Source organism: Pleurodeles waltl, chromosome 4_2, assembly GCF_031143425.1.
Source record: "Pleurodeles waltl isolate 20211129_DDA chromosome 4_2, aPleWal1.hap1.20221129, whole genome shotgun sequence".
NCBI classification, from domain to species: Eukaryota; Metazoa; Chordata; class Amphibia; order Caudata; family Salamandridae; genus Pleurodeles; species Pleurodeles waltl.
This window is the reverse complement of record NC_090443.1, coordinates 118,713,921-118,786,009: the sequence shown is the minus strand read 5'-3', so window position 1 is coordinate 118,786,009 and position 72,089 is coordinate 118,713,921.

Here is a 72,089-nt window from a genome sequence, read left to right as displayed (position 1 = left end):
CCTTAACAGAAAGCACTTACAAATATAAACAAAACAGGTGTCCCTGTTGAAGCTCCGCTTCAGTAAAGTTCAAATCACCTTAATGTCTTGCTCTTGGCCAAGGCAAAGCAAGTTTGTTTTCTCTGCAGTTCCACCTTGAAAATGTATCTGAAATCCTTGATGGAGGTGAATACATTGTTTCTCTTTTGGAGCGCAATATCCTCTGTAATGACTGTGTCTTGTCATGTCCTATTGAGAACAGAGAATGTGGGTTTCCCTGCTAAATATTACGAGTGTGCAAATGCGCAAAATGACCTAGAAGCACCATCTGTTTGGCGGAAGGTCCTGCATGGCATGGGTTTGGATGCCTACAGGGGTTGGCCACCGGGACTGGCTGCAGGCCATGCCCTGTGGCCAACCTCCGCTGCATGCGGATGTGGGACTGGATACCTGCGGCCAACCACCTGCTGCACAAAAACATAGAAATGAATTGAAAAAAACAAAGGTTATAGGGATGTTATAGTTAAGAATTAGCATTTTAAAAAACTTAGAAATTCAATGAAAAAAACAAAGGTTAGAGGGACGTTAAATTTAGGTAACTATAAGTCATGCTCTCACCATGCACAGCCAATTACGCCACATATATATCATTGATGACATCTTCTATGGCATCATTGATATTATCACTAAAACATTTGCAAAAAAATGATTGATGAGAAAACTGTGCCTGGTGAGGACTGGAGTTATAGTTACCCTAGGGCTCAAGTTATAGTTACCTGAAATATCTCTAACAGCTAACTTTCTATGGTTTTGTGCATGTAAATTCAGAACCTAACTATGAGGGGGATGAAATTGCTAAAGCTACAGACTATAACAGCAATCCTAGATATGACTACCCAAAGGAGACCTTCACTAGGTAATACATATATATCTATATTACCTACTGGTGGTAGGTAGTTATAATTAGGACCATGTTTCCATAGAAAAAGGTTTTTTTGACTTGCCTATATCTTTGGCACCATTTGATGAATCTTCATGAAATTTTCACAAAAAGTGCCCCAGTAATTCTTGTTGTGCACTGAATGTTTTGGGGTGATTCGTCAAGCAGGACCTTTGAACATGAATACAGCCCGAACCACTGGATGGAACTATACCAAATTTGGCAGAAAGCTAGCTTTTGGTATGCAGATTGTGCTTTTGGCTACTTGGAGTAAATCAGTTCAGTAGTTTATGAGAATTTAAGGAAACTTTGAATTTGTATTTCTCTGGATGCAACTAAATCGTGAATATTCGAGAATATTTGCAAATGTGCGCGCAAATAAAAGTGCTGTAATTGGCTGGTCATAACCTGACTATAAAGTTGTGTCTGCCATTTTCTGTTATTGGAGAGGAAATAAGTGGTATAAGGGGACAGGGTGGAGGTACCCTGACACTAGGGTTGTGGTGAAGGGTTGTTTTAGGGTCAAATTATGGGTTTAAAATGATTTTTTCACCATGCGTAATATTCGCAAATACCCTTGAATATTCGAGGATATTCAAGAATATTGTAGAATATTTGAGAATATACAAAGAAAATGTAAAAAAAAACATTTGCAAACTCCTTCATACATTAATTAATTCGCTCACACATGCAATCAGAGACTCATGTGCCCATTAACACACCCACTCAGACACCCATGCACCCACTCAGACTCACCTATATACACACACCCACTTTCAGAACCACTCAGACACTCATGCACCCACTCATAGATCCACTGACAGAGACAGGCCCTGTGGCCAACCGCCGCTGCACATGGCCAAAGGCCGTGCACGGGGTTGAGTGGTTTTAAGGGCATGGCTGCAGGCCCTGCAGCCAACCCCCACCGCACACGGCCTTTGGCAGTGGTTGGATTAATATATAGTAATTAAAATTACTTTATGTTAAAAAAACATAGAAATTCACAGAAAAAAAACAAAGGTTACAGGGACATTATAATTAGGTTCTTAATTTACTCATACAAATACATAGAAATTCAGCAGTTATAGTTAGAGTTATTTCAAGTAACTAAGACTTGCGCACTAAGGTAATTATAACTTGTGCCTTTGCCATGCACAGCTAACTACTTCACATAATATATCATTGATTACATCTTCTGTGGCATCTTTGATTTTATCACTGCAACATTCGCAATAAAAGTATTGATAAGAAAACTGAGCATGATGAGGGTGCGAGTTATAAGAACACAAAGGCCAGGGCACACCCGACGTATAGTATTCATGTGGTATATCCAAGCGGTGATTCGAGAATTGAGTCGTAGTCCAGGTAAGCAGGAGACACAGGATATTTATTGTAGGTGAAGGCAAAAGGTCAGAGTTCCAGTCAGATGACCAAATATAATATAAGTCCAAAACAGCAAAACAGCCGACACGTGTTTCATCTTCAAGACTTTGTCAAGGCTTTAGCTATGTGGACACATGAGGATGAAGAGAAATAAATGGGAGTCCCGAAGGTTCATACGAAAGATGTGAAGCAGAAGTATAGCTCATGATGAGCCAATCAAATGCAGTACAGGTAACAACGAGGGCTATGATAAGCCTGATAAATGATGAAAATCATGCTGTGCCGATCGCGTCGGTATATTGTAGATGTACCCACCTGGGAGTACGGTGGGTATTTAAAGGCCTTTCAATTCTTGAATCACCACTTGGATATACTACATGAATACTATACGTTGGGTATGCCCTGGCCTTTGTGTTCTTATGGTTTAGGTTTCCACTCACTGTTTACAGTGTGTGAGCCTTTGTACACCTGAGGTGGCAGGTGTTTGGCTATCCTGGCACCCATTACTAACATTTGCACAAGAAAAGGACTACTACTGATGGACATTTGTTAAAACATTTGTTGATGTGCAAGCACCTTCGGCATTCTCCACCTGTTTTCGCTTTCATTTCAGGGTGCGAGTTATAGCTACCTTAGGGCACGAGGTCATGGGCTTGCCTTTCAAAAATCCTTTGTTATCATTGGTAAATGCTTTACGCTTGTCGTTCCTTGGGCCAGTTTTGTTACTACCTTGGGGACCAACCCTGTTACATAGATAATTGTACTTTTGCCGATAACTTTGACTGCGAGCGAACTTCTTATTTCTTATGTGTCTCTCCTTCGTGCTAACACTCATGGTGGCTTTGGCACTTTGAATCAGCTCGCCTGTATCAACTGTTTTACTTTTTATTTTCAGTTTGTGTGGCAAGAAAAGTCAAGTTAGAAATTTACTACGCCACTTTAGCAAACGCGAGACCCATTGCATTGCAAATGCTTGTTTTCTGTGAGAGATTACTGCCAGGTCTTCGAGAGTGGCAGGCAAAATGCCTGTTTTCAGGGAGCTCCTACTGCAGAAAGCATGCAGGAGAACAGTTCTTGGAAGAACTCCTTATCTCATAAAATGAACGACCCAATGCCTTCCTGGGAGCGCAAGCGGTATAGTGCACAGCAGGGACAGGATGGGGAGCATTTAGGTTCCATTATGACTAGCATTTAGTTAATAATCTTTTACAAGAAATTTTATTGACTTATTAGAAGCTGAAAATGTAAAGCAACTGTAACTCGAATGTTGACTCATAGATACCACATTAGATCAGAAGCCTACATTTTACAAATTGAAATCAAACTGCCTTTTGTTCGATATTTAGTCTGAGCAGCACAAGTTGAGCTGAAGTAAAGAAAAATATAAAAGAAGCACAGGGCTAAACACACCAATGTCTTAGAGCTTTGATAATACGTTCTTGTCATGTTTGGAACTGTAGCTATTTAAACAGAAGGCCTGTCCCATTTTAATGCCGGTTAAATCTATCCACGGAACACAGGGGGCAAACCCAGGAGTCAGCTTCAGAAAGTTCGGGCTTAATAAGAAGCGCAAAGGCACCATGGCCCCTCAGAGTCGCGCCGGCTGCAGAGGATCTCACTTTGATCGGGGATCTCAAAACCCGGATCAGAGGCTTTTCTTAGTGTTCTAGCATGAAATGACGCATGCTGTTATCGCGCTTGCATTTCAGGGACTGGAAAATCAGCATTCCGTGGCCTAGTGGAGCGGTTCTTCTCATAGAGAAGTGAAGGGAGGCCTTTGAAGCGGTGAAACATGCCGCGTAGCGTAATCCACCCCCTCCGCAACATAGATAGCTTTCAAGTCTTGACTTGAGGTTGCTTATGTGTGACATATCCACATTTTCAGTCTACTTATGTGTGTAACTTTGATACGGAATAGAGCACTGATAGCCAATAGGGAAAAGGTTATGCTCATGAAGCAAGATACATTTTGCATGTTAGCCCGTGTTGTGTAAAAACTGTCCGATTCTACTAAAGTGTTTATGTAAGATCACTAACTTAAGTCCCTTTACTACCAGGGTCACCTCGCAGACATATTTATCACATTAACAACCAATAAATACATGTTTAGAGCCATTACTATATTTTGGTAAACTTCTGTGTAATGTCAGAAAAGGCCTCTTTTGTCATGGTTAGCCCCCACTTTTTGCCTGGTATTTGATGTGATCTCAAAGTAGTTAGTGCCCAGGCCCCCTGCTAACCAGGTTCCATGGTGCGGATCTCTTTCCCAAAACTGTTGTGATGCACTGGCAATATTGGCAACACCTTCAGCTGCCATCATAAATCCCCAGTAAATGGTATTTAGGTACGCAGGGCATGGGGCACTAAGGGCAACCCTTCTGAGGGCAGCAGCACAGACTGTGCCACCCTCTAGGGCCATTCACCCAGATGCACCCAGCACTGCCATTGTAGGCTATGTGTCTGGTACAATCCTAAAAGACAAATTCGACATGGTCCACAGCCTGTGTACCCTGTCCTCTATATACTGCATGCACTATAGGTAAGTCACCCTCTGACAGGCATCCCAGCCATACGGCAGGGTGAACTATAGTGTATGTGTGGGCATAGATGTATGAGCAGTATGCCCCTACTGTGTCATTGCCAAGCATAAGACATAGTAAGTGAACAGAGCAGCCATTTTAAATGCTTGTGCTGGACACTGGTCAGTGTGATTTCACAGGGCATGATGGCCACTGTTGACCTTGGGTTGTTTGGTATCAAACAACTCAGAATGGTAAATCCAAACTGGTACCAATATTGGATTTATTCCAAAATGTGCCTAGGGGTCACCTTCGAGGTACCCCTACAAAAGCTAACTACCCTGGCATGGTTGCTGGCTGGTCACAACCAGCCTTCCACCACTAGACAAGATTCTGGAGCCCTAAGGTGAAAGCTCCTGCTCTCTGGGTATCAGAACAAGGCCCTTCCTGGATGAAGGTGCTAAACCTTCCTCCTCAGGAATGTGCATTGCCTTGCTAGCAAGCTTCAAAGAGCTTACCGCCTTTGAAACTCGACCCCCAAGCCTGCTGCTAGCAGTAGATGTCTGCTCCCATTGCAAACCCCCACTTTTGGTGGGAGTAGCGGTGGGAAAACACACAAAGCACAGGAGGAGTGGTCAGCCCCAGCTTGCACCACCCCTGCATTTAATTTTCCTCCATCTTGCATGGAAGGGAAATAGCCAATCAAGTATAGGTATAAGTGACCTCTGCCCACAGGAAGTGGTCACTTAATGGAAGCAACCACCTTAAGATAAATGTCCCATTGGTCACTACTAGGTACTCAACTAAATGCCTACTAAATACAGTATTTAGTGGGCACCTCTGGACCAGAGATTCAGGTTCCAAGGACACAAGAAGACCAGCAACAATGAACACCCAATGCTCAAGAACTAAAGTCCTGCTGCACAAACACAAAGGTGCCAAACCCTGCCTGCTGCACCCAGAACTCTGCAATCGCCACTGAGGGAGTTGCACGGACATTGGATGGACTCTACAAATCCCCAGGGGACCTCCATGCTTCCAAAAATCAGATCTCCCTTCTAAGTGAAGGCATCACTCTCCTGCAACCAAGACCAAAAGACCAGTGAAGTCCAGTTCACTGACCGGCTGCTGACCAAGTAACCGGATGCCACAGCCAGACCTCATTATATCTAGTAAACCATGAGTGCAAAACCTGCAAGTGTGCCAAGTTTGGTGGCACTGTGACCTCCAGTGGTTAAGCCGTGCAATAGCCCCAGGTACTGGTCACTCAAAATCAGACACCCAGAAGGACAGTCCACTCCGACTGAAAAAGGACCAGGAAGGAGCCCCAGTTGAGGGACTTCAGAAAACACCAGGACCTCCCACCAGAGTGCCCCTGGGGACCTGCAAGCAACCCTCAAAGCGACCCATCTCCTGCTTCCAAGGGCACTTTTGTGCATAGCTCCTGGCTCGCCGATTCACTCTGCACCCAGCCGCACTGTACTCTGCACCAAAGATAAAGCTGTGTTCCAAGGGTCCCCCACCCCTTACAACCTCATTAATTCAAGGGGACCCACTGGACCCACCTTGAAGTCTACCAGTGCAGTGCTTTTTCAAGTGGTCTTCTGCAGTGGCCTTGCACCAGCTCCAATGACTTTCTGCAGCTGCTCCTGCCAAAACCAGGAGTCGCCCAAACTTCTCCAGCTGGTCCACAGGGCCCACCGATAACCCTGACTTATGTGCATAAAAGAAACATTGGTATATGCATTGTCTGTTTTTATATTCATTTTTAAAGTATTTCTCCATTGATTCCTATGGTGCGTAATTACGCACCGAACAGAGACATTTTCTAAACTTTGAAAATTAATTAATTAAAAAGTACTTACCCAATTATGATGATCTTGGTCTTAAAAATGTTATAAAGATCTGAAGTATTTTTGTAAATTGGTCTTGAGTTATTCCTTTGAGTGTGTGGTCTCATGTATTGATACTGTCAGTACAACAAATGCTTTGCACTTCTCCAAGATCAGCCTAACTGCTCGACCGAGCTACCATAATAATTAAAGCAATAGGTGGTCTAGTTTTTACCTCTATAAACAAATGTGTGGTTGCCCGGACTCTTGGCACAGTGTGCCTAGCTTTGCACTCTACTTAGAGAGCCAGTTTCCTACAGCCAGGCACATATTTCAGTTCAACTAAATGGACTGTTAAGCCATTACAGTCATCTACTCCTGTGCCACAAGGAATTGGCATCTGGACCAACACCACTGAGATAAACTGAAAAACATTACATTACAACTTTGGTATTTTTAAATATTAATGATTAAAAAGGAACACAAATGGGAATAGAATAGGCCCTAACCCTGGTTTTATGCCATTTGGGATTCAGGCAGTATTTCAGAGGGTCAGAGGACTGCTCCAGGCACCAGTATTTGATATCCAGGACTAAAAAGTGCAACAAAACCTCATCTTTCCTCTAATCCTGTCTCTGCCTTGACCTCTCACGAGCAGGATAACAGTAAAATGTATTTTCGAGCTGCCATGCTGAGAGTGTCTCAAGCAATAACGGGGAAGCTTTAATTGGCATGATATTTAATTTCAGTGCTGCACTGCAAGGCCATGCATTAACATTTATAAGGCTAACCCGTGATGTGTGGCACGTTGCAGGACTGCGCCCAAAAGGGAACGGACTGACTACAGATATTAAGGGAGCATAGATGTTGATTCATTAAAATGCCAGAGGTAGAGGAAGTAACATCACACACGCCCCTAATGACATCATAGGAAGTGCCCTCATGATACTCAACAATGGTTATCTGTAATAAGTGATATTATTGTACTTTAAAGGCCTACAATAAAAGCAAGTTACGATAACAATGGAGAAGGCACTAAAGTAGATAACACTATTTACTTTTTCATTCACACATTAAAGGATGCCGCATTGTATGTTGAAGGTACAACAGTGAGGAGCAAAGGGGCATGCCATCATAGGCACAACCATACAATGCTCAAGTACAATCATCACAGTTCCAAACATAGGACCTGATTTAGACATTGGTAGATGAGTTACTCCATCACAATGGTGAGGGATATTCCATCATCCGAAATCTAAATCCCATTATTTCCTATGCGATTTAGATTTTGGCTGACAGGGTATCTGTCACTGTTGTGTCAGAGTAACCCATCTGCCAATGTCTAAATCAGCACCATAGTCTCAAATGTTCAGACATAAAATCTAATGTCAAATCACATAATTATATGCCCAGGCAAAGCTTTCATATTTTGAGCCTGACATACAATGGAACAGCCTCATAAAAACATACGAAGAGACACTTCTCTGTCTCAAAACCAGTTTGGTACAGGCTGCATGAACCCAAACCATGGATAACGTTATTATTATTATTTTTAATATTATTATTGCTACTACTGCTAATAATAATAATAATAATATTAATACAGAAGGCACAATGGCCCTCATTTTGACCTCGGCGGTCTTTTCGCAAGACCATCGAGTTACCGCCGCGGTGAAGACCGCCGACCGCGGCGGTATGCCGCTGTGCGCATTCCGACCGCTGGGAGCGTTCCGCCGGGAAACCGCCGGCAGCCAGACTGGCGGTCGGCGGGAAAGTGGAGACTGGTCAACCTCCACCGCCACGCCAGCAGAACACCGCCCCCAGAATTACGACCCACATTTCTGTGTGGCGGTCTTCTGTTGGCGGTGTGCTGTCGGCGGTTATGTCCCTATGGCTCCCGTCGCCTCCCGGAGGACCAACGCACAAGGTAAGTTGATCGTCCGTGAGGGGAGGGGGTGGGGGGGTGTTGTGTGATGTGTGCGGGCATGGGGGTGTGCAGATGTGCATGTTGGGGTGCGTGCATGTCGGGGTGCGTGTATGTGCATTTCGGGGTGGGGGTGGGGAGGGGGTTCGTACCACCTCTGGGGGGTGGCAGGGGGGTGGAGGTGGTGGGGGGAGGCCTCCGGGGGCAGTGGGGGTGGGGTGGGACCCCTATCAGTGCCAGGGAAGGAATTCCCGGGCCCCGATAGTGCCTACCGCCATGGTTCTCATGGCGGTTCCCGACAGCCAGAAACCGCGGCGGTAAGCAGGGTCATGATACGGGTGGCGGTCTTGGGGCGACCGCCGGGCCGGAGTGCGCAAACTCCAGCCCGTCGGTCATGACCGCCGTGGCGGTCGGAGTGGGGAAGTGGCGGTCGATCGCGGCGGTGACCGCCGCGGTCAGAATGCCATTTTTTGGACCGCCGGTCTGTTCGCGGTCCGACCGCCGCCTCTCCGCCGACCGCCAAGGTCAGAATGAGGGCCAATGTTTTCTGACTCAGTTTGTGTTTTGGGGGATTTTTGAACAAGTGTGGGTAGCATATTTCTCGAAGTATTTTAGTTTCCCGGTATGCAGAGCTGTATAAAACAAGGTATTACGATTATTACTATTAATAATTGTTAGAAATGGGGTTTCTGGTTGGCTAGGGTATTTACCTAAGCCAGGCAGAACCCACCTACACTAGTCAGGGCAAGGGAGTTACACGTCCAAGATAACCCCTGCTAACCCCCTTGGTAGCTTGGCACTAGCAGTCATGCCTAACCCGGAGGCAATGTGCAAAGCGTTTGCACAATACACACAACACATGTGACTCAATAAATACACCACAAAGGGAACACAACACCATGTTATATAAAAATAAACTGTATTGTACACAATATCATTAGACCGAACACAACATGTCAGTAGTACCTGGCTACCCAAGCAGGTGTAAGAATATTCCACAGTACTGTTACCCCACAACAAACCAGCAGTAGTCACATAAAACACATAGGTTACTGATTATTCTGCAACATAAGCAGTAGTCAAGAAAACATTACTAAAGCAATGTACTTGTCATCACCATTACCAAACAGGTGGACACGCATTAGCATGAATGCCAGGCTATCCCTCTGTAGGCGCATATCATGAAATAACCCTCCCAGACATTACAAAAAAAGCAATTACACTTATATTAGCCTATTAGTTGTAATATTAATCACAAATAGTTGGCACAGGAGCTCCTGTGATCTTTTTAGGGTAGTTGCAGTATCCCGGGCACTCTCTTCCCAGTAAAGAGGAGCTACTGTGCTTCAATTACGCAAAATACGGCGCAGTGATGGTGCAGCCGGGACAGGATCTCCATCGAGGGTTTCCCTTCCCGCCCGGCTGGCTGAGTCTCTGCGGGCCCCTGAGGGGGGGTGCCCCAGCCCTAGGGGGCCAACACAGTAAGGAAATGGAGGGGGGGCCCTGCTGGGCTCCCCAGCAGCTGCTGGGGTGCACGCAGGGCAACTGCAGGGGACAGGTGGCTGCCGGGATGGCGGCTGAGGGCTAAGGGCCGGGAGAACCTCCCTTGGTCTCTCCCCGGTGATCAGCTGCCAGATCAGATGCAGCAAGGCAGCTCCATAGTCGAGGCAATGGGGGGGGCGGCCTCACCTATGGTGCTCGCAGTCCCGGGGGAAACAACTCCTCCTCTGGTCCTCTAGCTCAGAGAGCCACCTGGGCCACGGCTGTGAGGGCACCCTAGAAGGTGCTGGTTTGTGCCCGGGGGTACTCCTTAGCTTGCTCCTGTCCCCGGGGGCACTTGGAAACAGCACGCTCCATCTACGCGGTTTTGGGGAGGTTTCTGGTGCTCCAATTACAAAATTCAAGAAATTCTGCTTCTGAAAAGGGGGGTGGCGGCAACTCCACGATTTCCACGGCACGCTCCTAGTCTCTCTGGGTTGCAGGGGCAGGAACAGCAAAGCGCACACCACCAGTTTCACGATGGCCCTTCGAGACACTTGAGAGAGGACATGCAGGGCCGAACAGGCTGCAGAAAGCAGAGGCCAGCACCTTTAGGGAAGGTAAGGGTGGTTCCTCCTGGCAGTCCAGCAGCCTCAGGGAAGTCTAAGTCAGGGAGTACTGGCAGCAGGGCAACAAAAAGAAAGGCAATCCTGATGAGTCCTTTGCCCCCCCCCAACCCTCCCCCAAGCAGACACCAGGCAGCAGGGCAACAACCGAAGAGCAGTCTAGATGAGTCCTTTGATGCAGTCCAGAGTTCCTTCTGACAGAGGTTCAGTCCCAGTTCCCAAAAGTGCTTAAAAAATTGGGAAAAATCCCCTGTACTCATGCTCAGTTTTGCAAAGCATTTTCAATGAGGGGGAGAGGAGGTTTCAACCAGTTACAACTGTTTCTGGGAGTGTCCTCTCTCTCCTCCAGCACAGGCTCCAAACATCAGTTGGGGGTACACGAGCCCTTTGTGTGAGGTCAGGGCACAACCTTTACAGATGCAAGTATGCCCCGCATCCCCTTCTCTCAGCTCAGAAAGACCATTTAATATGTAGATGCAACTCTGTTACACCTTTACCCTCCCTGTGTACAGGCTGTCTGAAAAGTATGCACAAAGCTCAATTGTCACTCTGCCCGGACGTGGAATAGAGTCAGGCTGCAAAACACCAGTCATAAACACAGAGAAATGCTCACTTTCTAGAAGTGGCATTTCTATAATGGTAATAAAAAAAATCCACATACACTAGTAAGCAGCAGTTCTCACTGCTATTTCACCCGTACCAAACATGTCTATGCTACCCCACATAAATTAGACAATACCCCCTAGACATCAGGCAGGGCATTTCTAAAGCAATCTTATGAGAAGGCAGTACTCACAGCAGTGAGAAATCAAATAGGCTGTCACTACCAGGACAGGCCACGCAACCAGGCACTTGTCCTGCCTTCTACATACATAGCACCCTGCCCATAGGGCTAGCTAGGGCCTACCTTAGGGGTGTCTTACATGTAGTAAAAGGGGAGTTCCCGGTCTGGCAAGTAAATTTAGATAGCAGGTCCCTGTGGCAGTAAACTGCGCACACAGTGTCCTGCGCTAGGAGGCCTGAGACAGGTCTGAAAGGCGACTTCTGTGGGTGGTGCAAGCTGCACTGCAGGCCACTAGTAGCATTTAATTTACAGGCCCTGAGTATAGGGATACAACTGTACAAGGGACTTACAGGTAAATTAAATGTGCCAATCAGGTATAAGCCAATCCTACCAAGTTTACAAGGGAGAGCACTTGCACTTCACCACTGATTAGCAGTGATAAAGTGACCAGAATCATAACATGACCCAAACAGGGTCAGAAAAATTAGGAGAAGAAGACACAAAGTTTGGGGAATGACCCTGTAGAAAGGCCCTGGTCCAACAATAACGATGATACTAATAATAATACTAATAATGCCAATAATAATAATAAAAATGTTTTTTAATACATCACTTCAGGCAATACTCTTGCAATTTCTAAGCACTGTAAACTACAGATATCAGTGTTATCATGTCATGGTAATAACATTTTCATTCTGGTAATTCTTAAGATGCTGAAAATAGCTGACCCAAAAAGCCACTGTGTATGTCTTCTACTTATTTGTTAGGGTGATCTATTTTCATAAATATGCTCAGCACTAATTAAGCATATTTTTATCAATGTTAAGGGCGCCCTCAACAGTTGCACTATATTGCTTTAAAAAAATAAAAGCATATAGATGTTGGCTAACCTGCTTGAGATTCCATATGTCTTTTGTAGCAGCTGTGCTAGCCTGGCACAGCCAAGCAACTTTAAAAGCCTTGTGCGCTTTAGTCAGCAGCATTCCCTTTTCAGCATACACACTGAGGGCCAGATGTGTGACCATTTTGTTTTGTGACATCGCAATTTGCGGTTTTTGCACATCGCAAATTACAAGTCGCAAAGTAAAATGTACAACAGTGTCAACCGCACTGTTTACGATTTGAAAATGGGTCACAAGGCTCCTGCCTCATCAATATTCATTAGACAGGTCGCATATTGTGATCCATTTGTGAATGGCAACAATCACATGGATGGTGGCCTGCTGGGGTGAGCAGACCACCATGTCTGTGATTACTTTGTCAATAAAGCTATTTTTTTTAAATGCATCCTGTTTCCCTTAAAGGAAAACGGTATTCTTTTAAAAAAACAAAAATGAAAAGATACCTTTTCATTTTTTTTAAGAGTAGGCAGTGGTCTGTGGACCACTGCCTGCTCTGAAAAAAATGAAAAGGTAACTTTTCATTTTTGTTTTTTATGCATTTAAAAAATGAAAAGTTCTCTTTTCATTTTTTTAGAGTAGGCAGTGGTCCGTGGACCACTGAATGCTCTGAAACAATGTTTGCACCCACATTCACAAAGGGGAAGAGGTCCCTTGGGGACTCCTTCCTGTTTGCAAATGTTTTATCACCAATTTGAAATTGGTGTTAACTTCCATTGAGGGTCACAAACCAATCATACATGAGCCTGGGAGTCAGAATTAGGAGGGGACGCCCTTGGAACACCCTTCTTAAAATGCAAGTCGCAATCCTATTTTGCCAGTCAGTAACTGGATACTGACTCACAAAATAGGGATAGTACATCCAACAAGGCCATTTTGCTGTCACCAAAGGTGATTCTCGCAGTTTCAAACGCAAAATTGCATCGTACATCTGGTCCTTAGTTTGTGCTATATAAAACTGCAAAATCAAACAAAATATCATAAGCATGTTCAGATCATGAGGTAGAGAGTATCTGATCAAGTATTTTAAAGAAAGATTTCATTAGGTCATTTTTACATTCAGTTTCGTCTGCACAGACAGCAGTTTCACACATAAATCTAAGAGTTTATTTTAATTGCTCTTTGGCACACTTAGGCCCATATTTATACTTTTTTAGCGCCGCATTTGCGTCATTTTTTTACGCAAAAGCGGTGCAAACTTACAAAATACAATTGTATTTTGTAAGTTTGTGCCGCTTTTTTGTTAAAAAGCGGCGCAAATGCGACGCTAAAGAAGTATAAATTTGGGCCTTAGTTCAACACCATCAATAGTACAATATGCAGTACCATTTAGTTTACACAAAAATGTCTCTTCCTAAAAAGGTTTGCTGGAGGAGTGGGGCTCCACATGAGGGGCGCTGTGACCCCCTCCTCCAAGGGCTGTTTCATCTCCTGAGAGAGGTAGCGAGAGTAGTTCAAACCAGGTGCACTGATGTGTGTCACGGGAGGGCACAGCAGCAGCTGACTTTCTCTCCTCTCCTCTTTTGACAGGCATCTGCTGGAGTCTTTTTGTGTGGGGAAGTACACCTCAAACCTGCATTTTTTGTACGTTCCAAAGTGTTAAAAGTAAGACTATGTAGCACAACATAGAAAGCATTGGAACACATTTGTAACTGTTAAAACAAATTATTCAGTCATGTCAACCCTTCCGTTTATTTGTCTAAATTACAGCTTTCTTTTTTCAGCTACAACAATTTTTAGGGCAAACTGGTTAACAAATGGAACAAATAACAAGTGTTTTAGTCCAAACGAATGTTACCCTGGCCAATACAAGTTTATTATTTGTATATCAGCTGTCCAGAAGGAGAGAGAGATGTAGAAGGGAGAGAGGGCAGGGCAGGTGCAACAGGAGAGTAAGACAGATAGAAAGAGACAAATGGACAGAGGAGTCAGCGTGGAGAAAGGAGAGCGGGAGACACATGGAATAGGGAGAGGGGTGAGAAAACAGAGAAGATTAGTATCTGACGTGAGAGAGGGCGACACGAAAGGAGTAAGGGAGATGAGGGCAGGAGAGTAGGAAATGAGCCAAACGGAGGAGAGAGAGAGAGAAAGACAAAAGATGGAAAGAAGTGCAGTGGGAAGAGAGAGACAAAAAGAACAAGGGAGACACTGGAAAAGGTAGAAACAGGGATTAGAAAGAAGAGGAAAGAGGAAAGATAGGACATATGAGGGGACATGCCTTATAGGAAGAAGCAGGGCTGCTCACTGGCAGCTATTCTGGATGTGGGTCCAAGTTGGAATGTATTTGTTTCTGGCAAGTCCCATGCTCAAAGGCGCGCTGGTCAGTATTGCGGCACAGGGATGTGGACAGACTATCCTTAGTGTGCGTTATCAAGCTTGGTTTACCCTTTGCACTGTTGTTATGCTTAAAAGAAGGTGGCATGATCAGTATTCTGATACAGACGGCTGCCCAGCGGGGTTGCATGCACCGGCTGTTGCCTACTGACCGGTGAAGAGGGCACCACGTTCTGAGAGTAGCTTCTTTCTCAATAGGCTTTACTGACCTAATTGTGGAGTAAGAAGTATCTACTACATTTTTGGCAACAAGCGGCAGGCAGTACAGCAAATAAGAATAAGACCCTCGTTCTATGTGGATGCCAAAAATTATTTCAAGTAAGTTACCACAAGTGAGCCGATCTGTGTCTGTGGTGAAAGCAGACTGACATTAATATTAGTGAGGCAGTGGGACTTATGCGTTTAAAGCAGCGACAAGTCGAAGCGACATGCGTTTACATAAATTGAGTATCCCTAATTGAATTTTAATAAATATCGCTGCTTTGAGGAATTAACTGACGCGTGTAATAAAGGAGGCCGACATTACTTAACACAAAACGCGATTACTGGCTCTTTTTGAACGCATGGAAATACATGCATAAGGACATTTTCCTTAACGCGTCTTTCAAAGTGAACACGAGCGCGGTATGCAGAATGGAGTTAAGGTGCCCGGCACCTTCTCAGCATCAGCGTGTCCCCGAGCAGGAACATTCCATAGAGGCAGGTAGTCCTTTGCAGCAACTTTGTAATTATTACATACGCTAAGTCTGGGCAGCATTATCACGTCCTACGCTCCGCTCTTCCGATCATCACTTTCAAAATCTGGAACGCGCTACCAAAGTAAAGAAGATTTGGAAGAGTTCATGCGCCACCCACTGCTCGTGTAGGTGTATTTTTCTGTAAAACCAGCACCAAAAGAAGAGACTGCCAGCCGGAAGTTAAAGCTAGAATTTACATTGATATTTAGAAGGATGATCTTAAATCGACTATTGACAGCGTAGAGACAGATTCGAAGAATTTCAAGGAACAAGTTGGATTTCATTTCAGATTCACCTGCTCAATTACATTTAGAACTATGTATATATACTATGTATTATATTCTAAAAAAAGTTTTAGCATAGTTAAACTTTAAGTGAATAGAATTAGAGTGGCTGTGCATACAAAAGTGTTATATTTTATTTTTTGCAAAAAGAACAGTTGAATGTAGAACAAATCAAACTATCACCCCAGTCACAGATCTGGGTTTAATCCATCAGTTTTTTTGCCCACCATGCCATTCCAGTTTGGATCCAGCCATATGCAAATCAATCTTGACCCTGTTCCCCATGGGAACAGTCCAGCCCGAACTGTCAGACTAGGTCCTCCCTGGACCAGAAAAAAGCATCCTGGGACCTGTTTCGGGGTATCACCCCTCTTCAGCCAGGCTAGCTTGAATCTGGTATAGTGAGCACAGGACCCACGTTTAGGCATACCCTTCCCACTTGGGGCGACAAATGCAAAAAGAACAGTTGATGGATGGAATGTAGAACAAATCAAACATTCACCCCCAGTCACAGATATGGGTTTAATCCCAAACTGGGGTGGCATGGTGAGCAGAAGAACAATGGATTACACCCAGATCTGTGACTGGGGGTGAGTGTTTGCATTGTTCAGCACTCCGTCCATCATCCTTTTGTGTTGCTAAAGTTGCCCTAAGTGGGAAGGGTATGCCCAGACGTGGGTCCCTTGCTCGCTGTGCCACTGGATTCAAGCTAGCCTAGCTGATGAAGGGTGAAACCCTGAAACCGGTCCGAGGATGCTTGTTTCCGGTCCAGTGAGGACCTGGCTTGGCAGTTTGGGCTGGACTGTTCCCATGGGGAACAGGGTCAAGATTAATTAGCATATGGCTGGGTCCAAACTGGGGTGGCATGGTGAGCAGAACCCAGATCTGTGACTGGGGGTGAATGTACTCTGTCCATCATCCTTTTGTGTTGCTAAAGTTGCCCTAAGTGGGAAGGGTATGCCCGGATGTGGGTCCCGGATTCAAGCTAGCCTGGCTGATGAAGGGTGAAACCCTGAAACCGGTCCTAGGATGCTTGTTTCCGCTGGACTGTTCCTATGGGGAACAGGGTCAAGACTGATTTGCATATGGCTGGGTCCAAACTGGGGTGGCATGGGATGGATTAAACCCAGATCTGTGACTAGGGGTGAGTGTTTGCATTGTTCGGCACTCCGTCCATCATCCTTTTGTGTTGCTAAAGTTGCCCTAAGTGGGAAGGGTATGCCCAGATGTGGGTCCCTTGCTAGCTGTGCTACTGGATTCAAGCTAGCCTGGCTGATGAAGGGTGAAACCCTGAAACCGGTCCTAGAATGCTTGTTTCCGGGCCAGTGAGGACCTGGCTTGGCAGTTCGGGCTGGACTGTTCCCATGGGGAACAGGGTCAAGACTGATTGGCAGATGGCTGGGTCCAAACTGGGGTGGCATGGTGAGCAGAAGAACGATCCATCCATCATTCTTTTGTGTTGCTAAAGTTGCCCTAAGTGGAAAGAGTATGCCCAGACGTGGGTCCCTTGCTCACTGTGCCACTGGATTCAAGCTAGCCTGGCTGATGAAGGGTGAAACCCTGAAACCGGTCCTAGGATGCTTGTTTCCGGTCCAGTGAGGACCTGGCTTGGCAGTTCAGGCTGGACTGTTCCCATGGGGAACAGGGTCAAGACTGATTTGCATATGGCTGGGTCCAAACTGGGGTGGCATGGTGAGCAGAAGAACGATGGATTAAACCCAGATCTGTGACGGGGGTGAATGTTTGCATTGTTCGGCACTCTGTCCATCATCCTTTTGTGTTGCTAAAGTTGCCCTAAGTGGGAAGGGTATGCCCAGACGTGAGTCCCATGCTCGCTGTGCCACTGGATTCAAGCTAGCCTGGCTGTTAAAGGGTGAAACCCTGAAACCCGTCCTAGAATGTTTGTTTCTGGTCCAGTGAGGACCTGGCTTGGCAGTTCGGGCTGGACTGTTCCCATGGGGAACAGGGTCAAGACTGATTTGCATATGGCTGGGTCCAAACTGGGCTGGCATGGTGAGCAGAAGAATGATGGATTAAACCCAGATCTGTGACTGGGGGTGAGTGTTTGCATTGTTCAGCACTCCGTCCATCATCCTTTTTGCCATGGAATTATCTGCAGCAACTCCACCATCCCATCACAATTTCTTGTACAGCCGGGACCACCATCGGAAGAGTGGATTGACATATTTGACAATTACCTGGAGGCCCTGGATGGCTTGGAATAGAGCATTATTGTAAAGCTCTTTAAGAAAAGAGAGGCAACATATTTTTAAAAGCTGCTAATCAGGCAAGGGGATGTATATGCAGAGGCCAGAAAAACGTTAGAATTAATGTTTGTAAAAGAGCTCCGGTGTAGTTATGGAAAGATATACATTTTATACTCACCTCAAAGGTCTAGTGAAAGTGTTGATGAATTCATAATGCGGTTAAGGGAACTTTATGTCAAGTGCAAGTTTGATGCTACAACAGATAAGATGATTAGAGATCAAATAATTGTCCAATGCAGGAGTCGTAAGATGTAGGAAAGGTTGTAGGCTGCTAATGACCCCTCTTTAAAGGTTGCTGTTGAAATTGCCAAGGTTGTTGAAGAATTTGAACACAACATAAAGGAAATGGAAAGGAAAGAAGTTAGGGGCCCTGGGGAGGTGTCCTTGGTGAAGGGTGTGGTTGCAGTGGCGTCAAAGTGGTCATCTAGAAATTCTCCAAAATATATCTAGTGTACCAGCTAATGGGAGCAAAACCTTTAGTAAAAATTGCAGCAGGTGTGGCAGTAATTACCACTCAACAGTATGGACATAAGGGTCATTTTGCTAGGATGTGCAAAGATAAAGATCATAGCAAAGGGAATGTAGGGATGGTAATGGTGGAAATGCCTGGAGCATGTGGAGGAGAATCTACAGACAACGTTTTGTGTGTAAATGATGTTGGTAAGGCACACAAAACTACAGGCAGGATACATAGACCCAAAGCTAAATTTTCCATCAATAATAGAGTGGAAGAACTGATGGTAGATTTTGGTTCATTGTATACCATCAAACCCAAGAAATTGTGGTTCACAGGGAGGGCCATCTGTGCGTTTACTACCTAAAGATATTAACCCATCTGGGTACCAAGGTGAACAACTCAATATGATTAGGTATATGCACACAGATATAAAGTTCAAGGTTAGGAGCACAAAGGGTAAAGCATGTGTGGCAGAATCTGGGCCTCCTATTTTGGGTTGATATCATCAATATGATCTCCACAGGATAATAAACCCACAAACTCCTAAACAGGTAATGGTGGTTGAAGATGCAATGTTGGAGGACATTCTGCAAGGGAGAAAGAATGTATTCAGAGAGGAAAAGGGCAAATTGTAGGCAAGTTATCTCAAATGCATGGCTCCATAGAGAAGACTGTTGCTTTTGCATCACGCACCTTGACAAATACTGAATGACACTATGCTGTCATAAAAAGAGAGGCCCTGGCAGCAACATGGGGTATTGAGTATTTCCGTACATAAGTGTGGAGATGCCATCTTATCTTACGAACTGATCACAAACCCTCTTAAAAATTCTTTCACCTGGTGGGACCAGGAAGTGCTCAGCAAGGTTAGCTAGACTAGGCTCACGCCTTCAAGAGTACAATTATAGCAACAAGAATATCCCTTGTTGGAGAAATGTCCAAGCTGATTGTCTTTCACATTTGCAACTGGACCGGAAAAGTGTGGATAGAAATGGAGTTGTTCATGGTGAAATCGAAGGTGCAGTAGCAAGTGTGGGTGATGTACTGCATTGGAGTAAAGGAGTAGTGAGTCAATGTGGGTGGCCCACTGCTATGAGTAATGATAAGTTGTTGAGTAGTGTTATTGATTTGATAATGAAAGGAGGAAGAAGAGAAAGTAACCTGCCCATTATTGTACTGCCCTATGGGAAAGTCCTAGATGAACTTTCTGAACTTGATGGGAAGATCATCTTGCGCACCGACAAAGTAGTCTTGCCCAGTGAGTTGCGCAAAATAATGTTTGATATTGCACATGGAGGACACTTAGGACAACCCATTTAAAAAAAAGAATGAGGATGGAATTTTGGTGGCCAGCAATGGACAGTGATGTGGTAGAGTGGTTGGAACATTGTTCTTCTGCATTTCAAGAAAGCAAGACAAGGTTAAAAGTGTGGGCACAGTCTGATTTAGGCAATAATATTGATCCAGGGAGACCTTGGCATAGTGTCTGTATTGATTTCATTGGACCCATGTTGAGTTTGGGTCAAGGAAGGAGATTTGCTATGGTAATATTTGATGTCAATTCTAAATGGTTGGTGGTACAATTTATGTCCGAGTTCACTACCACCGCAACCGTAGGAGCAGTGCATGACATCTTCAGGAAGAAGGTTTTCCTGTTATCTTAATTACTGACAATGGGACGCAGCTTACATCTGCAGAGATGAAAGACTTTTTAATGTCTTGCGGGCGTATCACACAACAGAAAACACAGTCACTGGGGAAACTCCCTCTGGGAAAACTCCCTTTTGCATAATGAGAGGTAGGAAGCCCATTTCTGAACTCAATCCCTCATGAATGCATGATGTGATTGAAGGCAGGGGCGTTGTGAGTGAGAGAATGCATATAAAGCACATTAAGAGAAAGATTGTAACTGGTGATTGGGTCATAATTAAATCTGGAATAGTAATGACATTTTTAGGACCATTCAAAGTGAAAGAGGTGTTTAGATGGCATGTAGTACTTACAAATGGTCAGCGATGAAATTTGAGAAGAGTGGCTGAATATTGTGCTCAAGAGTGTAAAAAGGAAGGATATAGTAGAAATGAATGTAGTGGTTATATGCTAATGAGAGCTGAGGAGTTAACTAAATCAAGGGAAATCTCCTGGAATTTGGGGATTGTGCGAAGCAAAGTATCAATTACGATGCAGATGGTGCTCGGCATGGCTCCACTCTTGATGCTAATATTAAGACAATTTTTTAAATCAGTAGGATTCCACGACCTAGAAGACCACTCATGTATTTGCAAGATTATCCTCACTGAGGTATTCGTACTAGTGTTTAATATACGTTTTTCTGTAGTACTTTTGTCTATAACATACATTTTTTCACCCCTTCATGAGAGTATAGTACTGTTATGTGTTTTGGTATACTTTCCCAGTGTTTCTTTTTTTTGTTTTTATCCAGCTCACTTACTGGTATTCTACATTTTCTTTGATAACATTGAGGGATATGTTATAATGCTTTGTTTACCCTTTGCAGCGTAGTTATGCTTTGAAGAGTGTGACACGATCAGTATTCTAATATAGAAGGTTGGCCAGTGGGGTTCCATGCACCAGCAGTTGCCTGCTGACCGGTGCAGAGGGCACCACTTTTTAGAGTATCTCAATAAACATTACAAACCTACTTGTGGAGTGCAAAGTATTTGCTACGGTGTGGCACAAGTATTAGAAATGCCAAATGCAGGGGTTTAAATGGGGCCCCCACAGCCCTAAAGTGTGGGGGGCAGAGTTCCTTATTTTTAAGGGGGCCCATCAGCTCTTAAGCCATGACACCGGATGCCTGGCAGAATGTGTGCAATGGCCTGGAACAAGAAACAATCCTTATGAAAGTGCTCCGTCCCATTTCTCAGGAAGCTGTATATTTCCTTCCCTCTTTAGCTCTTCAGACTGGGTGCATCTTACTCCTCTTTTTAGGTCGAGGACTATCAGAAAATGCAATTGTCTGGTTTGCTCACAACATCCTGGGGACATTGCTGAATGCATTCCGCCTGTTGCTTACTGTTGGCTTTATGGGTTGTAACTCACATTTTCTGTCTTTCTTTTTGCTGGCTTTGTACATTTTAGGCTGTCCAGTCTGAGTTTAACCCTCCTGTTATCCAAGCCATGTTTTCTGTATTCTTCCTCAAGCTCACTTTCTGTAAACAGGCCTTTAAATCTTGTTCTTAACTTGTCACATTTGCTGTGCATTCAAAGACATAGGTCAAATGTCAGGTTGTGTCTTCCGAGAAAGCTTGGTGTTTAGTTTTCTTTCTCTGACTTCAAAGTGAGAGAATTTATGTGACAAGCCTGGTAACTACCCATTTGAGAGGAGAGGGTGAAGGGTGCTTTTTTCCTAGCACAAAACAAAAAATAAGTACACTAGGTAATGATATTTCCACACATTATCGCTTGTGCGCAGTAAAACCGTATTTCCAGGCAAATATAATGGTCATTTCAATTGAAAATGTATTGTCTATAATGGCTACCACACCATGCATATTCCACACTACGCCGTTCTACACTATGCCCTTCCACTTTATGTCACTCCACTCTATGCCACACCACTCCATTCTACACCTCTCCACACTATGACCTGCCACTTCACTCCATCCCCCTCCACTCTTAGACACTCTACGACATGACACTCAAATCCACGATACTCCAATCTATGCCACTCTCTCACCACACAACATGCCACTCCATGCCCCTTCACTCCACACCACTTGCCCACCCCACTCCAATCGACCCCACTCTAATCCAATCTACTTCACTCCACCCTGTTGTGTAACCATTTTAAGTATAGCTCCATGCACGTTAGTTTAATACACTAGGCCGCAGTGCACCTTAACCTAGATATATTTTATTCAGATTCGCACTGTTATTTTTACAATAACCAGTTTTACGGTCTTGTTTTAAATTCTTCTTTCAAACTGTTTTGCTTAGTTCAGCACTGTGTTCTCAAACAATGCATTCTTGATCATCCTGTGCTTCAGTCAAGGCTACAGTCTGGTACATTGCCGGTAAACGTGGTAGAAGTTTAGTCTCCAACATTCGTAGAAAATACACATCCTTACGTAGGGACATTTTCTTGGAACATCTGCTGTGTTAGTTATAAAAACACTTTCTAGTCCTAGTACACGTCAAGAGGGAGATTCCAGCCAGGGAACCACAACTGTATGCTGAATGCTCCGCTGCAGATGCTGATGCAGATCACAGGCCTTTGCTCAGGTATGAGGGTTGATATCCTCCCGGGGGAACCTGAAAGGCAGGATTAGAGCTTAACATGCTGTGCTCCAAATATGATTTAGATAGGGGATAGTCCATCGATTCTAGTGGCACTATGATAGCATTATTCTTATGCTTCACTCTCATCGTCACTATTTTAATATTATTGTGCTGTGTAGTTCTGGTTATTGCAGCTCACGCCTTGCTATCCAAAATGCAGTCGTTTTATTAAACCAATCTTTAAAATTTATACTGCCTTATTGTCATTTATATATGAGACCGCACTGTGTATGAGAGAACCGGTTGTGACTTGAGTGACCACGACTTCCCTGAGAAGTACCAATATGTCATGCGCTCGGCTTTCCAATCGTCTCTGCCTCTTGGGAGAGATGAGGCACTGCTAGTTAGCCGGAGCAAAGCCCGGATTTGGAGCGACAAGTGTCATCCACCGTGGGTCAGACTCAGTCCCCCACACTGTGGACGATCTTGCTGTTCAAAATCCAGTAGTCTCATTAGAATAATGGGAGCCTACGCAACATGTCACGCCAACGTTTGGTCAGGCTCTAATTTTTGGGTCCACCGCAGTATCTCATTCTCATTATATATAATGACACCTCAGTGCCATATACGGAGACGTCCGTGGTACTGAGGATTTCCACCACAGCCGTATAGGTAATCCTATTACCGCTGGCGGTTGTTCAAGCTTGAACTGTAAAAGGAAAAACCCCATCTTGGTGTGCCTTCTCTGAACTCAGAGTGCTTCTATCATGGCGAATCCCCAAATTGTACAAATAGCTGTTAACATGAGACAACCTCTCACATCACACTTATTAGCAAATGGCCTAACGGCCCAGGGAGGTCCAGTCACATTTGTGGTGGACGCCCACGCAGCTTATAGAACAGAACTTTTTTACTCTTGGGTCACATTTCCAGCAGTTGATGGGAACACAAATACATTTCATACATATACAGTTGCGAACGCGCCTGGACAATACAGAGCGTACACATATTTAGAGATACCTCTATCTTATAAAGAACATAATAATTGGCTTGATGGCGCCCTACCCCATACAATATTACCAGTTAGGTTAGGTCACTAAGTAATGATGGTCCTACCTGCCCTTTATTGGCCACTTGTACACCACATCCTGCGATTGGGAATTTAGCAGTAGCTGAGATTCGTCGCTTATACATTGAGTTAATAGCAATATATAGAAGATTAGTGCAATTTGTGATGCAAACTTTAAATACAAACCCAGCAGGTGCTGCTCCAGCACATCCACATGCAGTAACACCGGGTATAAATCCGGCGACTGTACTTTCCATTATGGGTAAAATACCGGCCAAACGAGAGGAGACTCCGTTTTGGCTAGCACAAAAAATAAATAAGCTTGAGGCATTATTTCCTCATATGGGACCTCAGGATAAACATAGAATATTAACGATGTGCTTGCCCTTTGATATGGTCCCTACATTAGAAAACTGTAGTACATGGGGCACTGTATTTTCCGCACTCTATACAACTGCACACGGTACACCGACACATACCAACTTACCAGAGGTGCTAAAACAAATTCAAGATGAATATGGGGCTGCCCTGGCCCTCGATTTAGGGAGGCAACTGATGGGCAACTTTGCCACAGTATCCTCAATAATTTTAAATAACCTTAAAGGGGACGCGGTTGCACTCGCAGTGCGTATGCGGCTCCGTGACGTTCCGCAACAAGATCAAGAACGAGAGCTGCCTAAAATAATAGCGGAAACATATTCAAGTATCGGTCGAGATAGCCTAGGGGCTAGACCACAAAAACCTCAATTTCAGGGTAAAACAAATAAAGATAACTCCAAACAGCAACATGAGGGTAACAAGAAACGCTGGGATAAAAAGCAACATACGCCTAAAAAAGAAAGGGGAGAATCTCCACGTACGGAGACCCCACAGAATAGGTATAATCTCAGGAATAGAGATAATATCAAAACGCCTGATAGATACCAATATAATGATACACGCCAATCTCGTTCCTTTCAGGACTCATCGGAAAAGAAAAATGAGAGAGGTGGGCGATCAGAGCGAAGAACAGAGTACGGGAAACCGAGACAGGAATCACAACGCTCTTTGGAGGTTTTTGTTAAAAAGGAAGAGAAACCTGTCCAACAAAAACAACTATTTAAAAAGAAAAAGGTGGCAGCAGTCTCAGTTTGACATGCCACACAGGAAGAGGGTCCTCTTGAATAACAAGAACTGGGCTCTAGCATTGCTAGACAGCGCGACAGAGATCACAATAGTTCACCGGAATCTTCAAGAGCATCTGGAGGTGAAAGCAACTGATGACTTTATACAAGTAGAAACAGCGGACATGCGTGTCTCCGAGCCTGATAGGGTGTACAGAGTAACACTGCAATTAGAAGGAGACATTGAATGCACAATACACGCAATCTTTTGGGATCGCATAGTTAAAGTGTATGACATCTTGTTGGCTGAACAAGATTGGCCACCTGACTTTGTCCATACCTGCCCATATGGAGAAGATATCATTAAGCCTTCTTTCTCAACCCTTGTTCTAGAGGAACTCGCTGAATCCTATTCCATTGTATGGGCTCTAGCACAGGCACCAGCATTATACAGAAATCACGTAGGATGGGATAAGGAATCCCCCTACAATGTAATCCCCATTAAAAGTGAACCTCAGCCACAACCGCAGTATCCTATTAAACATGAAGCAAAAGCACCCGTGAGAGACATACTCACGCAATTAGAGTACCTGGGTGTGATTGAACCTGTGTCTCGCTGATGAATAACCCTTTATTTCCTGTAGCTAAACCGGACCATTCATACTGAATTGTCTTAGACTACAGACATTTAAACAGTCATCCACGCACATGTGCTATACAAAATTCACATAGCACTGCACTAATGAGCAACATAGTGCAGAAAAAATACAAAATGACTTTAGACATTTCAAATGGGTTTTTCTGCCAGAATATAGCGCCTGAAAGCAGGGACTTAACAAGCTTCAGCACACTAGGCTTTCAGAAAAAAATCTGTAGTTTGCCTCAGGGGTATAAGAACAGCCCAGGACTGTTTGCAGCTCGTGTGACTGCCATTTTACACGAGATTGACTCTGAAGCATTGTCATATGTAGATGATATATATCTCACAGATGATGAGTTACTCCAACATTTAAGGTGGGTAGCCCGCATTGTTGTAGGGTTTGCCGAACTTGGCTACAAATTTAACTTTAAAAAAACAAAAATTGCCTTCCTCAGCGTCCTGTTCCTGGGATATGAGCTGTCAAATGAAAGGAAGAGCCTAGCGCCACAATTTTTAGAAAAATGTGCACAATTACAACCACTGAATACGATTAAAAAACTCCAATCATTGTTGGGTTTCTTAAATTTTGTCAGAACCTACATTCCCGATTATGCTACGCGCATAAAACCTTTATATGACTTAATACGTCCCAATTTTTCAAGTAAATTCTGGACAGTTGAACATACACGCAGTCTTCTAGAATTGCAGACAGACATGCTAGAAGCAAAACATTTACACACAAGGGACAACAAAACACATTTGGTCATCAGGGTAATAGCTGGGGCCATCGGTTTCACCTATGTGACATTTAATGAAGGTGAGACAGTCCCGATTGCATACAAATCAGATTTGTACTCAGCAGCTGAACAACGCTTTGCACCCACAGAAAATATTCTCACTGCTGTACAGATGGCTGTTATTAAAGAAAGACCTCTTGCCCAAGGGAAACGCATTATTGTCGTTTCTCCAATTCCAGCCCTAGAGGCTGTTACAAAAGCTAGCATTCCGAACGCAAAAGCACTATATCCACGTTGGATACAATGGGCTCTGTCTTTAACAGCCACTGATGTACACTACATTTTTGATCCAAAGTTACAAACTCAGGAATTTCTACTATATGAAGTAGAATATCCAGTTCCAGTGAATACCTTGCCTATCGATCAATATCATAGAGTCATGTACACCGATGGCTCTGCGCAACCGGCGATTGGAACTAAACATCAATACTCTGCTGCTTGCGCAGTCGTAAGTGGCTATATGGAGGGGGAGAAATTCTGTCCCCTACATACCTTTACACAGACTTTAGGGGATTGTACAGCACAATTGGCTGAGCTAAAATCTCTGCTGATGGCACTAGAACATACGGATCCGGCGCAGCCCACGCTGATTGTTTGTGATTCATATTACTGTGTCCAGTCCTTTAATGAATATCTGCATTATTGGTGTCAGAATGGGTTCAGAGATTCCAAAGGCAACACCATAAAACACAGACTCCTGTGGGGGAAGGTAGCAGACCTGAAAGAGACGCTACCGAAAGTCCATGTTGTGCATACACTTGGACACCAGCAATGTTGGAATACACGTTGCTGGAAATACTTTGGCTAATGAAGCCGCAAATTCAGCAGTGGCAGTAGCCACTGTAGCTGCAGTGACTCGTTCGAGTTCCAAACCAGACGCAGACATTTTGGCTGCCATAAAGGCTACGGCTGATGGTAAGCCCCATCCTAAAGGATTCCCTAATAAATATCAATACTATATGGGAAGTATGCTGAACGCTGAAGCTAGACTACCAGGCGTAGGCGTACGTGACATCCCTAACAAAGATAAAAGTCCACAATTGATCAGAGCAGCGCATGAGGGGGCGGCATCTGCACATGCTGGTGTGGCAGCTACAATTTCAATCTTACAGGCCTGTTATTGGTGGCCCGGTCTCTACAAAGAGACTAAGCAGTATGTCCTTTGTTGTGACATCTGTCAGCAAATTAAAGTTTCTACGGCCAAGCGCCCGCCGCAGACAGCACTCTTGATTTCAATCAAACCATTACAGTGTGTGTACTATGACCACTCCGGTCCACTAACACCTGATAGTACATACAAATACATATTAGTCACTGTTGATTCATGCTCCAGATTTGTATGGGTGTGGCCACAATGCTCGGCTGACGCTCAGACTGTTATTAAAGGTTTGCAAGTCTTTATCGGTACATATGCAGTTGCGGTGTTCCACTCAGACCAGGGCCCTGCTTTCGCCTCAAGGGCATTCAGAGACACCATGGCTTCGTTGGGGGTCCAACTACAGTACTCGTCTACATTTCATCCCGAGGGAAATAGTGTTGTGGAGCGATTAAACCGCGATTTAAAGCAATCCTTAACAGCCACAGACTTAGGTACGGGTCGTAGTTGGTTTACCCACCTGCATGGAGATCAGAGAGCACTAAATAACCTGCCTAGAAGGTCCCTGGGGGGTCGTACTTCATATGAGTGCCTGTTCGGAACTCGAATGTTTGTTTCGGATCTTGATGGTCCTGGCATGGAGGCAGCAGAAACACCTTTTGACATCAATGAACGAGTCACTGTTTTACAGGAATTACAACAGTTCTGTGAAGATAATTCTTCTAAAAGTGCTGCCTCCACAGGAATTAAGGATGTGCCTGTAACATCTACCAGCTGGATTCCCAGAGTTGGGGATCTTGTACATGAAAAGGTTGCAGTGAAAAAATAATTTGGCCCTTCTTACCGAGCACCAGTCCCTGTACTGGGGATACACGGTACCAGAACTGTTATTCAGTCATCGTTGCCAGGTGACAAAGAAAATCGTTTTGTTTCAATTGATAATGTCAAATTACACCATGTAGCTGATTCTGCACAGCCGACCAAGAGGAACATCCAGGAGTTCCCGAATCCCTCTCACTACTGGAGAAGAAGTTCAGCTACAAGTTGTTTATACCAACACTGATAACTCTCCGAGCTTGGGGAGGGTGGATGATGATCTTGCATTAGTTCCACTAACACCAAACAATTTAGTTACATTTGATCAAGCCACCTCGACTATGAGCCAGACGGATGGTGCTGTCTACAGTGTGCCACCACAGGAAACACCAACTCCACCACTGACAACGGCTATGCCATTTGCACGAACTGCCTCTGGTTATTTTGCCGACTTCAACGACGGTCTATTGGACTCATTCGCCTCTTCAACAGCTGACCTGTCAGGTGCACGTAAGCTAATACATTGGCTTAAAGAAACATACTTCATTTTTCCATGGAACTATGTATGGCTTTCTTTGACTGTTTTAGCCTTTCTACTTTGGATTGGTTTTGTTATAAAAATTTTCTTGTTAATACATGGTTCTTTTCTTCCCGAAAGATCGGCGGTTGAACAGGTGGAGGAGGTTTTGAAACCACATTTTTTATCACAGAAAATTCAAAGAGACTTGTCTTTTATGAACATTTCTGCAGTGCCAATTCCTGATGGGATTGTCTGGGACAAAGTAATGTTCGATATATATGGTCCCACGGAAATTATTCAAATACCGTATGTGTTAAAATTATCAATGAATGATATAGTCGTACCAGGCATTGTATCTGATGATTGGGACTTGAAAACAGTTGATTCTATGAAGACAGAATTGCAATATTATACTGTCTTTGAAAACAAAGATGTTTACCCATTCAAAGAAAATTATGGTGATATATATTACTATATTTATTACGGGCACCACTTCATACATAGAGCGAGTAGTCCCAAAACAATATTTAATTACACGCAGTGGGAACATTGTCGAACTCCACTGCAAGGGAGTTCTAAAACTTATACTGAAAAGTTTGCGTATTTTTCTGGGCATCATCAAAAAAATGCTGAGTCATATTATTTTAAAGTAACTCCTACTAAGGATATACATATGTTATTGACCAATACGAAATTTATATATTTGGAATCCTTTGTTTCCCGGTTATCAATAGAAGGTTATGAATATTGGTCCAAATCTATTGATTTGAAAAGTGTTAGGGGAACAAAAAATTGGCAGACCAAGGGAAAGGAAACCTTGTTTAGAGTATGTCTCATCCCTATTCAAATGATCTTTTTAAATGCAACAGTGCAAAAAACAAGTTGTTTAGGCTTAGCAACAATCAGAGAATTAAACATGCCCAGTATACCTGCCCCTGCAAAATTTGATAACTGGCAAAAGTACATGAATGCAACCAAAGATGAGCTCAATGAGTGGGTCTAGAATGGTACGTTTAATGCTTCACTGACACGTCCAGGCTGGTGGTTATTGTGGCCCATAGATACCAATGGGTGTCATCAATGTTTTGTCACCTCTTCGGGGGGTTTTAGGACGAATAGGCCGGACCCTCGCTATATATCACCAGAACATGCTGATATAATTACAACATATAGTGTAGGAAAATGTTGCCAACAGTGGCTTGAATCATCCTCACTAGATGCGGTTAAAGCACACCTCAATCTCTTGTCTAACACCACTGATTACAAAACTTCTTGTCAGGCCCCAAAATACCACGTAGGAAGCATTTCTTGTATGTAGTATACAATGAAATATGGAAGCTATCCCAACAAGATGCTGCAGCCCGGTTAAGGCAAATAGATCAGGACATTTTGAAAAAGGCATTAGCTGTTATGGATAATGGGATTAACACCTTGTCCGACCGGATATATACGATAAACAACATTGTATCTTCTGCTACAGACATTATACAATCTGATATGTCTTCTTTATACCATGGGCAGAGTCAGAGCAGGTCCATTATGCAGTTGGGTTGGACACTTCAAACATTGAAAGCGGGTCGCGTTCCATGGCAGCACATCAGTGCCAGGGAAATATTTTTCTCCTTTAATCTAACGCGGCAACAACAACTAATGGCTAAGAAAGAAGCAACTTATGTCATGCTTAACATAGAGAAAATAGAGAGGTTGCCTTTCACCGTGGCAGAAATACCATCGGCAGAGTGGTTAATACACTGGGTTATTAATCTGCCTACTTCAACGCTACAATTCACCTCTTGTTTGAAACACATTCCAGTAGGCAGATATGAAAAATTGGGAGATAGTTACATCCATGAGGTGTGGGAGCTTCCCGTCTCGTACAAATGTTTCAATGGCATGAAAGAGGTCTTTTGTTAGCGGTAGTGAATGCAAGACTTCAGTCAGCCATTCGATGGTTTGTAAACAGCTGTCCTTGCATGGGGCGTGTAACGCCTCGGTTGCAAACTTGGCTTGCTATCTGAAGGGAGTTCCAGTCCCCATGATGAGACCTACGTTCCAGGTGCTTTTAAACGGCAGCTACGTCCTTTTCAATAGTGAAGACTGTTGTGCCATGCGGGCCGTAATAATTTACGTTGTTTTGGTCTCTAAATTCGTTATATGCTGCGGGAACATGCTGTTTCCCCCCACTAAATTAAGGGAGGTAGCTGATATCTGGCCTCATATTGCTACCTCAAAGGTGAATTTTGACAAGTTGAGTAGACTCAAGGCTTTATTGTTTCAGAAGCATGTGGCCCTTACATCTGCACGCAAGACCTACGCACTTCAAGTGGCAAGGTCGTCAGCAGAAATACAGTCCCTGTTCAATACAAATTTTCAGAGACACTTTGGTGAACTCATGGGACGTATATTTTATGAATCCAGCACGGCTGGATTAGCACATTTCTTCAAAGCTGTTGGTATTGGTTTTGTTCACACCTTCTCTGCTATATTCGGTTTGATACCTTCAGCTATCCACTCAATTTTCGGTAGTATTTTGGGGGGATTTCCAATAACTTTGGCTTTATTAGCCGGCACTTTGCTGTTGCTGTTGTTTTTCCGCAATGGCTGTCCCGCCGCAACAAGGACAAATGAAGGCGCTCTCATCAGCGCAGCTCTGTCGCGAACGTATGATGCAGCAATTTGGAGCAACACTCCTGGAACATTTGGGGTGTGCTGGTCTTTGTCATTCAGACCGGTTTTGGATTGTGAGCAGCCCGTGTTTCGGTGCCTTTGGTGCTCTTTTGAACATGCACTGGAAGTTTGTCTTTCACAGCAACGCCCCCCAGCAATTGATGCTGATCTGTAGATGTTCTCGTTGAGGGTTCATTACCAGACATACGCACTGCGGTTGCGTTTGCTACGTGAAGCTGATTACGAGCTACCCTTCCTGGAGGAAGTTACCATCAACTCGTCAATGGGCACTGCACGGGATGCCGCCTTGGTTGATACTGGGGTTATGGAACACACCTGCTCCTTGGTCGTTTTTGGCTCGGATTTTCCGGTTTTGTCATCTGCCGAAGTGGAAGATCTCTTGCATTCCATGACTCATGCTTGATTCGTAACTACTCTAAATTTACATTTTTCATTGAATTCGGTTTTAAACCACATGCTCATTTTTTGTATGCTTGTGTGTCCTCTTAATTTGTCAAAATTGAGTAGGGTTTTAAATATATCTTAGGTTGAGATAGTTTAGTTTTGGCTTGAACCACTTTCTACCGACAAGGGGAGAGTGTTGTGTAGCCATTTTAAGTATAGCTCCATGCACGTTAGTTTAATACACTAGACCGCTGTGCACGTTGACCTAGATATATTTTATTCAGCTTCACACTGTTATTTTTACAATAACCAGTTTTACGGTCTTGTTTTAATTTCTTCTATCAAACTGTTTGGCTTAGTTCAGCACTGTGTTCTCAAACAATGCATTCTTGATCACCCTGTGCTTCAGTCAAGGCTACAGTCTGGTACATTGCCAGTAAACGTGGTAGAAGTTTAGTCTCCAACATTCGTAGAAAATACACATCCTTACGTAGGGACATTTTCTTAGACCATCTGCTGTGTTAGTTATAAAAACACTTTCTAGTCCTAGTACACGTCAAGAGGGAGATTCCAGCCAGGGAACCACAACTGTATGCTGAATATTCCGCTGCAGATGCTGACGCAGATCACAGGCCTTTGCTCAGGTATGAGGGTTGATGTCCTCCCGGGGGAACCTGAAAGGCAGGATTAGAGCTTAATATGCTGTGCTCGAAATATGATTTAGATAGGGAACAGTCCATCGATTCTAGTGGCACTATGATAGCATTATTCTTATGCTTCACTCTCATCGTCACTATTTTAATATTATTGTGCTGTGTAGTTCTGGTTATTGCAGCTCACGCTTTGCTATCCAAAATGCTGTCGTTTTATTAAACTAATCTTTAAAACTTATACTGCCTTATTGTCATTTATATATGAGACCGCACTGTGAATGAGAGAACCGGTTGTGACTTGAGTGACCACGACTTCCCTGAGAAGTACCAATATGTCATGCGCTCAGCTGCCCAATCTTCTCTGCCTCTTGGGAGTGTTGAGGCACTGCTAGTTAGCCGGAGCGGATTTGGAGCGACAAGTGTCATCCACCGTGGGTCAGACTCAGTCCCCCACATTGTGGACGATCTTGCTGCTCAAAATCCAGTAGTCTCATTAGAATAATGAGAGCCTACTCGACAACCCCATTCCAATCAACCCACCCCATCCCAATGTACCCCACACCACTCTATCCTACTCCCCTCCAATCTACCCTCTCCACTCTATCCAAATCTACCCTTTTCTTATTTATCCCACTCCAATCTACCCCACTCCATTCCAATCTACCCCACTTCAATCCAATCTACCCTAGTAAAATCCACCCAATCTACCTCACTCCAATCAACCCTAGTCCACTCTACCCTAGCCCCCCCAATCTACCCTCCTCCACTCCAATCTACCCCACTCTCTGCAATTGAGAGCGGATGTCTACCTTTTGCGAGAGATGGAGTAGTGGCACAAGGAGATATGCATTAAGACTACATACCACACCTTTATTTACCAGTCTTGGTAAAATGGCTGTGGCCTAGTCAAGCCAAATCTTCCTCAGCAGTCGAGCAATCAAGGGCACGGGGTGAAATACATATTTAAGCAGACAGCTCCACTTCAGGTGAAATGCTGAGGCTGTCTGTTCGAACATTCAGAACCCCCGCCAAATGAATAGCAACCAGCCAGATGTGATGTTCAAGCACCCAAGCCCCGAGCCAGAGAGGTTCTTGACAGAGAAGAGGCAACACTACATACCCTTGATTGTTGATAAACCACATTGCGGTCATGTTGTCTGTTATGATCTGGACAAACTGGCCACAAAGGGATGACAGGAAGGCTTTGAGCACCAGTCGAATCACCTGTAGATCCAGTAGATTGATATGCAACGTCTGCTCCTTCAGAGATCAAAGGCCTCTGATCTCTAGGTCCTCAAGATGAGCTCCCCACACTAGAGTGGAAGCAACCATTATTAATGTAGTCACGGCTGACGGTGTTTGGAATGGCCTCTGCCTGCACCAACTTGCCTTCCATACTCCACCACATCAAGTCTGCCACCCGTCTATTGATATTGTTACAGAACACCATAGATCAGCGCTGTGTTGGAACAACTGCTTTCAGAGTCAACACTTGAGGGCCCTGCATGAGTGACAGAAAAATGCAGGAGGCCGGCAGACTTCTCAAGGTAAGACCATGAGGATTGGAACTTGTGCTCTGTTCTAAAACATCTGAATCATCTTCTAAACACTCCATCCTTTGGCGGAAGGGGAAAGGCTTGATTCTATGTAGCATCTAGTAGTGGTCCAGAAAACAGGATGTGCTGGTAGGGCAACAGGAGAGATCTGGGCTTGTTAATGGAAAAACCCAAGTCAAACAGAAGAGCAGCTGTGCCTTGCAGGTGGTGAAAAGCCCTCTCCAGAGACTCAGCTTTAAAGAGCTGGTCATCTAAGCAAGGAACCAGTGTGATTCCTGAATGTCTGAGATGGACAGCAACCACCTTCATCACCTTTGTGAAGTCATGTGGAGCTGAAATTAGACCAAATGGAAAGACAACAAACTGGCAATGTGCTGATCCTATCACAAAGTGTAGATACTTCCTGTGAGACTGCAGAATCAGAATATGAAAATAAGTATCCAGCAGATCAACAGACACCATTCAGTCTTCCACTTCCAGGGCAAGCAACACCTGTGACATGGACAGCATTCTGAAATTCTCCATGTTTGGAACCAGAAAGTACCAGGAGCAGCACCCCTGATCCTGCACTAGCGCAGCTCTGCCGCCCCTTTTTGAAGTAAAGTCTCTATTCCCTGCTGAAGGATAGGAAAGTGACCTGCTGATCTAGCGGGGCTGGAGGGGGACAAGAGTGGAGGGGTCTGTTGAAAGTGTGGGGCATAAGCCTTTTCCACAATCTGTAAGACCCATTACTTTACATCCTTACAGGACCCTGGAAAGGAGAATACCCATTCTCCAAATGGTGCCCTGTGGTCCAACAGGAGGGGACTAGGCTGCTTCCCTGCAGAGAAGGAGGATGAAGAAGAGAGGGGAGGAGGAGGCAAGGGATGGTCCCTACCTTTGTCACGATCGTAATACTGTTTATGCAGTAGGTTGGCTTGTTGCTGCTGGGAGGCCCAGAGTTTGCTGTCTGCCTCAAAAGGGAAATAATCAAACTTCCAGATATACCCCATGGTTCCTTTGTTAATGTACAGTGGGATCTTGCAGTAGCTTTGGTCGGTTTGAACCTCTTGAGAGCCAGGTCCACTTTAGCCTAAAAAAAAGGCACAATCCATCAAATGAAAGATCCATCAAAATGTATTATACATCCTGAGAAAATCTTGAATTTCTTAGCTAAGCATAGTAAAGAAGGCATATGAATGTGCCCATGGCTCATGCCACAGACTGCTCAGTGTGAAGACATGATTGGATCACCTGTTTTGCAGCTGTCTGGTCTTCCTTCATAAGCTATGTGACATGAGATTGGAGGTGCTTGGGCAAGTTTGTGATGACTAATTGTGCCATGTCCCAGAGAGCGTGAGGGTACACCTCATTGGGCATGTTTTAGAATCTAAGATTGTCTTCACTTTGTATTCTGCTCCTACTTCTATGGGGGAAGTGCTACTCATTCTGGTTTAATCAAAGAAACATGAAAAACTGGATGCACTAATTATGTAGGAGGCAATTAGCTTAATAGATGCCAAATGAATCACGTTCAGAATGTTAAAGGCCCCACAAATTTGGGTAGAACCTTATTGTCACCTTTGTGGCACAAGTAGTTTGAGGCTAGCCAGGCCTGTTCACCAATGTTGCACACTTTTTGTGGTTTTCTGTGTACATCTGCAAATTTCTTGTATCTTGTGCCGTTTTCAGAATGGTTATGAGATGTTCGTGGAATTCGTGTGCTGCAGGGACTACCTTAGATGTTTGAATTTCTGGGTCCATCATTCATGGGTGAAAACCATAGGTACAGAAAAAGAGAGAGAATCCTTATGTTTTGCTAGTGGAATTAATTTAAGCAAATTATGATTTCCATAAAGCACTATCCCAATGTGAGCTTTCCTTTAACGTCTGACAACGTAAATATTGTTCTGGATATTGGTTTACTTTTTCGGTTTGGCCACTGGATTGAAGATAACCTGAAGTCTATAACCATAAGACTACAAGGGGGTTTCTAAATGTGCGAGATGAATTGTGAATCTCTGTTTGAAATTAGTGAGGGACTCTATGCAATCAAACTATGGATTGAACAGAAATGTGTTCTAAACTTTTAGCAGAAGGAAACCCCTATAACGGAGTAAAATGTGACACTTTCTGAGATGATCAGCAGCTACCAAAATAGTGTTAAACCCTTTAGGGTGTGCAGAGGCTGTACAATAAAATCAAAGGAAATCATGTGCCATGGACATGATGGAACTGAGATAGGCTGAAGTAAACCAATGGGAGCTGAATGGGAAATCTTATTCTGAGCACATATTGCACAGGTTTCTACATACATTTTTTTATGTCTGTGACTATAGTAGGCCACAAAAAATGGCTTCTTAACAAGCCTAAAGTTTTCTTGTCTACCGGATGACTCTCTAATCGACGAGAATAACTCCAATGTAAAACCTGTTCCTGCAAGCTTTTGTGGGAAGAAACAGAAGTTCATTCAAATAATATGCCATTCTTCTTGGTACCTGAATGTTGTATTAACACCTCCTTACTTTCCTCTATGACTTGTTTTCTTTTGCACCTAAGCCACAAATTTTTTGACTGACATGAGGCACATAGTTTATCAGTAGGTATTGTGGGACGAGGGTCCACAGGGTATTCAGTAGGAAAATTCCTGTAATGAGGTGAAGCATCAGCCTTTTCATTTTTCCTCAGGGATCGGAAAGTGATAATAAAATCATAATCACTGAAAAGTTGTATCCAACTGTATCTGGCAGACAGAGCGTGGGCTGATCTTAAAGACTATAAATTGTGATGGTCTATCAAAATTTTTATATTGTGTAAATAATGATGCCACTCTTCAAACACCTCTCCTATGCCCAATAATTCCCTATCTGCAACAGTATAATTTGACTCCTCTGGACTCAGCTTCTGAGAGAAATAACCAATTGGGTGTAACTGTACAGTGGCAGGATCATGTTGTGATTATACTGTGCTATCACTCCAGTGAAGCACCTGCTCCCACAACAAAAGGACAAAATAAGTCTGGATGACTAAGCACTGGAGCAGTGAGTAACTTTTTTTTCAAAACCAGTGAAACTTTCTCAGCTTCAGAATCCTATTGAAATGTTACTCCCTTTATCAGCAAGTGTGTTATAGGAGAAACTGTAGCTGAAAAATGTTTAATAAGACATCAGTAAAAGTTGGAAAAATCTAAAAAAAAAACCTTGACATCTCTTTGACAGATTGAGGGGACTTCAAACTTTCAAACCTCTACTTTTTTCTGTCCATGTGCATGCCTGTATCAAAAATGAAATGCCCCAAGAATTTGACTTGAAATATGCAGTCCTCTAATTTGGCAAGAACTGTTTTTTCATACTTTTGTAGAATAGATCTTAGATAGCCAATACGTTCAGTCATGTAATTGGAATAGATCAATTTGTCATTGAGATTGACCACGGCACAAATATCAACAAACTCACGTAATTTACCCTTGTAGGCCACTGATGTGGCCTTTTCCAGTTGCTAAAGGTCCTGAACCCAAGTTATAGGCCCAATCTGCATGGAAGGGCCTATTATGAGGAAGAGGGCCTTTAACACCTGGTATAGCCTGATACAAATAGCTAGAATATTTCACCTACTAATGGTAGAATGTTCTAAATTGAAACTGGAAAACATAAAGACAAACATTGGAATGTTTGAGCAGAAGGCTTATACCAGTCATTATAAGCTCAAAGCTACTCAGTCGTCTTGAACAGAACTCCCAACATTCAAATGTTCTAATACCTCATTTATGGAGTATTAAAGGCAGTCGCGATGTTGCACAAATCAAACTACATAACCAAGAGAAATCTAGTTCTAAATAAGGTTTTTCCACTTGTTGCCACCACCTCATGCCCAAATTACTTTAATCGATAGCCTTCTTGACTTTGGCTAACAAAGATAGGACCAATGGTAAGGAATAACTATTGTTTTACAGTAGCACAATTAAGTGCCCTATAATCTATGCACGTTCGGAGCTCTCTTCCCTTCTTAGAGACAAAAAATAAAGGAGAGGAGAGTGGAGGCTGCAATGGATAGATAAACCCAAACTCCTAGGCCCATATTTCAACTTTTTTTGCGCCACATTTGTGTCACTTTTTGACGCAAAAGCAACCAAACTTACAAAATACAATCACATTTTGTAAGTTTGCACCGCTTTTGCGTCAAAAAGCGGCGCAAACGCGGCACTAAAAAAGTATAAATATGGACCCTAGTTTGTCTAGGTATTCTCCAAGATGAAGATTCTTGAGTTCAGTAAGGGCATGGATTCTGCCACAAGGGAGTTGGGCTCTAGGTTGTAGATCTATTCGACAAGCAAATGGTCAATCAGGTAGTAATACACCTTGAGATTTGAGATTATTGATCCTATGAACTTTTTTGTTAATTTTCATATTTTATTGCTAAACCTTCAGAACAATTTTAAGTAAATGTATACAAATACAAATACATTCTCTCATTCATTCACTCTTTCGGTAGCACCTTTTGCCTCTGTTGACATAGTGGGTGACTCAAGGTGAACAAAGGTAGTCGGTTTAAATTTAAGTTCTGGTCTAGTACCCCAGCTGTAGCATGTTTTTCTCTTTGACTAGTGACACTTGGAGTTCTATGTATCTCATCTAGCTTCTGTGATTGCCGGTGTGTTTCCTCCTAAAACTGTTGTACAGTCTGATATAAATCATTTGTTTTGTTTTGTAAAGTCAGTAATAGGTTAACCACATCAACTAATGATGGATTTGGACAGTTCATCTTGGTTGGACAACATGAATATGTAGGCCTGCTATACTGTAACACCGGAGCACTAACCTGTTTCTTTTCTTCAGGTTGTTCAATTCTTCTGGAGCTTGATGCAGTCAGAGAAGCTTTTACCCAAAACCACCCAAACACTGGCATAACCCCAATACTATCTGTGTAATTCATGTCAAGAGAGTCCCTGGGGGAAGGAGAAGGGGAGAAAAAGAAACACAACTTCTTCTATTCAGTATGGTCACTTGCAATGTAGGTACATCTAGATTCTCTTAAACTGAGTTCCTTTCTGGGGGCTAACAGGTTCTCGTGAGTCTAAAAATAAAGAATAGTGTGTAAACTTCAAAAAGAAACCGTTACACTGTGTTTATACTAAACTGCAATTGCTTTGTGTTTTGCGTACTTCTTTCCCACTTTAAATTTGTAACGTGGTAGGAGGACAACACAGCCTTTTGTTATTCCTAAACAAATATAAAGAATTAAATGTCCTCTTATAAAATGCAATATGTAAATGAGAAGAGTCCCTTTTTTTATTAATCCTTTGATTACCTGATTAGACATTCAAACCCCTTATAATCTCATAACCTTTTACAACGGCATGTTGGGAATTAAAGAACCATTGCCAAGGTCCCTTGGTTCTAAATGATATAGCAAAATATAATTGAAGGCAGATAGAAGAACAAAATAAAGGTTTGTAGATTCCAAAGATAATGCACAATTAACACCGTTCATTGTGGGTTGTTGAAGTGCATTATTCCTCTCCCAGACTAATTAATGTTTTATTTCTTTCAGGAGCTTGCTATCCAGAATCCGAAAAGCACTCAACTCATAACAAATGTGGTAAGAGAAAACTCCGACAGTACTTTTACAATGAGGCTTACCACCTTAAATGAAGCAGAACTTTGTTGGTAAGGGTTGTTTAGAATGCTGAATTGTGACCAAAGATGCATGTGAAGAAGCAGCAGGAGATCCGGGCACAATATTGCAGGTAAACTCCACAGAGGGGCGTCAGAACAGGAATAGTGACTGCAGGTAAGTGATAAGTTTTTTTCATCTCAATTTTCTCTGAAGTGGCTTTTAAACTCTAGCTGTATCCAAGAATTTTGGTTTCAGCCTATCCAGCTTCCTGATGCGGCATGTTGACACACGGGATGTGAACAAAGACTAGTGCTTCCTCTGTTTATTGGAACCCACACCAGAGACACGGCTGCATCAGTGACCCCCTTGGTTACTGCAGCTTCTGTGACACCCCCACCATTCTTCTGAACCAAAAATATGCTAAGATAAACACTAATGAATGGTACTGATTGATTAACTCTATGCATATGATACATCGCCTCTTTGCTTTGCAGTTCTTGAATCACAAAGTCTATAAAATCCTGCTCTTTTTGGAAAAAAACGCAGCTGACTCTGGGCCAAAGGGTGAAGGCAGCAGTACCACATAACTCTAGTTTGTAGCCCTGAATAGCCTCCGGGACTCATGCATTGTGTGTAACCATCCTCCAATTGTGTAAAAAGTATCTCGCCCTGCACCCCAATATTACCCTAGATACAGGACAAATGCTCACCTTCAAAGAATGAGGTTGCAGATTTGGAGGTGCCTCTATAACCTTCCTGGCAAACCGGCATCAGCCCTCACCCTCTTCAGGGAAACAAGGTAACACCTCACAATCAGTCAAACCAGTCTGACTGTCGTTGGGAAACAAATCTCCTCAGAGGGCTCTGAAACAATCCTCAGCCTGGCAAATGTCTTCTGATACGCACAGCCTTGCCAAAAAGGCCGGGCTAGAAGACCTTTTTCAACAAAAGTTGTGGTTTTTCCAGGGTGGAAGAAAGTTTGCACAAAGAGCGATCAAGGTCCTAAATGAAGGGGTTTCCAAAAATAAAAACTTTCTGCAATGGGCCTGCCTCAGCCGATGTATGATTTGTAAGCTTGGGATCAATGCGCATAAGAATACATCTGTTCCTCTCCAGTGACAGTGCACAGTTAGCATTACTCAGCTTGCATACCTCCCTCTGTGCCCAACCCACCAAAATGTCTGGGTCAATGGGCATCCCTGACTCCTTGGCCTGCTAGGCCATCTTGAAGATCTTTGTAAGAGGCCCAGAAATATTCAATATTTGTCCTGACAATTACGCCAAGCTTGGTCAATCCTCTTTTTGGGATCCTTGAAGAACTTCTTCAAGAACATTAGCATGTGTAACTAGTGAATTATAAGCCGTATACTGACTATATCAAACCTCTATAGACCAAGAGATCATCTGACAGGAAGGCCCTAGCAGCTGTCCTCTTAAACGCATTCATACCCTTACGGAAAGTTTGGACAAAGGCTCTAGGCATATAGAACCATTGTCACAGTCCCATTTGGCCCATTGAGAAGGATTGGGCACTAATTCTGTGGTTAATGTTAAGCATCCTACGCCAGCAAGCAATCATCCTGATGTAAACATCAATTTATTGTTGTTGAATATTGCCGGGTTACGAGCCAAGCAAAGTGATCCTGAATGGGATGAGTTAATTGAGCTGCATCATATCATCCTCTTGCAGGAAACTTGGAAGACGGAACTAGTATTTAGATTAGGTTATTTATCCTTCCAAGTGAACGCTATACTATCCAAGGCAGGGAGAGCCTCTGGTGGTTTGCTAATTTGGTTAAAAGTGGACAGGTTTAATAGTGCCAAGGTCATTCCTTCTGATAGTAAATACATTTTAGGTATTATTGGGTGAGATGTATCAAAGGATTTTGCATTCGCAAACGGTGCAAATCAGTAAATTCCACCCTTTACGAATGCAAAATTGACTTTCAGGATCTATGAAAGGCAGTGCAGTGCAATTTTAGGGACTCGCAATTTTTAGCGATTCTCTCAAATTGCAATTTTGAATAGGGAACCGCAAATTGCGATTCTCTAAATAGGTAAACGTAAATAGGGAATACCTATTTGTGATTACTCGTGCACATGTATCATGCATTTCCCAAATGCGAACTGAACATTTAGGAAATGCAATTACCACAAATTCAAATTTGGTGGTAACCATGTGCAATTTTAAAAAATGCATTGAAAATGCCTTTTTAGAAGTGCCATGTGGCACACACATGCCCCTGTGGCATGTGTGTGCTTTACATGTGTATAATTTGTTTGGAGAGGTGCATCAAAGGGGGCCTTAGGCCCCCAGCACCCTTGGATTAGCATTACCTAATTTGCGAATTCCTAAAAGGAATTCATAAATTGGGAAATGCAAAACCATTTGCACCTATGGGCCTGCAGGCCAATAGGGATGAATGGAGTCCCATTCCCTAATAGCGATTGCAAATTTTAAGAAATCACTGTTAGGGATTCGCTATTTTCTTACATCCAGTTTTGCTTTGGTCAAATAGCGATTTCTTAGAATTCACTATGTAAGAAATGCAAACCTGGTTTTTGATGCATCTGGCCCATTATTACTTGTGGCACCCCCACTAAGACTGAGCAGATTGCAGTCATTACTGTATATAGCCACTCTAGCCTAGATAATTCTAAAACTGGGCCTATAGATCACCTGTTCATAATGTTTGAGCAACTGCATCCCACCTGTCTCAAAATAGTTGCTGGTGATTGCAATACAGCTATTATTCTTGGGCAATCTTTACTCACCTTAATAAAGGAAGAAGACGAGGAAAATGGAGTGCCCCCCCTTATCAGTGGTCACCAGCCACAAGCACTCGTGGGTAGCTGATCAAATCATTGACATCTTGATAACACACGGACTCAGGACTTTGAATTGCCATACTCTATCTGATATCTTAAGTAAATCAAATTTTACAACAGGGTCGCATGATAGCAATATCGATTATATATTCTTTGATAACAGACAGAAGTCCCTAGTGGTGGATATGGTGGTTACGCCAAGAGCGGACAGTGACCACAATGCCTTTTGTGCAACATTTCAGTTGGGCTTCCCTGTCTCAAATAATCCAACAGAATCAGGCACACCCCCAAATTCCATTCTTGTGACCAACAATCGTCAGAATGTGAAATGAGCAAGGATATCATATAGTGACAGAACTTTAAGCTCCTTATACTTGACCTTTTTACAACTATTTAGTTGTCTTGCTCTAATGAACAAACATTTTCCCGGGTTAGTTAGCCTCCATTGTGAGCTGGTGGACCAACTGAAATTACATTTCACCAAAGAAAGATGAAGAGGTCAGTTGGTCAATTCTGAACCTAGATGATTTTTGCCAAAGTGCAGATCGGCCAAGGGGATTCTCCTTCAAGCCCTAAGGTAACAGGAGGTGATTAGGATTCGGGAAGCAATGCAAACCTATAAAGCAATTTTGCAACTCTGCAGGAAATCATGAAAGGATGCTCAATGGTAGGATTTAACTGACTCTCATAAAAATAACAACATGAGTGCCTTTTGAAAGACCTGGGACAATGGAATCTGAACCCTAGATGTCGAGCCTGACGCTGTTGTTCAGCCCCATTTATGCGTGTCCCATTTCACTGAGCTTTAAAAGAAGCATGATTCAAATTTCATGTTGTCTGTCGGCAGGGTCAAAACTCCTCAGGGAGTTTGCCATAAGAGAGTTAATTTCATGTCTCCTGTAGAGATTAGTCTGGAAGAAACGGAGCGGGCATTGTGCCAGCTGAAAGGGAAATGGCTCCTGGCCCGAAAGGCACCCCCAGGGACCTGTACCTGTCTGAACCAACCGTCTGGGTGCCATTAATAAATATTCTGAGCAACTAAATCTTAAGAGGTGGAGCTACCCCCCCCCCCCCCACCCCCCATGTAATGGGGAGCAATTATCATCCTCATTTTTAGAAAAGGTAGCCGGGATCTTCCAACAAACCATCTCCAAATCAGTTAGATCGACATAAACCAAAAGATCTTTTATAGGCAGGTCCTAACTAGGCTGCCGGTGTTTATGTCTTAACACAATATCAGTCCCTATTTTCAGGTAGGGTTCAGGAGCAGGGTTAGCACCCTCGATCAGGTGATCTGTTTTAATGTAATAAGTTGGAAATACACCTGTATGTGCTTTCATGGATCTGTGGGCTGCCTTTGACCTCATTCCCAAGGAAAGTCTATGGAGGGTCGTAAGGCAGTTCAGGGTCCTGGCGGACCTCTTAAATACCATGATCAGATGTCACTATAATACTTACACCCAGATGAGAAGGCACAACGAGGAAGACCTTACGCCTAGAATTCCCATCAGACACATGGAGTAATACCGTGTTGCATCCTAGCCCCTTTCCCTTTCAGCTTATGTATCAATGATGTAGTTGACTGGTTTGCAAACTGTATTCTTGATGATCCAAAATCTGTGGGCATGAGTACTCCGGTGCTCATGTTTGAAGATGACAAGCTCTTACTCTCCAGGACTCCCATGGGGCTCAGGCCCTTTTGGACAAATGTGCTTGCTTTTGTGTGGCCAGACAGCTTGAGATAAACTCTTTCAAATCGAAATTAATGGTGATTAGACCCCATTGCTCTTTTAGGGACAAGATGTTCATTGAGGGAGCCGTCATAGGACAGGTTGAATGCTTTGATTATTTAGGCATCAGTCTGGCCAAGAATAGTTCTTGGTGCACACAGATCTTGAAAAGTGAAACCACACACAGGGCGGCTGCTATACTGAGAAAATTTAAGGCCACTTCATGCAGCGCAATCTCCCCTGTACTTGAAGTCTACGTGGCTATGGCCCAACATGGGGCTACCTATGGTGCAGAGCCGTGGGGAAGTGTTGATACCTCTCCCCTTATGTGTGAAGAAAATTAATGTATTAGATCAATCTTTAATCTGCCGACAAGCTCCCACTTGGTTCACTGTTTTGACAGCACTGCAAAAGGTCGACGCCGTTGGTTATTTAAAAATGCTGATGTACCGGAAACAAATGTGGTCGTTATTTTGTGTTAGTCACATATTGTGTCGCTCTAGTTAAGCTTATAAAACTTGATGCAAGGGCCCAAACTCCACGGCTAAGCAAGAGTAAATCCCTTTGTAGTTTTATCAAAATGGAAGAACTCTGACACACTCCAATGGCATTGTGCAAGGGCACAGCGGCCAGAGTAAAAAAAAGATTCTGGGAATGCATGCTACATAAGCTCTGGAACAAACAAAGGGAGGAAGGCTTGGTAGCAAAATGTCGTCAGGACAAGTGTTTATCAAGCTTTGAGCTTTATTCAGACAGACTCATCTACAACTCTGTACATAAGATCCAAATCTGGTACCCTCCCATTGAAATCCTTCACGACAAAATAGGAAGGATCGCTGAACTCGAATGTTGATTGTCCTTTCTGCCTTCTCACCATTGAGTCAGAGGATCACTTCCAGTTTTTCTGCCCAGGATATGTGATCCCAAGGAAGTGTAGATAGTTCTGGTGGGCAGGTTGCTGGACACAACACACTAGTGGGAAGCTGCAAGGCTCCTGAGTTGTGACACCTCAGAGCCACTTCAAGATGCCTCCTCTGTGCGTGGAGAAAAAGATCAGTGAAACTTGGCAAGCTGCCAGGTAACCCTCTTTAAGGCATAGGGGGTCATTCCGACCCTGGCGATCCATGACCGCCAGGGCCGGGGACCACGGAAGCACCGCCAACAGGCTGGCGGTGCTTCCAGGGCCATTCTGACTGCGGCGGTAAAGCCGCGGTCAGAAAAGGGGAACCAGCGGTTTCCCGCCGGTTTTCCCCTGGCCCAGGGACAGGATGGCGGGAACGGGTGTCGTGGGGCCCCTGGGGGAAAGTCGGAATGACCCTCGCGGTCTTTTGACCGCCGCCCGCCAAAGTCGGAATGACCCCCATAATGTCTTACTCTTCTATGCCCTGCTGTCATTTAAGGCTTAATGTTTTTCAGTCATGCGGTACAATATAACCACTGCGCTTTTACATCTGATTGTTTAATTTTCTCTGATTTGCTGCACGTTTTTAGGTCTTTTAATTGATTATAATGTTGCTGATATTGTATTTTAAATATAAACCACTGGTTACTTACTATGGCTCAATTTCCGATTAGTTGTATTCATGCAATTGCGCTGAGTCATACCAATGTGTTGTTTTTACCAGCAGACATGGCGTCCTTTCCAGTCCCGAGATATGTACTTTGTGGGTCATTTTACTTCATGCAATTTTTAAACGCATGAGCTAATAAGTGCAATTAACTGTGAATCAGTGATGACAATGTATGTATTTTAATTTGTGTTTGTGTTGAACTTTTATGGCCTATGGCCGAAATAAAGTATTTACTGAACATTAACATGTTATGGTCAACCACAGGTGTAGCCACCACTTTACCGGGGAAAAAAGGGTGAGGACATTCAGCCCATAAATGGATGAACCTCTCTTTCGAATCCCTAGCACAATTCTTGATTCAACATAATCAGCCATCTCGGGTCGAGGAAGCTAGTCGAAGGACCGTGATGTACAATTTTGTCAATATTAAATTCCGCCATCTTTATCCGACACCCAGAGTGTAAGGTTTTGAGCCTGTCACAGCTTTAGTATTTTTCTGTTGCCAATTTCTGGTGGAGAGCTCTCCTTGGAAGAATTAGAATGACAGGAACGTTGGAGCTCCTCAGCTTCATCCATTCTGGATGGAGATCTAGATTTGGAAGTACAATATACAGTGCATTAGAAGTACAATATGTTCATGGTCTCTGGGATAAGCAGCAAGCACCCTTTCCAAAGCCTCAGTATACGGCCACTTAGTAGGTTGTACTCAGATCCCAGATGGACTGTTGTCATCGGACGTCCTCAGTTTCAAGAGAGGGACAATAGCTTCCACCACCGCCCATCTTTGAGCAAGGCCTTGTGAAAGCCTCAGTGCTGTGACTAGTGATCTCCTAACAGGTTCATGGACAGATTGACCAAGAGCCTTCACATGCTCCCTTCCAAATAGGCATTTGAGGGGGGTCCTAATAGTTTTCTCCATAATCGCCTTCATTAAAAGGTTGATAGTCTGTCCATGCTGGCACAATCTTAATTCTGCCACAAACGTGAGCAAAACTGCCTTGTGCACCCAAATTCTACTGCATGCGGGCCACGGCATAGCCCAAGGCTTCAAATAACATGGGCAGATAGGGAAGTATTCGCCCCCTGGCAGACAAACAGGACAGAGTACATCAGCTGAAGCATACGAGCTGAAACCATGGGCACCGCAGTGTTACGCCGCCTGCTCTGGTATGGCTGCTGCCCCCATTAAAATTATGCCCCCCACTCAGAAGATGCGCCCCCCAAAAAGAAAATTCTGGGGACACCCATAGCCAGAACCCTTGCTCCCCGCACTACCGCTCCACATAACAATGGAAAAGGCAAAAGCCAAGGATGTGTCTCGTAAAACCCAAAGTACCCAGTGGAGAAAAAGCACATATATTAACAAATTAAACGACAACAAAGCCTAAAGCTTCAGTGCAGATGCCAAAGGCATTCACTGCTCACAGCAATCAAAACATGCTTGTTAAATTCAGCAAATAAGCACATACAATGGAGAGACAAGGGAATGGTACTTAACTCAGCTGCTGAGCAGCAAAGAGGAGGGTGCATGGTTACTCTCAGACTTAAGGAGCTATATGGGACCTGACTGGTTAATGCTGTAGAGTAGAAGATGGTCAATGAAGAGGTAGTTTTCATGTGTGTAAAGTTTTCATTGACTGCTGTGTTTTACTGCGGTAAAGATAGAGAAGCATAATTGGAGCCTCCGGTCATAACATGGAATCTGGCCGGTTAGCAGTGAAGACCTGCCAACTTTCCAAACTTTTTCATTGTATTACCCTGGGGCACAGGTATCTTGGGGAGGAGGGGGAGAACCAGCTGCTCCGCTGTTAACTAACACAGGAGCCGAGGGGGGGCACTCTGAAGACAATGAGTTATTTTATGATGAGCAGGAGAAGGAACCGGGTGAGGGAGGTGTTTCCAGTACTAGGGCCGGAGAATAGTTTTAAGGGCAAGGAAGGGGTGGACAGGAGGGAGAAACCTGTCAGAGAGTGTGATCAAGCCTGTGAAACTCACACCCCTTAGGGTAGATCCAACTACAGCTGAAAGGGGAACGTACCAGACTAATCCATGTTCATTAGACCACTTCTGACCTCATCCACTGACAGCAGACTTTACCCAAATTTGGAGACGATTCCTGTGATTACATTAGGTGATTTTAGGCTATTTATAACACATATGATTCAAAATGGGCAGATTTTGAAATAATGTTAGATACCTTTCTTACCCCAGCTGAAAAGAAGGCTGTGGTTTTCAAACAGTCAAGGCATATGAGACAGATAATGCTGCCCAAGTGGCCAATCCAGGACCCTCAATGGGGTATACAGGCAATGAATAGTATACATATTGATTGTCTTAAGGAATGCCCGAAGGACTCTGATATAGGCTATGGAGGAGGTGGGGAAGCAACAGGTGGACTGGACTAAGGGTGAGTTATGAATACCAAGAGTAGATGAGCACCCAGCTGATTTTGGATCTAGAGTGGTAGATAGCCTTAAAGCCTGGGGGGGGGGGAGTAAATCCAGACTCAGCTGACTCTGTGCCCTTAGTAGTCAGAGTCTATGTTAGAAATTCACTCCCTTACATTAGGAGGCGCTCCCAGCTCAATGCCATAGCGGTTTCTTGGTGGCAGAGAAAACAGAAGGACAAACTGCATGAGGAGGATGGCAGGGGTAAAGTCCTTGCACTTCAGCTTAAAAACTTTCTTGCTACATTATAGGAGCCAGGGATGGAGCGCAGACAATGTGACCTGGTTGGTTGGGGATGATCGAGAGGTCCCAGGCCATGGGGACCATGTCCAGATGATGAGTAAAGGTATTGTCATAGGAATGGACCCTGGGCGGAGTCTTGCCCTAAGAAGATGAATAGGGACCCTAGACTAGATGGGCAGATTGTACCCCAGCCCTTGTGCATTGAGTTTGCTGGCTCCGTATACCAAACACCAGAAACTCCAATGTCATAGACGTCTTTGGTTTCTGATGGTCTTCTGCACCTCCAAGGTGCCTAACACGATGATGCCTTAATGCTGAGATGCTGCTGAGCTCCTTGAGGAGCACATACTGTCATTTTATGTTAACACTGTTGTTCAGGGCTTTGCTGGCATCTCTGTCTCCTACTATCAGCACTTCTTTCTGTCTCTTTTGTCCTATCAAAGACAAATACAATTCTGCTCCGTCCTCAAGTCTCAATTTATTGTGACTCGAGAGGAATGTTCCTTTTTCTCTCAAATGATTCAAATGATACGGTGCATAGACTTTGTTCCATAAGAGCCACATACTCACCCAAAGATATTGGACGTGAACTATGTAATCGTAGTGTGCTTCCACATCAAACACTAAAATCCACGGTTACAGCAGTCCCTGTACCCCTAACAACATCAGAGATAGATGTCTGGTAGAACATAAATAAGCTTTCAGCAACAAGACAATGGATACACACAAACTATTTTGGCATTCTGTTTCTTTCATTTGAAGTGTGCCCCAAATGTATATGCACCCTCAGCTGACCTGTAGAGAAGGAAATGAAATTAACTTTTGTTGATCTCATGAACTGTTGGTTTCTTGCTACACGGGATTCTTGAATTCCTGTACTTCTCAAAACTCTGTGCCATGGAATGTTGAACCTTTCCTACTATGCAACTACTGACCCTTTTATTACAAGTGTGTGTGTGCAACCTGGTTCTTTTCTTGATGTCTGTCTTAGCCTACTTGGATAGTGTGCCTGTTTGCCTATTGTCCAACCACTCAAATGAAGCTGGACTACTGAAGTCTGCTCACCTGTTCAGTTTATGAATCATACTGACTACCTATTTCCATGCCACCTGCAGTACCCTTTCCCGATGGGTGCCATAAAAGGAATACGCCCTTTGTCAGATGGTATCTCATTGTAATGCTGATTACTGACTGCTCCTTGGACCCATTACGCTGGACACCTTCAGGGGAGGAGGCTTTAACAACGCTCAAGCAAGCATTGGCCTCTGCTTTGGGTCTCCCTAATTATCAAAAAACATTCACATTGTACCACCACGAGCAACAAGGCGTGGCCTCTGGTGTCTTCACACAGCTCTTTTGAAACAAACAGCTGCCAGTGGGCTACTATTCTGCCCTACTGGACCTACGGGCCGGGCAAGACATCGCACCTCCTGAAGTTGATAATATTGTTATAGGACACCCACTGACTCATGCAGTCCCACATGGAATTGCAGCACTGCTTCTTCACTTCAGTACCTAGTATCTCTCAGTCCAGCGCCAAACACACTATAAACAGTTTCTTCTTAGAGACACAAATCTCGCAATAGCTAGGTGCACTACTCTCAATCCCGCTACTCTTCTCCCCACTGTGGTGGATGGTGAGCCTCACAATTGCATACAACTTGTAGCCATTGCTATAACTCCACGTCCAGACCTTACTGACACACCCTTGTCTAATGCAGATTCCATCCTTTACACTGATAGTTCAGCTTTGCACGATTAATTCTGTGCTTTGTGTGATGACTAAGCTGTGTGTTCCCAATTAGATGTGTTAGAAGTTGCTGCTCTCCCACAAGTCTGCAGCGCCAAGGTTGCAGAGTTGGTTGCTTTCACTAGGGCATGCAAGTTGTCTGCTGCAACTTGTGTCACAATTTATTCGGACTGCCGTTATGCTTTTAATGTTTATCATGTTACCGGTCAGCTCTGGAAGATGAGAGAGATTATCACGTCTTCTGGTTCTACAATTTCCCACACTGAGCCGGCCAATCTAAGGCTTTGTTCTTGGAACATTCATGGTCTGAAGGGCAAGCTTAACAACACTGACAGAAGTCCAGCAGGTGATGTCCAAACTAATTGTGGCCACATCTTTAAACTCAATAGTTTGCCTCCTCACCTTCCACTAATAATAACGGGGGACTTCAACATGAACCTACTCGGCCAGTCTGAAACCAACAAAGTGATTGAGGCTCAGGAACATAAGTGGTTCATCCCTAATCAATCTCAGATCAAAACAGTAAGGAGGGGCTCATTGGGTCCACCCTGTTGGCGTCATTAGAGCACCTAGGTCTCAGAGCCCTAAATGGTCAGCTCAGCGAAGACACTCCTCTATATCTCTTGTTTCACTCCACAAATGATGCCTCATTAATAGACTTCACATGGGTGTCCCTGTCCATCTTGCAGATGGTCCTCTCCTTTAAACTGGGCCTAAGGTCAGAAATTGACCAACTACCTCAGGAAGTGGATTTCACCCATACCCCTTGTGACGGGTTGGACGGGGCCGACCTGCACACCGCACCGACTTGTTCTGCCGCTGCCTCTAGTGAACTGGATACGCCTTCTACTTGCTCCAATCCCAACCTCCCAGAGCTGTCCCGGCGGGAACCCCGGTGTTTAAAGGGTCAGCTGATTCTTCCTGGGTTGTTGGCGTCCGGGAGTGCTGCAGAGGAGAAGAAGACGTCCGACAGAGAAAAGCGGGGAGGCGAGGACGACGGGGAATCCAGAGCTGGGCGGAGGCGACCACCCCATCAGCCGATTACAGCCAAGAGGAAGAAGCCAAGAAGCCGGTGGTCCCATCCAGGGACGAAGGAGACAACCTCCGGGAAGCAGGATCTGAGTGCCAGCCACGCTTCAGGAGAAGCGTGGCAGACGCTGGTGCGTGGGGTTTTCGGGGGTAGGGGTTTGGGAGGACGGGAAGAAACATAATAAAAAGGGTGAAGGGCACAGATATACCGAGATTGCACGAGGGAGGGTACACGGAGAGAGGAAGAGAGAAAGCAAAAGACCAGAGGGAATGTGAAGAAGTACAAAAATGGGAAAACAGGAAAGAGAGAAAAAAGGAGACATAGAAAAACAAGGTGAAAAAGGAAAAGAAACGGTAACAAAGAAATGAGAATAACAGTCAGTCAACAGGAGAACAAAATAGCGAAACCAAAGGGGGAAAATGAAGGACAGTGAAGAGAGCACAGAAATCCCTCTCCTGGGAAGGAGAAAGGAAAAACAGAAGCAGGGCACAGACAAGCACAGGAAAGGAAAGGAGGCACAAAGACCAAGAGATAACAGAGTGTGACTCAGGGAAAGACAGCGGCAGGAAGAGATAGGAAAGGAAAACAAAACACTTACCGGTTGTATTCTTCTTCTTTCCACATGTGCTTCTCGAGAGACCTAGAAGAAAAGGAAAGAAGAAGACGAAGTTCATAAAGACAGCCAGAAGACAAGTCACGGAGAGCACGAATACAACATATCAAACCCAACTAACCCATACAAACTGTACTATACCGTCAATAAAAAGAACACTTACGTATAGAGTTGACGAGTACCGAGTGATCATTGGCGTCCATCCTGTAACACCCCTGCAGTGCGTAAGCGTACTGCCGAACCCGCTAGCTTCGAATATTTGTGCTGTCTGGAAAGAGTCAAATGGACCTCTGCCTCACTAGGCACTCTGGCTCAGGAAGCTTCTGATCATTTACAAACTTAAATACGAACTGAAGAGTCAGCCAAAGACCAATGGGAATCATTTATTCAATCATACACCCAGCAATTTGCCAGGAAGCTTGCAACACCTAAGGGCAATTCTAGCACAACCCCAACGATCATTAAGAATCGGTTAAACACCGTGTCCTGAGACAACTAAAGAGGAATGCCAACCAAATGCTCCCACTTGTTCGTTGTTCCTCAAAACAAGAATGCCACCTTGCCAACCTGAGACAAGCAAAACTGAATCTGAAGAAAGCTGTGTGGGGAATCAGGAGGCAGAATCTAGATCAATTTGGGGCTAAACTTGTTTGGGACATTAAACATAAGAATGTGAGCATGTTCTGAAATACAGTAAATGCCCTACAAATTCCACACAGCCTCAAATCAGAATCATGCACCTCAAAAGCTGATTGGGTGTCTTTTTTAAAAGCTCACTTCAACCAGAATAAATCCGCTGAGAACACCACACTCTCCAGAGTACCAGCTATGTCAAGTCATTCTGAAGAGCCAAACCACCACATGATCGGGAGTGAGGCTAGCAAACACGACACCACTCCAGAAGCTGTCTGATGGCTAATAGGGGGAGTAAAACAGGGCCTTCTGTCCCGAATGGCCTGTCTAAATGGCCTGTCCAAATGGGTGGACCCCATGGTTTTTCTTTTTAATGAAGCTCTGGCCGGCGAGTCAATTCCGGAATCCTGGAGAGGATTGATAATTTCTCCAATCCATAAAGGGGAGAACAAATCGGACCCAAGGAACTATCAGCTGATAGCACTGATTGACAACGAAGCAAAATATTATGCCGCAGTCCTCCTCGAACATCTCTCCAAATGGGCCAGTCAAAATTCAATAATTCCCCCAAATCGAACCGGCGTTATCGCTGGTTTTTGACTCCTTAAAGGCTGCCAAACTTCCACTCTACCTCCGCTTCCTTGACTTTAAAGCTGCCTCCGACAGCGTCAACCGAAGTATGCTCTGGGGGAAGCTCAACAGCTGGCAAATCCCGCCACAGCTTCTAAAAGCCATTGAGAATATGTATGCCAGAACTTGGGTCCGGATCATATTGGAGAAGGAATCATACCTCTCAAGGAGGGTCCCAACAACTAGAGGCCTAAAACAGGGCTGTGTCCTTAACCCCAACTTTATTTCATCTTTTTTTGGCTGACTTTGCAACAGTTTTATCTTCCATTAACTCCAACGCACCACAGCTGGGCTTGGCCGTACTTACAAACCTCCTTTATGCTGATGTATTACTCAGCAGAACCAAGGTAGGAATGAAGCGCCTACTGAATGCGACCAAAGCTTACTCACAGAAGAACAAGCTGTAAATCAACCACAAAAAGACCAAAATTATGATTTCAGGCAGGCGATCCCTCATGGAGACAGCAACCTGGAATCTAGACTGGAGCAAGCTAGAAGAAACTGCCACTTAAAAATACCTTGGCCTCTTGTTTGACTGCTATGGCTCCTTCACTACACACAGGGACGAAATAAGACAGATAGGGGTCGCCCTGTCTTCAGGGGTTCGGACGCTTTCATAAAAACTGAATAAGTACACACTCAGCCTGTTAGAAATAGCTAGAGCAAAGGTGGTTCCCACTCTGGCCTTTGGAAACACTTCCCTTCGTGACAGAGACTCTAAGGCTTTGTATGCCACCATAGTGAGCATATAGCAGCACCTCTTCAAGGTTCCCTGCTATACCTCACCAACTCAGATTAGGTTGGAGTTTGGCCTGCTCAAACAATCTCTTGCCAGGTGTGCAGCTTTCATTAACTTTTGCCACAAATTGAGAAATGCGACTGGAAACACCATAAAGCGGTACATATGGAAGGAAATAACAACAAAGCCCTGCTCCTCAGCCTGAAACTATCTAGATGCCTCAATTGAGTGGCTAGGTCTGGAGAGCCTGTGTGTCAGCGTCAAATCATAAGCTTTTTAAATCATTAACCAAAAAAAAGATAAAGCAACTGTTGCTAATAGAAGACAAGACAACCTTTGAGAGAAGGCACCATGCTTGGTTAGTCTTAAACAGCTACAAGTCCTTAGCCCCTCAGTCATACTTAGGTGGCGTCCTAACGTACAAAACAAAGAGGAAATATTTGCTTCACCGCCTGGGGGTCCTTCTGGTGAGCAAGCACGACAGTCCATGGCTTTGGCCTGAAAAGGTCAGGGCTTGTCATCTCTGTGGACTTGCCCCTGAAACCGTGAGTCACATGTTCTGCCTGTGCAATCTCACCTTGAATGAACGCCGAAAATTGCTGCGCCTGTTATCGGTACAACTGGGGCTGCGCACGCGCAGGCACGCGGTTTGAACTTGTTTCAATTTAGCAAACCAACGACTGATTTCTCAAACAGTGAGATATCTTGCGGGAGAGGAGCAGGCTTTACCCAGCATGACACCATTGAGCCTAAAACACAGGCCCTCTCCCTCCTGGCCTCTGATCCCTGCCATGGCGCGCAACACTAATAAGGACTTGGGATTTTCTAGTTACTGTGTATTTATTCTTGTTTTTAGAACTGCGGCCACTAAGACAATACAGAATTGCATGGAAGTTAAAGAAGTACTTCCTAAGGATTACATTTTATTTTATTTCAGACTTCAATGCATTTTAGTACTTAGGCACATTAGCACTTTAGGTACCACAGGTCCATTTGGGGGCATTGCAATTTGGTGTGAATTGTGTTTTAAATACAAATGTTATCATACGTGTAATGGTTTTAATTAACTAAGCACTTCTAAATATAACTTACTTTCTCACATTGTATTGATTAGGGCTCTGCTTGATGCTATGCACCTCCCGAGGAAGTTACAGTTGTTTATTGTTGTGAGCATACTATGGAACAGTCGGATGTGGCCCATGGTAATGCCTGTGCAGAAGCTGCTGCAAGCCATGCGGCCCTGCAAGGGGCTCCTGACATATTGCCTTACTTAGGTGCTTTCCAGAAAACCTTAGTTCATTCTGTTTCTGATCTTCTGGTGATGCAGCAAGGGGCCGCTACAGAGCTTATCTCATATTGGACTTCACAAGGCAGTACACTATATTCTGCTTCGAACTGTATGTTTCCCATGACAGCAGGCTAGTCATTACCCCTGTGTTCCAATGACAGCTTGCACATGCATTTCATTAAGTGTCAGACATGTGCCCGTATGTTCATCATGAAGGTTTGGGAGGTGGGAGGTTGGGTTTTGTAGATCATAAAAGAAGAAAGTTTGAATGATGTATGATACAATAAAGGTGCATTTCAGATGAGATTCAAATTCTGTTTGTGGAAATTAATTAATACCATTATATTAACTGTATATTGTGCCGGGTTCAACATTTCTGTATAAGTGATGTAACATATGAGAGACATGTTAGCTATTTATTAATATATTGTGGAGTAAGATGTGTTCTACTTACTGTGTTATATACACCCTGGTACCATGCACTAGGGGCTTAATAGTAAGTGAAATATGCAAATTATGTGTGTACCGATTTCATCATGTTGAAAGGAGAAGCGCAAGCACTTCACCAGTGGTTAGCAGGGGAAAAGTACACAGAGTTTTATAGCAAGCAAAAATAGAGTTCAGCTAAAGAGGCAAAAACATCTTGGGTGACCCTGCAGGGCATATTTCCAACACAGGTCCCCCACAGTCAAAAGCTAGGCTAGACTAATAACCTCAATGGGTTTCTTTTGCTCAGGTGAAAGAATGTGGACAATTTGCCTCTTTTTCAGTGGCACCTGTTTGTTCTATGCCCCTCTGAACCCTTCTGTACTCTTCTGTCACCACTGGACAGGGCCCCACATTGATTTTCAGTGTCTGCGTAGCAACTGCACCCGTCGCACACCAGCAACTCCGCCGGCTCCATTCGGAGCCGGCTTCCTCGTTGCTGGTGCTTTCCCGCTGGGCGGGCGGGCGGGCGGCCTTTTGGCGGTCGCCCGCCAGCCCAGCGGGAAAGTCAGAATGACGGCCGCGGTCTTTTGACCGCGGTACGGTCTTCTGGCGGTTCCTGCAAGGCCGGCAGCTTCCGCCGCCGTCGGGGGTCAGAATGACCCCCATAGCGCCAATGATGGTCAAAAAATGAGGGAGACCGGGACCATGGTGCAATTTGAGGCGGACCGTGATGCAGCGCACGTCGGATACAAGAACAATGTTCATCCTGGTCAAAGATTTAACCTTCTGACTTAACGCTTGATTTGGATATTAGTGTACGAGTTACTTTGTTACAACGGTCACGGGTATCCCATCCCCCGAAATCCCATTATTTTCTATGGGATTTAGATTTCGGCAGACAGCATATTCATCACCATTGTAACCAAGTAACCCATCTGCCAAAATCTAAATCAGGCCCTGAGTCTGTTAAGTCCCACTTTACCGCAGGACACTTCTAAAGCCCCTCAGGACCGCAGGTGTGGTACTTAGAGACACACAGTGTGTCAGGCAGAGGCCAACAGCAGGGCCCAGGTTCAGTTGCCACTGGTCATTGTGGTATTTCCAGGAAAAGTCCTCTTGTAGCTTGCTGTCTCCCTGTAGCTTGAACCGGAGGTCAGCCTTATGACCCTCAGAGTCCTCTTCTTTCTACTGGGTACGAGAGAGCAGTTCAAATTATTTAGGGCTTCTCCAGGTCACAGACAGCAGGTCCTGTTCTCTTTGAATCTTCCAAAAGTCCAAGAGTGTTTTGCTGAGGGTAACTGAAGGTGGCACGTTTATGCCTGGTGCAAGTTATTTGGTGAGAATGACTCCTAGGTACACCCTAATCACTTTGGGCATTTTCAAGAATGTAAAAGTCATAAGCCTCACTAAACTTGGGATCTGTGGGCTGGGTGTGTGAGTAGTGTAAAATTTAACACTAAAATCCAGTTTGGAGTAGACACTGTACCTACAAAAAAAATTATGATACACAAGTCTGGTACGACAAAACCAGATTCCCTCAGCAAACAGACATTGGATCCTTAAGAATTATTTTGGCATTCTGTTCTCTCCCTTTACAAGTGTGCACCTGCGTGTTACATGTGAACCCAGAAGTCCTGTGCAGCAGGTTTTCACCTTCAAGTAGTATTTTACACTTCTGTGTCAAAAAGATTGCCCACAGCGTCCAACCTGCATATTCAGAGGAGTAATTTCTACCCATTCAAGTCAGCCTATTGTTTGCCCCTGTGGGCATTTCACACCTATTCCTGGCGACTCAATGATCATTGTTGGCTGGGAAAAACAGAGAGCCAAAGCAAATTAGCCTCCAAGAAGTTCATGCACAGAGAAACTAACTTTCGAAAAGTCACTTTTCCTCAATATCTAATAAATCTAAGCTAATCCTTCAACCTGACTTCACCATTGGATTGGATTTCTAGCATCTAATAAAAAGAGTGGTTTAATTATTTATCTCGCTGATTCCATTCCTGAGATACAGTATTAGTATTTTAATATGAACTCTGGTTTTATACATAGGACAGCTAGGCCTGTCACAGTGAAAAAAAATAGCTTTTTGGGTGCTAACAGCTGTAAGGACCTGCGAACATTAAATTTCTACATGTACTTTTAAAAACCATGCGCCCCGCCTTGTGGGCTAGAAGGCCTACATAGGGGTGACAATATTATTTAAAAGATAAGTTTTTACCTGTCAAATGGGTTTATTTTGACAGGTTGAACTGCAGTTTTTAGATTGAAATAGTAGGTCTACAGTGGCTTACCTGAAGCCATATTTGCACTTCTGCTGTAGTGGATGGCACAATAGGTGCTGCAGTCTACTTGTATAATTTAATTTACAGGCCCTGGGTACACCTTGTACAATATGCTAGGGACTTATAGGTAAGATAAATATGCAAATTAGGCACAGGCCCTTTACTACTGGTTAGCAAGCATAAAGTCGACAGAGTTCTAAAGCCAGCAGTAATATAGAGTCTAGCAATAGGCCACTAAATCTGACATGGCACATAGAAAAGGCTGATTCCTACAAAGGTCCTTTGAAAAGGTTAGACTGAGATACTCTTAGGTCCAACACGATTCTTCTGTTGCGTGATACCCATATTTGTCAATAAGTGGGTGGATCACAAGTTCAGGTTTGGACCTCCTTTGCCTCAGATTTCTTACCAACAAACAAACAAGTAAATCCGCCCAAAAGTAAGAATTGGAGAGTGATTCCTTGATTCTTCAAAGCTGATTTTATTAAACATCAAACAATTAACCCAATTGGTCTTTACTGCAAATATTTCCTTAAAGGTACAGCCAACATGTGTTTCACTCCTTACACGGCTGACGGCCTGGGGCTTTCTCAAGGCTTTATATACAATGTATAGGCATAATTTCATTCATGAAGTTAGAAACAGATTTGTTCTTGAAGTACGATGATCAATATTCTAAAATTCACTATCTAGATCAAACTTATATCCAAGGAAAATGCATCTGGCCCGGGGCTAGATCCCATTTCCGCATGGCTCCAAGGTATGAGTCCCAAAGGCTGACTGTTCACGTTTATGTGTCTTATTTCTGTATTTTGGGTGTCAAAATGGTTCTAATGAGGTGACACCTTCGCCCAGACAATGTTAGCATATGTAAAAATGGCAAAATAATGAGGTATTACTAACTCAAAATGTGGCACATTACACGCTCTTTCTTGCCATAGAATTTGTCAGACCTACTGAATAATGTGGTTCTCCCCGCTGCATATTTCCAATCGCCCGACTACATATCCTCTTCACAGAAGTCTAATACAACATATTGCACTGTTGCTGAGACACTAGGAATTGCGCACAAACATATCACATTCAGAATGCTCTACATAGTACACATATCATTCAGGGACACTTGTTCCCTCTAGTACCTGAAACTCCTCTTACGCAACACTTTTAATATACTCCTGTAAGCAAAGCACCCAATGGTCCGAACAGATTAATCTGCACTTGAGAAAGAGTGCCACAGATCATGCAGCAGGAGGTGTGAAACAACTTCAAATGAGCCGGGGCTTGTGCAAGGCCATTTGGTGATAAATTGGAAGTGAGATTTTGTTATAACTTAAGCTTGATGACTGCGTAGAATTGCCCTCCGGTAGAAAGTTCTCAACAGAATTTCAAAGATAACTACAAGACCACTTAAAGAACCATAGAAGGACTATCCCTAGCACAGGCTGAGGTAACTTATAGTCGATCCGGGTGTAGCAGCAAGTTAAACAACTGACACCTATCCTCAGTGGTGGCCGACAGTTTTAGGAGGGAGGGGGGCAGGTGGGAAGCACACTCACACTTTCACACACACACACGCACGCACATCCATTTACAATACTCATCAACATTCAAACATACACGCACGCACCAAACATTCATTAAAAAAGATCACACACACACTTACCTTCAGCCTCGGAGGTCCCAGGAGGGTTGGGACTGCTGCCTTCCCTCACTGGCTGACCCTAGCCTCGTCACAGAGTGGGATGGGGTCAGTAAGACTGCGGACCCCACCCCTGACCCCACCCCTCTCTGTGACGAAGTGTCACTGATTGACAATTCAGGTTTAAGCCCTGAAGTGCCCAGGTCGAAGCCAATAGGTGACGCTTTCCTCATCACCCTGGGGAGGGCCTCGAGGCACCTTTGCTGAGCCGAGTAGGTCACACCCATAGGAGCTGTGACCTCTTCAGCCCAGCAATGTCCAGCTCAGGCAGCCAGGAGTCTGCGCAAATCGCGCATGTCTGCTCCTGGCTGCCTGACCTGAACATGAAGAGTGTCTGTCAGGCTGACCTTTGCTCAGCCTGACAGACACTCTTCATGAGGGGCAAAAGGTGGGGGGGGGCGTGGCCCCTCCGTCCTAAAGGACGGGCCGCACCTGCCTATCCTAAGAAACCACAACTAATGGTATGCAAAACTCTAAAATTTATATTAATGCAGAGCTTGTTAAATGTATGGGTTCCAACCAGGGCTCAAGCCCTAAGGAAAATATTGAGGGACCAATTATAATATGCAGTTCATATTTACATCATAAGAAGTGATATCACAGGGAGAAATGTCTTGCCTTTATAGTTATCCACATGTAAAAGGCGAATGGCATATTTTACAAAAATAAAGTTACAGTATCACAAAGTGCATTTTTTGGGTCGAGCCAGTGATAGCATTCGCTGGTGCATGCGTATTGTTCGTGAGACGCTGATGTAGTTAGAAAAGGACTTGGAGCCCACCTGTTGTTTACCATTTGTTGGCTTGTGTGGCACTCTTCTTTAAAGCTTCGTAATTCCTCAATGAAGGCTTGGAATCATTTCTGTTCCTCTGTGTGGAGTAGGGACCAAGCATGGATTGATTCAACTTAATCAATGCGGTCCGCTGCTCCCAACGTGATTGAGGTACTATTTTCTTCTTTTAACTTCTAGTGCCCTGCAAACAGAATGCGCGTGACTAGCAAAAACGTGATCACCAGGACAAACAAAATTGCAAAGTTTTATTTTCTATAGTTAACTTTTTTTTGTTTTGCCAAGCCTTTTTTTCTCACTTTGCACTCGTTTTTTTAATTTTTTTAACTTCTAGTGCCCTTCAAACTGAAGGTGCGTGACTGGAAAAAGCATGCAGGACAAACAAAATTGAAAACTGTATTTTCTATTGTTAACTTTTTTTTATTTTGCCAAGTTCTGTCTTTGTACGCATGTTTTGTTTTTGCTCGTGGGCATTGTTCTCAAAAGATGACTAATATCTTGTTCTAAATATTGCAAAGTAACATAATTTCTTATGTGTAATTTTCAGAATTATACTTTAACACATAATGGTGCAGTTCTCCCCAGTCCACCCCACTCCAGTCCAATCCAATCTGCCCCACTCCAATCCAAACCACTCACCCCAATCCACTCTATTCCACCATACTCCAATCCTCCCAACCCACTTCACTCCAATCTGCCCCACTCCAATCCAAAACAACCTACTCCACCCCAAAACAAAAAAAGTCGCCCACTTCAATACAAAAATCCAAAATAATCTGTTGCACTCCAATCCACAAAAATCTGCCCCACCCCAATCTGAAACAATCTGCCCACTCCAATCCAAAGCAACCTGTACCTCTCCAATGCAAAATAATTTGCCCACTCCAACCTGCCCCACTTGAATCCAAAGCAATCTGCCCCACTCCAACCGAAAACCATCTGCCTCACTCCAACCCAAAGCAATGTGCCACGCCACTTCAATCTGCCCTACTCCAGTCCAAAACAATCTGGCCCACTCCAATCCAAAACAATCTGCCCCACTCCTATAAACCACATTCCAGTCCAATCCGCCACACTCCAATCCAGTCCACTCCACTCTTTCCCAATCCACCACAGTGCAATACACCTCACCCACCCACCCCAATATGCCCTCTTCAATCCAATAAAAATTGCCTCCATTTCAGCAATCCACGACAATCTGCCCCACTCCAATTCACAACAATCTGCACCAACCCAATCCAAAACAATATGCCCCACTCCAATACAAAACAATATGCCCCATTCCAATCTGCTCCATTGCAATCTAAAACAATCTGCCCCACTTCAATCATAAACAATCGGTCCCACTCCAATCCAAAACAATATGCCCCACTCCAGTGTGCCCCTTTACAATCCAAAACATCCTCCCCACTACGATACAAAACAATCTGCCTCACTACAACACAAAACAATCAGCCCCACTCAAATCTGTCCCAGTACAAACCAAATCAATCTGCCCCAATCCAATCTGCCCCAATAAAGTCCAAAACAATCTGCCTGGCCCAATCCAAAACAATCTGCACCACTCCAATCTGCCCACTCCAATCCAAAACAATCTGCCACACTCCAATCCAATCCGCCCCACTCCAAACCATGCCACCCCAATCCACCCCACTCCGACACACCCCAATCCACCCTACTCCAATCTTCTCCACTCCGATCTGCCCCACTCCAATCCAAAACACTCTCCCACTCCAATCCAAAACAATCTGCCCCACTCCAATCCAAAACAATCTGCCTCACTCCAATCTGCCCCACACTAATCAAAACAATCGGCCCTACTGCATTCCAAAACAGTCTGTTTCACTTCAGTCCAAAACAATCTGCCCCATTCCAATCCAAAACAATAGGCCCCACTCCAGCCTGCCTCAATACAATCCACAAAATCTGGCCCACTCCAATCCAAAACATTATGCCCCACTACAATAAAAAAAAATCTGCTCCACTACAATCTGTCCCAGTACAAAGCAAAACAATCTGTTCCACTCCAATGCAAAACAATCTTCCACACTACACTCCATAACAATCTGCTCCACTCCAATCCAAAACAATGTGCCCCACTCCAGTCCAACCCACCACACTCTAATCCAATCCGCCCAACTCCAATCCACTCCATCTCACCCAATCCACCCCACTCTGATCTGCCCCACTCTGATCCAAAACGATCTGCCCCACTCCAATCCAAAACAATCTGCCCTACTTCATTCCAAAACAGTCTGCCTCATTTCAATTCAAAACAATCTACCCAATCCAATCCAAAACAATATGCCCCACTCCAGTCTACCCCAATACAATCTAAAAATATGCCGCAATGCAATCCAAAACAATCTGTCTCCTTGCAATCTAAAACAATATACCCTTCAATCCGTCCCAGTATAAACCAAAACAATCTGCCCCACTCCAATCCAAACCAATCAGCCCCACTACAATCCAGAACAGTCTGCTCACTCCAATCCAAAGGAATGTGCCCACTCCAATCTGTCCTACTCCAATCCAAAACAATCACCCTACTCCATTCTAAAACAGTCTGCCTCACTTCAATCCAAAACAATCTGCCCCACTCCAATCCAAAACAATATGCCCACTCCAGTTAGCCTCAATACAATCCAAAACAATCTGCCCCACTCCAATCCAAAACAATATGCCCACTCCAGTTAGCCTCAATACAATCCAAAAAATCTGCTGCACTACAATTCAAAACAATATGCCCCACTCCAATCCAAAACAATCAGCCCCACTCCAATCTGCCCCACACTAATCAAAACAATCGGCCCTACTGCATTCCAAAACAGTCTGTTTCACTTCAGTCCAAAACAATCTGCCCCATTCCAATCCAAAACAATAGGCCCCACTCCAGCCTGCCTCAATACAATCCACAAAATCTGGCCCACTCCAATCCAAAACATTATGCCCCACTACAATAAAAAAAAATCTGCTCCACTACAATCTGTCCCAGTACAAAGCAAAACAATCTGTTCCACTCCAATGCAAAACAATCTTCCACACTACACTCCATAACAATCTGCTCCACTCCAATCCAAAACAATGTGCCCCACTCCAGTCCAACCCACTACACTCTAATCCAATCCGCCCAACTCCAATCCACTCCATCTCACCCAATCCACCCCACTCTGATCTGCCCCACTCTGATCCAAAACGATCTGCCCCACTCCAATCCAAAACAATCTGCCCTACTTCATTCCAAAACAGTCTGCCTCATTTCAATTCAAAACAATCTACCCAATCCAATCCAAAACAATATGCCCCACTCCAGTCTACCCCAATACAATCTAAAAATATGCCGCAATGCAATCCAAAACAATCTGTCTCCTTGCAATCTAAAACAATATACCCTTCAATCCGTCCCAGTATAAACCAAAACAATCTGCCCCACTCCAATCCAAACCAATCAGCCCCACTACAATCCAGAACAGTCTGCTCACTCCAATCCAAAGGAATGTGCCCACTCCAATCTGTCCTACTCCAATCCAAAACAATCACCCTACTCCATTCTAAAACAGTCTGCCTCACTTCAATCCAAAACAATCTGCCCCACTCCAATCCAAAACAATATGCCCACTCCAGTTAGCCTCAATACAATCCAAAACAATCTGCCCCACTCCAATCCAAAACAATATGCCCACTCCAGTTAGCCTCAATACAATCCAAAAAATCTGCTGCACTACAATTCAAAACAATATGCCCCACTCCAATCCAAAACAATCAGCCCCACACCAATCCAAAACAATCTGCCTCACTACAATAGAGAACAATCTGACCCACTCTTAACCACACCAATCTGCTTCATTCCAATCCAAAACAATCTACCCCACTCCAATCTATAAGAATCTGGTCCACACCTTTTTTTAAAACATCTGTCCTAAACCAATCTGTACTTGATCCAGTCCAAAACAATTTGCACCACACCAATCCAAAACAATCTGCGCCAAACCAATCTGCACCCTCTCCAGTCCAAAACAATATGCCACACTCCAATCCAAAATAATCTGCCCCACTTCAATCTTCCCCACAAAAAAACAAAACAATCTGCCCCACTCCAACCTGCCCTACTCCAATCCAAAACTATCTGCCACACTTAATCCAAAATAACCTGCCCCACTCCAATCTGCCCCACCCCAATCCAAAACAATCTGCCCCATTCCAATCAAAAACAAATCTGCCCCACTCAAATCCAAAACAATCTGCCCCCAGTCTTCCCCACTCCAGACCATTCTCTCCAATCCAGTCCACCTCACCCCAATCCAGTCCACCCCACTCTATCCCGATTCACCCCACTCCATCCCGATTCACCCCATCCATCCCAATTAACCCCACTTCAATCCACCACAATTCATCCCACACCAATCCAATCCACCCCAATCCAGACAAATCAAATCCACCCCAATCCAATCTACTGAACTACAATCCAATCCAATCCAATCTACCCAACTCCAATTCACCACCATCCAACCTACACTACTCCAGTCCATTCCCACCCACACCACTCCAATCCAACTCATCCCACTCCAAACCACCACATTCCAATCCAACACACCCTAATCCAATCTAACCCAATCCACCCACTCTAATCCACCTGCCTCAGCCCACTCCATCCCAATTCAGTCCAATCCACCTTAATCCACCACAGTCCAATACAATCCACCCCACTCCACACCAATCCAAACATCGGCACTCCACACCAATCTAATCTACCCCACTTCAATCCAATTCATCCCACTCCAGTCCAGTCCACCCCATTCCTATCCAATCCACCACACCCCAATCTAAATCACACCACACCACCCCAATCCAATCCACCCTACCCCACCCTAATCAAGCTCACTCCACTCAATCCAAGTCAACCCACTCCATTCTTCCCCACCTTACTCCAGTCCACCCGACTCCAATCAAATTCATCCCACTCAATGAATCTCACCCCACTTCAATCCAATCCACCCCACCTAAGTACATTCCACCTCACTCCAATCCACCCTACCACACCCAATGTAATCCAACTCACCCTATCCCAATCCAATCCACCCGACTCCAATCCACCCCATCCAATCTGCCCTACCCCATTTCAATCCACCCCACTCTAATCCATTCCACATCACTTCAGTCCAATCCACCTAACCCCACTTTACTCCAATCCACCACAATTTACTGCAATCCACCCCTCTCTAATTCAATCCTAACCACTCTACTTCAATCCATCCCAGTCTACTCCAGTCCACCTCACTCTACTCCAATCCACCCCACTCTACTTCCAACCACCCACTCTTCTCCAATCCATCTCTCTCCACACCACTTCACTCTACTCAAGTCCACCCCACTCTACCCCAGTCCACCCCAATCCAATCCACACCACCCCAGTTCAGTCCACCCCACTCCAATCCACTCCACTCCAGTCCACCCCACTCCAATCCAATTCACCTTAACCCACCCCACTCCAGTTCAATACAGTCGAATTTAATACACCCACTCCTGTCCAGTCCACCCCAATCCACTCCATACCATCTAAATCCAACCCACACAATCCAATTCACCTCCCACCAATCCAATCCCCCTCACCCCAATCCAATCCACCACACACCAGCCAAATCCATGCCAATCAAATCCACTTCACTCAATCCAATTCACCCCACTCCACTCCCCCATCCAATACCCCACTTGAATCCAATTCAACCCACTCCAGTCCAGTCCACCCAACTCCACCCCACTAAAAGAAAATCCATTCCATTTCAATCCACCTTACCGCATCCAACTGCAGTTCACCCCACCCTACCTCATCCCACTCCAGTCCACCCTTCCTCACTCCAATTCACCCCACCTCAATCCAGCCCATCCTCACCCCAATCCAATCAAAACATTGGAGAAACCCCTGACTTGAACTTGGTTTAAACGCACGCCGTGAAGAGGTCAGAATCCTAGGCTTACCTCCATAAACATATTTGCACACAATCCCTTCCGACGTGTGACGTCACTAAATAGGCAAGCGGCACAGACTCTGTCTAGTGTTCCTCTATGCAATTCCTGTGAAAATGTTCGTGTAACAGAGGAGCAACACAGCTCTTATTGTCCTCCCGCCTGGGAATCCTATGGATGACGAGCCAAGATGCATAAACTACTGAAAGTGACTTTATTCCACCTGTTGATCATTGAGTACACTCTTGCTCCAACACATATGTTCCTCTACCACACTGTGCTGCATTGGGGGTTGCTGTACATGGGCGTCGGGGCTCCGCCCCCTTTACAATCACAATAAAAAAACAAAGCAATCATTTTTTTTTTATTAAAAAATAATGCCCTCTTTTTTAACTTTATAAAACAGGGGGCACTACCTCCCCTACTCACCAACACCAGCATTGTTGTTGTTGCTGTGCTCAGTGCGGACAAGTGGTGTGACGTCACGTGATCACTTTAACTGATCCCCAGGCCCAAAGAGAGTCTATTTGCCGGGCTGACAATCTCACAGCCCTGAGGCCTGTGAGGTCATCAGCTCAGCAAAGACCCAGCATCAAGCCTAGTCTCCACCCCCTTATGACGAGGAGGCCAAGTTAGCCCCGGGCATTTTTGATTCAAGCCCTGAAGCGCTTAGCCTCCATGTCAATCAGGGAGTGGAGAGCACTGTCACACCACCCTTTCCCAACTTGCCACAGGGCGTGGGTGGGGGGTGGGGCCTCACCCCGTGACGAGCTGGGAAAGGGTGTGGCAGACGGGAAGACCCCGACCGAAAGTACTGCAGGACAGGTTCCTGTTGCAGTGTTGCGAGTTGTGACTCGTCGTGGCCGTGGATCGTCACCAGCAGCATATCTGAAGGAGTCTGGCCGCCGGTCGGCACTCAGCAGATCAGCACCAGGTAAGAAAGACTTAAAACATTAAAAGCTGCCAGGCCCATCCTCATGCAAGTGTGTGCATATGGAATGACGTCTAATGACTTCACTGCATTCTCAATTCTGTATGATAGTGTTTTAGCTATGGTATTGTGTGTCACTTTTGCCAGACTTGACATGTGGCATAATGCTTAACCAGGGTGTTGCTTGTAAAGTAGTCCGCTGCCTAAATTATTAAGTTAAGCTTGCTGTGCTAAGATTGTTGTTTTTCTGCGGCGCTGCCATAGGAAATCCCATCATGATCAGACAGTGGAATCAAATCGAAAGATTAGCTGCAGTTTGTAGAGCGCAGCTCGGGCTTCCCACCACCCCTCCCCAAATGCAAAGCTAACAATACATTCCGAAAACTTTGGTGGTCGTGTGACATGACATAATGAGTCTTGAATGAGCTTTTCCCAGTCGACATGTCTGTGTTTAAAAATCTAATTGAGCAACGTGTTTCTTCTATTAATTAATTTTGATATTGTGCTCAACTGAACCATGGTGGATTTATTAGGATTGCAGTGATTGTGATATCTCATATAATACGCGTCGTGTTTAGTTTGAATACTTTTTAGCCTGTCCTGAATTTTATCAGATTTTGCAATATTGACTTGCAGTGTGAATAAGCATCTCTGTGCACTGACTTGGAATACATTTGCATACGTTCTGCTATTTTTTGGGGGGTTTATTTATTTGAAGATGAGTTTTAATAGCTCCCTTTAAGGTACATATTTTCCGTTGAAGGCACACGCCTGAGTCAGAAATATGTGGCCGCCTGTTATGAATGAATTTTCTTAATTAGTGTCTTGTGGAAGGGCGTTTGGACTGGAGACAATCTCACTCTGACTGTGGCCGTGAGCCTGAAACTTTCCTGAGTCCGAATCGGCGTGTTTAAAATAAATGTTGTACGCCGCCCATGCCAATTATTTGTTTGTGTGTGGGACTGGGAATGTATAACGTGTTTAACTCCTGGAACTTACTTGCGTTTGTGTCATCGGGCATAACCATGAACAGACCACAACACTCGTCATAGAGGGATAAAAGGCCGCTTTAATAGAACAGGTCTGGCAAACAAATAACCTTGGCAAAAGCCTCACAAAACTACTTGAACCTCACTAATACATAAATTACCTCCTATCCCCTCCCCCTCCCTCTAATACCCATTCCACAACTACCCCTTAACCCAAACACCTTGACCTGACCTACCCTTTACCCATCCCTTCTAAAATACCCTTGCCTGTAAATCCCTGTCCAGTCATCTTTATGTCGATTCCCTTCCCCACCCGAACTGCTTCTTGGCCCAAACCCCCCGCAGCCAGACCTGACTATCAGCGGCAGCTAACCCAACCCCCCCACAATAACAACCCTCAGCCTTACTAAGCACAGACCTGCCCTCTTAAAGAATAACCTATGAGAACACCAATACCACCCAGCCTAAGGTATAACATAAACCCTCCCCAAAAAACCCCAAATCAACAAAACAAAAAACAAAAGAAAGAAATCCTGGGAGGGCGGGAGGGCACGAGCACAACACGCCTACTGGGTGTGACGACGGCCAAAGAGGCCGCCCACACCCAGCCCCTGCCATATATACCCCTGCCCAATGCCCGCCTTATCCTGCCCTATCAACCAATCCCCCTAAACTCGGGCCGTGGACTGTACCACGGATGCCCGACAAGCCCGGGGGGAGACCGGGCAAGCCCTCTACTCCCCCCAAGCCCCCATCGGGCATAACCATGAACAGACCACAACACTCGTCATAGAGGGATAAAAGGCTGCTTTAATAGAACAGGTCTGGCAAACAAATAACCTTGGCAAAAGCCTCACAAAACTACTTGAACCTCACTAATACATAAATTACCTCCTATCCCCTCCCCCTCCCTCTAATACCCATTCCACAACTACCCCTTAACCCAAACACCTTGACCTGACCTACCCTTTACCCATCCCTTCTAAAATACCCTTGCCTGTAAATCCCTGTCCAGTCATCTTTATGTCGATTCCCTTCCCCACCCGAACTGCTTCTTGGCCCAAACCCCCCGCCACAAGGGAAAACCCGGTAGGCGTTTTCCTGCCCCACCCAACCCTACTATCTATCCCACGGCTTCAACCCCAATAAATCCGCAATAACCATACGCAAATCCAATAAATAAAGCTCATTACCTAAGAAAGAAAGATGGACCCCATCCTGTCTGAACAAAGCCACCTCCGACCCCAGAATGTTATCATGGCTCAATATCGAAAACCCATGTGACTTACAAAAATTCTTCATCTCTCTATTCACTTTCCGCCTCTGCTTCTCAATACCTTTAAAAGAATGAGCACCCCTCCAGACCCTCCTAGGTACCAGACTTGTCCAAACAATGTGAGTTCCTGACCACCTCTCTTTAATACGGAGTAAATCCACCTTCATCGTCTTGATCAAACCAATACCCGAAAGCGCCACTAAATCATTTTCACCTAAATGAATTACTAACAAATCCGGACAAACCCCCTGCCTTAGCCTCTGGGATAAGACATATAGCAATTCCCCCCACCTCATACCACTTTTCCCCACCCAGCTAACTTTGACCCTTATACCATCCAGGCCCAACTGGCGACCAAAATGCCTTGCGGCTGCCTGCTTCTCCGCCCATCTCACAAAAGAGTGCCCGACGATCCAAACCGCACAAACTCCATCTGGACCCCCAACGCAACCTAAAAAGAAAAAAGGTAGTGTTAATCAACTGCCTCTTACCAAACACCCAGGACTCACAGCACCAACCCTAAAAGAAAGGCTGAAAAAGAGAATTATGATAAGCGGGGAAGAAAGCAAAACAGACCTGTTCCAACCAACCCCCCAAAAACAAACCCCCCCCCCCAGTCACTTAAAAATACGAACATACCGTTGAAAACACTGAGACCTCCATCTGCCCAACTCCTGGATTGCCTGATCACTCCTCCCAAGTCTTTTCGCTTCCGTCGCCGCCCCAATCCTAAAAGAATGAGTCCCATAGCATCTTGGATCTAAACCCAACTATCTAATACACATTTTCATTACCGCCAAAACTTGGGACGCCGTCAGCGCATTTCCATCCTGATGAATAAAAACCAACCTTGCAGATTCTGGCAATCTAGCCCTAAAATGTTCCCACAACCCAACCGGACAATCTTGCATACCCGTGCGACGCAAAACCACCTCCTGCCCCCTACCCAACTGATCCGTTTTTGATTTTCCCAACCAAATCCCAATATCCCCACCACTTACCTGTACATTAGAAAGCAAAAGACCCTCCCTCCCCCTCACTCCCAACAACTCCGAAATGCGAAAGGCACCATGAAATAACCATGCCATACATAAGGAAAACAGACGAACCTCCCAACTTGAAAAACAAACACTCTTCAAACACCGCAAAATGGCCCTAAGTAACTGGGACGTAATCGGCCTTCTTCTGTCCCACCGAGCCCCCCCCGCCCTAGCCCAACCTGCCAATACCCTCCTACAAATCTCCCCTTCAACCGGATCGTAACCCCAAAAATACTTACCGTAAAAAGCAATCCCAGCCAACTTACCAGCAATTGTAACAGCAGACAAACCTTTCTCAATAAGATGCATTATGAAACGAACCGCTTCCTCCCTTCTCCTCCCAATGACATCACTCCCCCTTACTACTTTTACCGCACCTGCTTCCAAGAATTCCAACCAGGCCTGCCAATAGCTCTTTCGCGTCGACGGGGCTATAGACATCTGAACCAGCTCCAAAAGGCTCAATTTCCTATCTCCCACAATTCCCCCGGGACGCAAGTCTTCTCCGAATCCGCTCCCGGTGCCAGACCACGGAACCTCCGCCACTGAAAACGAGATAGGGCGTCAGCAATATCATTATTAATGCCCGGAATGTACTTAGCTTTAAACATAACGTTAAACCTCAAACAGTGCAACAGAAAGATTCGCAGCAACTTCAACACCTTGTCCTCCTTGGCTTTCTGTGAATTAACTAATGCCACCACAGACTGATTGTCAACATTAAATATTACATTCCGATTGGCTAAATGAGAGCCCCAAATCACCAATGCCACCACCAAAGGGAAAAACTCCAGGAACGCAATACTATGCTTTGCCTCCTTCCATCTGACTGGCCAGGCCTCCGCCACCCAATGGCCATCCCAAAACAAACCAAAACCATTTGCTCCTGATGCATCCGAGAATATCTCCACTTGCCAGAACCAATCCTCATCCTCCACCAACATAGAAACCCCATTGAATTCCTGCAAAAACCCCATCCACATCTTCAAATCATCCTTGATGTCGGCCTTAATCCGAATGTGCTGGTGTGGCAAGCATGCTCCTCTCATTGAAAAGCCAAGCCTCCTACAAAAAGCCCGCCCCACTCTAACTACTCTGCACGCAAAATTTAGGTGACCCAGTAGAGCTTGAACCTGCCTCAACTCCATCTTCTTCTTCTTAACTGCTTCACCCAACAACTCGATCAACTGCCGAACTTTATCCTGAGGTAACCTCAACTCCATTCTCTCTGAATCCAACTCAATACCCAAAAAATTAATACAAGTTGCTGGACCCTCAGTCTTCTCCCGAGCCAGCGGCACACCAAAATCCTCCATCAATCTCTGAAATCCCAACAACAATCTGCCACATGATCCAGACCCCGCCTTTCCAACGAAAAAGAAATCGTCCAGATAATGAGTGACCAATCCCACTCCTTCCAAATCCTGAAAACACCACTGTAAAAAGGTGCTAAACATCTCAAATAATGAACAAGAAACCGAACACCCCATAGCCAACATCCTATCCACATAAATTGCTCCCCCAAATTGAATTCCCAACAGGGAAAAATCCTCTGGATGAACTGGCAACAACCGAAAAGC